At 41.8% G+C, this 65,372-nt stretch overlaps 2 protein-coding genes across 2 annotated transcripts; one reads left to right on the plus strand and one right to left on the minus strand.

Annotated features, from left to right (window-relative positions):
* The first annotated feature begins 6,837 nt into the window (after nt 1-6,837).
* kctd12.2 (potassium channel tetramerisation domain containing 12.2) lies at nt 6,838-7,866 on the plus strand. The gene has a single exon (XM_030778958.1). The coding sequence runs from the start codon at nt 6,838-6,840 to the stop codon at nt 7,699-7,701; it is 864 nt and encodes a 287-aa protein (XP_030634818.1). The 3' UTR covers nt 7,702-7,866.
* A 20,344-nt stretch (nt 7,867-28,210) lies between these two features.
* On the minus strand, nt 28,211-56,110 carry lmo7b (LIM domain 7b). Its single transcript, XM_030778959.1, has 33 exons — nt 56,069-56,110; nt 55,586-55,664; nt 53,376-53,446; nt 53,124-53,193; nt 52,272-52,378; nt 50,120-50,150; nt 49,187-49,300; nt 47,780-47,975; nt 46,857-47,022; nt 46,251-46,550; nt 45,187-45,486; nt 44,690-44,794; nt 43,001-43,030; nt 42,163-42,370; nt 41,566-41,714; nt 40,737-41,277; nt 39,576-39,734; nt 38,953-39,127; nt 37,285-37,446; nt 36,098-36,270; nt 35,809-35,872; nt 35,465-35,524; nt 34,890-34,931; nt 34,179-34,204; nt 33,941-34,057; nt 33,568-33,654; nt 33,048-33,250; nt 32,300-32,355; nt 31,854-32,034; nt 30,854-31,108; nt 30,387-30,495; nt 29,073-29,178; nt 28,211-28,622 (listed from the first exon to the last, which is right to left on the minus strand). The coding sequence occupies exons 2-33, from the start codon at nt 55,652-55,654 to the stop codon at nt 28,600-28,602; spliced, it is 4,455 nt and encodes a 1,484-aa protein (XP_030634819.1). The 5' UTR covers nt 55,655-55,664; nt 56,069-56,110; the 3' UTR covers nt 28,211-28,599.
* Between the last annotated feature and the right edge of the window lie 9,262 nt (nt 56,111-65,372).

Here is a 65,372-nt window from a genome sequence, read left to right on the forward strand (position 1 = left end):
TATCTAGTTTAAGGGCTTGAGAGTAGAGAACAGACTTTTACTGTGCAGTAGAAACATTATTAAATATTTCTATGCATATGGGAAATGTATCCCAGCTGTATCTTATTGAGCGGTTTCATTTTAAACGGTGCGGAGAATGAAAGGTTTTTTGTTTCTGCTTTCACATACATCCACGGCTTTTTTTTTTTTTATTGGGCCGACGATAAAATATTTCAAAACCGTCGCCGAACGAAACGAGTCAGCATATTTATGGTTCGACGTTCAAAAAAAAAAAAAAAAAAAATGACACATAGCTGTAGGAAAGATCAAAAACATATTTTCTGGTCGTGGTCTTTAAGTGACAAGAGCAGAAATGAGAGCCTCAAACGAGGAAAACAAAGCACGGCTAACAGTGAGAGAAGAAGACAGCCTGACAGACAGGGGGCCAAAATGTTACATTAAAATGCGACCCAGCGTCAAACGTGTCACCTGACGCCGGCGTCTGATTGACAGCTTTGGGAGCAAGAAGTCACTAAAAAGACCGCTTGGGCGAAACAATCCTCCTCTGTTCCTATTGGCTGCTGGTGCTGACTTTGGAGGTAATTGGTCAAAATCTCTGAGAAACGGTTCACGGTACAGAACAGCAGAATATAGTGAATGTTCACATGTTCTTCTCCTTTGTACTTGATCTACACAGACAAACTGAAGTGCTTTCTGTCGTGATAAAAAAGAAGAACACTTCAAAGCTTTGGGTACTGAAAAAGTAAAACAGAACTATACTGGTGCACAAAGAACTCTTCACAATGTACAAAAGCAATTTCAATATTTCAAATGGAACTTTTGATGTATAGTGCCTGTACAGTGTGCTCTACAATTCAAACACGTCATCGTCAGTTCTATAACACGGCAACGATTGCTTTGGAGTATCGTGTACCAAGGGGTGTTTTCAACATAATGATTTATCGACTTACCGTTATGATTACAAACGAGCTTGTCAATGTGTGTAAAAGAAACAGGTCAGTGAAAAATGAAATCAATTAACAAACATCGCATGAAATCTGAGTCTTATATGATCAATTACTATGACTGGCTGGTTGGTTGTCACCGCAACAAAGACAGGGGGGGATTGGGGAATCCCCTTGCTCTTTCAGCTGCAAAACTGTTTTTTTTTCTAAATCCAGTGTCATAAGTTCTCTTTATTTAAAAGGACACACACACACACAGAGGGAGAGAGAGAAAGAGAAACACACACACAGACAGATGTTACTGTCACTTTAGTGATTTAATTAAAGCTTTTCAAAACCTCTGAGGTACTGCAGTATCTTGCCTCAGACTTCACTGTTTTCTGTTTTCCTTTCACCCAAGCTGTTTGAACGGAAAGACAATTATCCAAGCAGTCGAAATCAGATCTTGCGATCATTTCAAAAGATTGATAACAATCAACAACTATATCGGTTCGCAGTGAATGTTAGGCTCTAATTGGAGGTTAAGAAGGTAGGAAGAAGTAAGAACAGAAAAAAAAATCACATTTTTTTTGACAGCGGATTTTATGGCCAGCTCTTCACACTGAACATTAGCCAATGGACAAAAAGAAGAACAATGCTTTTGTCCATTCTGCTGGCCAATTATCTCACTTTATAACATTGCCTGACCTTTCACTAATAGACATTGAGACATGAGATCAATATCTTTCCCTGACTATGGTACATTTCTCATTGAATTACAGCAGTCTGGCTTCATTGAGAGGTTAATGAAGATGTGGGCTCCTTGCGTTGTCAAAGAGGGAGTTCGCAAATGTGTGTGTGTGTAAGTGTGTGTGAGTGTTGCCTTGAAACTGCAAAGAGTTGGTTATCAAGTCTCAGTTTTCCAATTCTGCCAATTTCATCACATATTCACTCATATTCTGCACAGTTTTTTTTTTAAACAAACAAATATACACTGAGCATTTTCAGCATGCCTGCGAAAGACATCACAACAAAACAACTCAGAGGTAACAGTATCATTCATAACACTTAATTTATCAAATCTAATTAAAGGGAACCTCTGCTTAATATCACAATCACCAACCTGGAATGAAGGAGGGTTTTTTTTTTTTCCCCCCAACCGTTATTTGTGAAAGTCTTGCAACTACCACTTCTACTCTTATGCACACACACAGTAGAAAAAGCAATATGGATACAGTTTATAAACAAACAGAAACCAGTTTCACATCTGGCAGCCGTCACAGCTAAGTCACCATGTCCCTAAGACGGAGAACCATTCCCACGCTTCTATGGACAGAATGGCCCTCTGGGAAATTTCCGTGATGGTTCTTCAAGAGTCAATGATCCACAGATCACTCTCTCCCAAGACAACTATATATAGGGCATTTTGTTTACAAATGGTTTGCATAAGCAAAAAAAAAAAAAAAAAAAAAAAGATCCCTCCTGATAATATCTTAATCTTCTACATGAAAGTTAATCATTTTCAAATAACTGGAATGTAAAACAGTATGAGTAATGGAGAACTTTTACTCTTCAGGCAGAAACTTTGCCAGGTTAAGCATCGAGAGTTTGCAATAATATATAACACCAACTACATAAAAAGGACCCTTCAACAGTCATAAGCATCTACTCACTATTTCTACCATTTTCAACTGTTACCATTCTATTTTTACTATTTGCACACATACACACACACATACACATATACGTGTGTGTGTGTGTGTGTGAGAGAGAGAGAGAGAGTTTAACATATATTACTGTTTTGCATTGATTTTAACCTTTTTTAAATGTATATTTATTCAAAAAGTATACTTGTAAATTTGCCCGTTTTGTTACAGTTTGGTATGCTGCTGTATGCCTGCTGTATGGTGTGCAATCCCGTTCAAAAGTCATTTAGAAATTTCCTTGTTTTATTGAAAGAAGAGCACTTTTTTTTCAATTAAAAAAACATTAAATTTATCAGAAAGACAGTCTAGACATTGTTAATGTTATAAATGACTATTATAGCTGGAAACGGCTGATTTTTACTGGAATATCTACATAGGCGTACAGAGGCCCATTTTCAGGAACCATCATACTTGTGCTCCAATGACACATTGTCTTAGCTAATCCAACTTCATGTTAATCATGTTAAAAGGCTAATTGATCATTAGAAAACCCTTTTGCAACTATGTCAGCACAGCTGAAAACTGTTGCGCAGATTAAAGAAGCAATGAAATTAACCTTCTTTAAGAGCATCAGCATTTGTGGGTTTGAGTATATATGCAAAATGGCCAGAAAAAAAAGAACTTTCTTCTGAAACTCGTCAGTCTACTCTTGTTCTGAGAAATGAGGGCTATCCCATGCGAGAAACTGCCAAGAAACTGAACATCTCACACGACGGTGCGTACCACTCCCTTCACAGAGCAGCGCAAACTGGTTCCAACCAGGATAGAAAGAGAAGTGGGGGACCCCGGTGCACAACGGAGCTAGAGGACAAGTACATCAGAGTCTCTAGTGTGAGAAACAGACACCTAACAGGCCCTCAGCTGGCAGCTTCACTAAACGGTACCCGCAAAACACCAGTCTCAACATCTACAGTGAAGAGGCGACTCCTGGATGTGCAGGCCTTCTAGGCAGAGCTGCAAAGAGAAAGCCATGTCTGAGACTGGTCAATAAAAGCAAAAGATTAAGATGGGGAAAAAAAACACAGACATTGGACAGAAGGAGACTGGGGGGGAAAAAGTGGACGGACAAATCTAAGTTTGGGGTGTTTGGATCACAAAGAAGAACATTTGTGAGGCGCAGAACAAATGAAAAGTAACACTTGATGCCATCTGTCAGGCGTGGTGGAGGAAATGTGATGGTCTGGGGGTGCTTTGGTAGTGGTAAAGTGGTAGTGGTTGTACTGGGTAAATGGGGATCTTGAACAAGGAAGACTATCACTCTGTTTCGCAACGCCATGTCATACCTTGTGGATGGCGCTTGACTGGAATCAGTTTCCTCCTACAGCAGGGCAATGACCCAAAGCACAGCTCCAAACTATGCAAGAACTATTCAGAGAAGAAAGCAGTCAGCTGTCAATAATGGAGTGGCCAGCGCAGTCACCGGATCTCAACCCTATTGGGCGGCTGTGGGAGTAGCTTAATTGTATGGTACATCAGTGACCATCAAGCCAGTCCAACTTGTGGGAGGTGCTTCAGGAAGCATGGGGTGAAATTTCTTCAGCTTACCTCAGCCAATCGACAGCTAGAATGGCAAAGGTCTGCAAGGCTGCAATAGCTGCGAATGGAGGATTCTTTGATGAAAGGGCAAAGTTTGAAGGACAAAATGATTATTTCAAGTGCAAATCATTATTTCTAACCTTGTCAATGTCTTGACTGTATTTCCTATTTATTTCGCAGCTCAACTGATGAATATGAGTTTTCATGGAAAATGTGAACATTTTCTGGGTGATTCCAAACTTTTGAACTGTACTGCATGTTCCCTCGGTGTTTAACTCTTGACTGCGACACAGTTTTCTCCCCAAGAAATAATTCAGATGAGCTGAAAGGAAGTGGACAGTGCATGTTACACCTGATCAGTCAGTGCCATCTTCTCATGTACAGTGATCCTGTCATGAGTCCAGTAGAACTGCAGTGGAGATGAAAGACAGCCCTGTTGCCTGCTCCGTCTCAGTATAGATTTTACATTTATAGGGTCTGCTCTAGTGCAGAGTCCATGTCTAGCACAGGCCTTAAAACTAACTTAATTATCAAGCCTGATACTGTGACTCATATTCTTATGTGCCTAATGGCAGGAGCATATGTTTCCTCAACATGAAAGAGATGGGTACTCTCTTTATGCAGAAAGCTCCTTTGGGAATATTACACTAATTTCGATTAACTGATAAATTGTTGTCCATATAGTTTGCTCATAAAAACTCCAACAGATCAACTATTTTGCTTACGTAGAGTTGGTGGATGGTACTTTACAAATCCTTGTTTGCTTGTGGTTTTGTGTGTGTGTGTGTGTGTGCGAGAGAGCGAGAGCAACAGAGCAAGAGACTGGAGAGAGGGAGAGAGAGAGAGAGAGAGAGAGAGGGAGAGAGAGAGAATGTAATAGGAATAATTTGAATCAGTATAACAGGCAAGGCTCCTTTGTACCATTAAAGTGATGAAGCGTATAACTGACCACAGAAGATATACTTATTCATATTTACCATAGAGAAGTCGTCAAAACAGTCATTCTGTAAATATTAAAATTCAGTGCATCTATTAGTTGTTTCTTTTAGAGCTGTTTGGAGCTTTTTAACACACTAGCGTCCTCTAGTGGTGACACAGTGACCATGGTTTATCTCTTTTTTGAGTCAGAGAACACAAGTGATGTTTGATTCAAACTTTTTTTTTTTTAACTGTGAACACTGCTTTGCTAATAACTTTGTCATATAACTGAGCTTTGTTGAATTTTGGATTTTTAAAGAATCCATTTAGATCGTTTTATATATGTGCATTTTAAATTATGTCTCCTCGTTCGTGGGGATTTGTCATGAAATGAGAGTTTTAGTGGAGAATACCATGTAGTAAGCTAACTGCAAATATATATTGATGAGTTATGCTGACGCAGACAATTACAGTGTGTTAACAAATGAAAGAACATAAATCCTTACATTTCCTTTTTTACGGGATTCTTTATGAAAAGGTTAAATACGTGTTCGATATAGTCAACGGCATTTACGTTGCTTCTGTAAATTTCTTTCGCTCAAGTCTTCAAATGCAGAACAAAAACTCAAACACAAGGGTTGCGTCCAAAGTCGTCTCCAACCAAGTTATTAATTCGGTTCACGTGATTTGAATGAGTAAAATAGACACATTTCCTTATATGATCATCCAATTCGCTCAACGGACTGTTATCCTAACCCACTCTGAAAGTCCACTAGATGTCGCGCTTTAATCGTACACGCCACTCCTCACCATGAGCGACTGCTAGCCCTCTGTATCGCACTTCTAAACTCACCGAGACTCAAATGTAAAGGGGTTTTACATTTTGGTTATCCCCACCTAGTTTTGGTAGCTTTCGAAGTTCAGCATTAATTTGGGTATTTTGTGCGTCGTAGCTTAATGTGATAGTCGGTTGTAACAGGCATGTGATTTACAAAGTGCTTAATGATGAATTAGTCGCAGTTAAAATGCACCAGATGCGCTTCTGTAAATTTAATAGAGAGACTGTAACTGTTAAGATGTTTCGTTTTCTGGCAAGTAGTTATAATTGAAGCACACAAGTCTTGCGTACTAGATTGAGGAAACAGAAAGAAGCCTACACTACCGCAGACGGGGAAGTCACAAATGGCTTGGGTTTGTGTACATAATGGACAATATTCTTTTAATGCATAACAGTCAATGAGTGCTGTTATTTCTTAACGGAAGTATAGCGTCACACACCCTTTGAAAGGAAATAAACACGCAGCCATACAATCACTTTGGCTCACGTTAGGGTTACATAAAATTCAGGTGAGGGCAAAATGAACATAGTTATACAGTTTTTACTTCGAGCATCTCAAATTGAATTAAAGACACTGCAAAAAAGATTCGGCACCAAACATATGGTACGTTCTGTAATAGGGTTATATCGTTTGGACTGTATAATATGTAGTTTTAAAATGTAGTTGCATGCACGCATTCGAAGAAATTGTGGCTGTGCACTAAACCATTGTATTGATAGAACGCATTCAAATAGCGGAGTTAGTAACGCTTCGCTCAGTATCCTGGAGTTAACAAAGAGTTAACTGCTCGTTCATATTAGCTGCCAGTTTCCCCCTCCTACGTAACTCTGTTAAACCTACATAAACAAACCTGAAAAGAGACATTTCCATTCTTTGGATTCTCGTGGTGTCGTCTCAGTGGTTCAGTGTGCAGAGATGGCGTCAATTGACAAGAAACGTGAGCTGAGCACCGGTGATAGCACAAGAAAAGGTTTCTCTGAAATTATTGAACTGAATGTCGGCGGTCAGGTCTATGTCACACGGCATTCAACTTTGATAGCTGTACCAAATTCTCTGCTGTGGACGATGTTTAGTCAGAAGACCCCTGCGGAACTTACAACAGACAACAAAGGGCGCTTCTTCATTGACCGAGACGGCTTTCTTTTCAGATACATTCTGGATTATTTGCGGGACCTCACCCTCGTTTTACCAGACTATTTCAAAGAGAGGGCTTGTCTTCAGAAAGAGGCAGAATTTTTTCAACTTAATGAGCTGTCAAGACGCCTCAAACCTGTCGTGAGTAAGGATAATTCCATCGGTGAGGAGGTCTGTCAAAGCGATCCTGAGGAAACCGCGTTGGCAAGCGCTCTAGCTAGTACCAGCATCGCCACGACCACTGCCAGTAGTCAGAGCCTTCGCTCTCCTTCCTTAGACGCGCGAAAGACTGGCTACATCACCATTGGATACAGGGGGTCCTACACAATTGGTCGAGACATCCAAACAGATGCCAAATTCAGAAGGGTGGCGAGGATAACGGTGTGCGGGAAAACATCGCTGGCCAAAGAGGTTTTTGGTGATACCCTGAACGAGAGCAGAGACCCCGACAGACCACCAGAGAGATACACATCCAGATATTACCTCAAGTACAATTTCCTTGAGCAAGCGTTTGACCGGCTGGCTGAAATGGGATTTCACATGGTCGCTTGCAGCTCTACGGGCACTTGTGCGTACGCGAGTAACGACCCAAACGAGGACAAAATCTGGACGAGTTACACTGAATATGTATTCTGTAGAGAGTGACGTGGATTCACGGAGATTATTAACAGAGATGACTCGCTCGACGTTCCACTTGAGTTCAATATCTTTCTTTTTCAGTGTGCAATTTGGCAGTTTGCCTACTAATATAGATTTCAGACGAGCAGCGTGAAGTATTTTCAGTTACACCTCTGAAGTTGAAGTTAGTTAAATTGTGTTTTCCCATTTCAAACGCCCAAAGTATGATCTTTGAATAAACTGCGTTTCATTCAACCTATGCACTGTGACAGTGCAGGAAGTTTTCACTGTTTCTTAACCCGAATTCAGTGTCAACTACATCAGTAAATATAGATACGTTAAACAAAGCCCTTTTCACGTCTGTATCACATACAAGTTTAGATTGATATGAAATTCACACCATTTGAAACCTACATGCTTTATTGGAAAAGACTGTCTAAAATGTTTTTTGAAGATATTTTAGTCATACACAATGTGTTTTCTGTTTGTCTTTCTTTGAAGCCACTTTTATGTCATCTGTTATCATACTTATTGGATCATTCTGACTAACTGGTCATTCTGGTCAGTGAAATATCTTAAACCGATTAAATGATGATATGTGATTATCTTACTGAATTTTGATATTTGGTTTGACTTGCGTCTCCAAACCACGTGAGAGATGACTCAAAGTGAAAGGTTTTTTTTTCAGCTTGGATGACAACAGCTCTTTGTAAAAATGTGACATTTACTTTAATGGGTTCAGGAGCACAGTTGCTTCTTCCTGTCCCAAACCAATTTTCACATGAGTGTGATTTAAATACTGTGCTCTCAAATGTTCTCTAAAATGTTTTGCTATTTATGATTTACCCACTCAGCATTCTTCTTGCAAATTCATCTTTTCTTATCACAGGCCTCCTCATCCAAATAATGCATTTTCCATTCTCTCTTGTTATGCTGACCAAGCTGTTTTTTGTGTTTTGTTTTTTTTTGTTTTGTTTTCTGTTTTGTATCAGTATATTTGCCGTTATAAACATTTGCCCAAAATGTATTTCCCTTTGACCCAAAGAATAAAGTAAATCTGAAAGACTTTGGTGTATGAGTCAAACTATCCGTAGCGTTGATTTTACCTCATCTGAGATCTTCTGTTGGAAAGCGTTCACTTTAAAGACTCCGCTGACAGATAAAACTAAAGCTAATTATTTTAAAGATATGTGTGTCAATGTGGAAAACAGTCTTCTCTAAACAGCCTAATTGAAATGGTTAGAATTTTGCATAGGGACATACCCGCATATACTTACAGTAACAGCAAAAAGAATTTGCATATCATGATAAGAGGGTCAGTTAGGTCACAAAGGATTTTGAAAGCCTGTACGATGTTGTAATTTTGGCTGTATTTTGTATTATGACAGAGCAGGTGAGAGTGCATTGCAGATGAATTTAGAAACGAGATGTGAAAGCAGATAACAGTTTGGTGTGCCTTTAGGAAACAGATGGGGCTGTGTGACACAGGGAAAAGGAACTAGGGCTGTCTGTGCCCGGGGTCCTGTGATCATGGCTTCCCTTACACACACACACACACACACACACACACACACACACACACACACAGACACACACAGACATATGCACCCACAGACACGCACACACCAACTCATGCACACATGCGCACACAAAGGCATACACACATGTATGTGTTCATGCTAAAAAAAAAACAAAACACTTTTTTAACTATTTTAAAGCGCTGCGCCGGAGCTCATGCGCTATATATTTAGTAAGTCCAGAGAAATAGAGCCATATTTAAGCTCACATACAAAAAAAAAAAAAAAAAGCAACAACAAAAAGAAGTCCAATCACCCACAAACCAATGAAGATTTGCTTATCCAGTGCATGTCGCCTGCCCAACCACATCATAATAAATAAGATCAGAGAGAGAGTGTGGCTAGCCGTCTGAGGTCGTAAGTAACACAGAGCCTCCTAGAACAATATACCACATAAGGGAACAAGCCCCTCTGTTTCTTTCTCTTTTCTCCTCTCTCAACAGAGGAAGTCACAGTCACAAGAATGAAAGGTCAGCAGATTTTTAGAAATGAAAAACAAAACAAAAAAAAGTTGTACATTCGAGTCTCTGTGTAGGTGTGTTTTTTGTATATGAGTGGGTGGGTGGGTGGGTGGGTGTTTGCATGCAAATTTACATATTGCGATCATAGTTCTCAAAAGAGTTGTAGCGTAAGAGGAACTCAGATACAAAAACATGGAAAGTATTACAAAGCATTACTGTTTGCTTCCGATGCGCGTTCAGCACCGACAAACGCTTAACCTTCTTTAAGCCATTGCTCTGTATGTAACAGAAAGAGATGCGTGCATAAAGAAAGAGCTTTTTATTCTCTTGATCCTCCAGTAGTTTAGCAGTAATGTAGAACTGCAAAATGCCCACCTCGGGCTCCACAACCTCTGTGAAATAAAACATTATATTGTAACTGAAGATTAAATCTTTCACAGCTTTGCAGCAGGTTCCTGTTGCAACATTAACCAACTGAAGCACTCAGGAAGCAGCGTGATCGGTTACTCTTCAAAAGAGGTACATGTACGTACTCTAGTTTGACGCCGAGCCATTAAACACCAAATACACAGAGAGAGAGAGAGAGAGAGAGAGTTAAAGGGACAGCAATAATTTTCAGTGTCTGTGATACCACCAATAAATCATTGGACTACCCTCATTACACTCACTGGCAGACAGTGAAACATAATCCTAACACTCAATCTTCTTTTCTGAAAGTTTCGTTTTTTCCTCAAAATAGGGAAAAGGCCCGATCTTTCCACCGGCTATAAATGTCTGAAATGTAGAAGCCGTATTTGGTCAGCTCAGTTCAGAGGGCTAAAAAGATATTAGTTATAACTCACAATATCTCGAATGAAATATGAAGTATAATTCATTGGGCTCCCTCAATACACTCTGCCAAACTGAACAGAGAAACCTAGAAAATGGTTTACCCCGTGGTATTTACTTAAAGGGATCTCTTTGTTCTTTTGAGTCCGCAAGGGCATAACAGACTTTCTGGTTTAAAATTACAGGAATACATAATAAGATTAGATAAGTTACTCCAATTAGTCTGAAAAGGGGAGGAAATGAAAATTCCAGAAATTCTGCCACATCTCCAAACGCATAAAAGACTTCAAAAAGAAATGTAGGACGCTTGAAGTTTGTTGGAGAAGGGGAAAAAAACAAGACTATTAAAAACAGCGTGATACCTTTTAGAAGGGGTGGATTGGGGTGGATTGGTGGGGGTGGTGGGAGGGGGGGGAACACAAGCACCTCCAGCTACTGTAAAAGTTAGACATCACTGAATACAAAGATAGCTTTGGTGATCATTAGAGGAGCCCTCTACTGAGAAGAACAAAGCAGCATTATCTGGGGCACTTCCTGATAAATTCAATGTTTAGGTTATGAGAAAATGTTTTTACAGGTTCTGTTTCAGTGTCTTGCATTCAGATTTATGAAACAGAGTGACTGTTTATGAATTCCTGCAGCAAATGTATTGATTCGCACAACATAGGCATCGTAGGTATTGTAATCACGCACAGATGGACAGTGGCTCGACTTTAAATATTTACCTGTAATGTTTATAGAGAGGCCAGAGAGTGGCTGGTTATTAATGGTTGAGAGAACTGTTGTTAAGCTAAATGACAGCAAATAACATTGTGTGCTACGGCACAATCATGAACTACAAAAAAAAAAAGGCTTTGTGTCTAATGTAAACTAGTTCCAGAGACACACGACCTGAGCAATACAATCAAGCTCTCGACCCAGCGAGCAGAGTTACACCGCACCATACGGGGTGGAAGTTTACACCATTGTCAAGTCGGTTTGCTAATTACAACCGCCCACCAGTCACAGATAGACACGGTTGGGTTGCCTGTCATAAAACCAGAAGGATACTGAGCTCTGTTTTATAGCCCTTCTAAAGATAAGTGCTGCTTTCATAAGCTAATAGTGGAAAAAAAAGGACATTGTGGGGTGTGATGTTAACTCCATGGCAACCCCTTTTGATGAGTTTACACAGTTCTTAAGCCTAGTAACAACTTCTGGGGTCAATAAACTGTGCTAGCTATAAATGCCTTTGTTAAACTAATATATTAGAAGTACTCCTGTAGAGACATCATTGTGTAATTTCTAACTTAAAAAAACAAAACAAAAAACAGTGCTATTACATCTACCTCTTTATTTGTCACTTTCTGGATCCCAGAACAGCAAACAGAGGTTTAGGATGTACGGAATCTCCTTGTCCGAGTTGTACTGTGTCAGAGGTTATGTGTCGTGGTTGATGAGGAGTTTGGGACTATGCACTGGGATTTGAAGGCCTGTTTATGCTGTTATGTAGATAAGAGAAGTTATATGGTAACACAGTTCACTGGAACAACAGGGAGTCACAGCATGGGTTAGGTCCCAGTGTGAGTGACAGTAATGTTTCCCTAGAAGAAGCTATGAATTTAGCATGAACCCCTTCCTCTCACTTGCAACTCTCTCACGTACACTCAAAGATCCAGAAACAGAGACAGAGATAAGCATAAAGAAATGCACAAACAATAAATAAACATATTCACTCAGTGTCTTTCTTTCTCTCTCTCTCTCTCACACACACACACACACACACACACAGATTATGTAAATATGTATTCTGATACATGAAACACTGAAATGTATACACAGCATGGAAACATACATGAAACAGACACAGAACACATTACATACATAAAGGAGTTTTATGCCATGTTTACTCCAAGAATTTGGGAGTTTCCTCTCCTTATCTAAATAAATATATGTAATGTCTGATTGCAAATCTTAGTCACATAAAACATGTATATACTCCTAAAAGACATACACGCAAGCACACACACGCACACACACACGCGCACACACACAAATGTACATGCAATTCGACATTCATTGATGCTCAGAATTTTTGTGCAGAGTCATAAGAATCATGAAAAAAATGTCTGGAAAACCTGACAAGAATGATAGTTGCAGTCAAGCGATTTAGAGTTGACTGTCTGTATCCTTTGCATCCCCAACCAATACACAAATGTAATGTTGCAGTAGCGTACATCCAGGAGTCTGGTTGATACTGACATTACATTTACATGCTAACAGGACTTCACCCACACTTCCTTTTTCAAAACAATATGTCAAAACAATATGGGTGGGGGTGGTGGGGGGGTAGATAAAAATCAAATAACACTTGTGTTTAGGAGCACCATTGCCATCTATGGTTTTAGTTTGGAATGTAATGTTCTTGAATATCTTAGCCCCCCCCCATTACACGTTTTCAGACATCTCAACAATTCTCACTGCATTTCTCTTTCCAAAAACAAGGCAACATATTTCTTGCCAGCTATTAAAGCCTTTTTAATGAACTTAACATTGACACTAGCATGGAGCAACAGCACAGATCTATCTACAAGCAAAACCAGTCTGAGGTAAATAGAGATCTAAGTTTACCATTATTAGCCCTTCCCTCTGCACCTCACCTCCAAACCCCTCCAAGTGAGAGCAGGGACCAGAGCATGTGTGTGGCAGAAAGCCATTCACTATTTTTCACCCACTGTTTCTTGTATAACATCCGGTCGAGCAGTCTTCGACACTGAAGCTCCTGCCCAATATGCCCCACCTGTCAAACCACTTTCAGAGCGACTGCCTGTATCCATGGTAGCCACATTACTGGGCAACTGAATCTGCCTGACATTTTCATATGTGACCCTAAACATGACAAGATCTTATAATTGTTTGATTAACCCAAAAAGCCACACCTGTGTGGAAGAACCTGCTTTCAGTATGCATAATATCCATCTCTAAGGACTGTCTTTGAGTTTGCAGTTACCAGTATATGAACAATGCACTGACCCATTTCAAATTATCACACAAAAGCTGTGCATTTAAACATGTGCTAAAAATCAGAAATTAGTCATTGAGTAAATGACTAAACTGTCACAATGTCTTCCCATTAGTCATTATCATTGCTGGAGCTACTAATGAGGAAGAGGCAGTGGACTTTGTTTGAATTACTGAAAAATACAGAAGTGAACAGAAAGAAAAAAGAGGAAAGTTATTTGATAAAATGCCAGTTCATAAACTCAGCACGAGTAACATAACATTCTAGTTAGCATTAGCTGGCTAAACATGCGAGTGAAAGAGGGTGACTTGGTTAGTAATCTAGGTTAACGTGGCTTCCTAGGTAAATTATATGAATAAATGCATGCCTTAGCACAATGTCTGATTTGGGGCCCTGTATCAGCAAGTCACCTATTTTGTCACTGATTACAACATTAGTTGTTACAGTGCAGAAGTTGATTTTTGAGGCTTTGAAGGGAAGCTAGCTGCTATAGCTACCGTTCGCTAACAGTCATGGTGAGTAATATTGCTTAACAAATCAAGTGAATGAAATTGTGTCAGCAGTAACGCGAGTTAAAAGCAACCTAAACCAGAATGTGAAATTGATATCTACAAGCTACTTAAATTTAGTAATAATATCAAAAGTTTGCAGTTGGCTTCAAGTTAACCAGCAGTAATTGTCTACAGCTACAGTAAAACAGATGAAGTTGTGCTGTGAAGTTTTTTTTTTGTCATGATCACCATTTTACTTTTTTCTGCATAGTGCATATTGAAAAGCTATGTAAAATGATAGAATTAGAAGACTCATGTATAATTCACTACTTTCATGTATGGAGGAATGATAGTTAAATCAGCGCCAGCTACCTAAGCTGAGTGATGCCTTATAATATTAGCAATTCTATGGCTACCCCACAGACCTGTATATGTCTTTAAAAAAAATAAATAACTCAGACATTTTGAGGTACGGGTAACAATGTGTAATCAGAATATATTAATAAAGGCAAAGCATTAATGGGCAGTGATCTTGATACAAGGATTGACAGCTGGTGACAGCTAAAACTGGTGACCAGTTTAATCATAATAAGTTTTTACCTTACAGTATTTTTAGTTATTTTCTTATTTACTGTTTATTAGAGGTAGAAATGACACTACCATTAAGTACTGCAGTCAAGTTCATTTTTACAAAGACTTGGGCACGACATGAAAAAAAGAGAAAGAAAATTTTACAAAAAGAAAGAAAGAAAGAAAATTTGTGAAGAAACGTATCATTTTAAATGCACAGAAAATGCTTCTGTTTAATCTTAAATGAGCAGAATATTTTTGCTGTCTGTCGATTTCTCTGGTAATGCTAAATCAGTATTGTGTCGGGAGGATTACTCTCTTTGTCTTCTCCTTGGCTTTCTCTGCTTCTTTACCCGTCTTCTCTCTCCGGTCTCACTCAGTTAAAAAATCATCGTGCCTTCAGTTGTCTTTTCTTTTCTCTTCTGCCCAACTGATTTTGTGTTCCTCCGTTCACACCACACCGAGGTTGGGCCTTCTTACTCTCTATGTTGTCTCCTGTTCATACTCCTCGTCCTCTTCACGTTTAACGGATAGATCAAATGCTGCATCTGCCTCTTCACTCTTTACTTTACCCTGTATTTCTCTGGCCATTTTGTGTTTTAGAGAAAGCCGCTGATTGCGTATGGCTGATGAGTCTCTCTCTGTCTCTCTTTCATTTTCCATCTCTCTTGTGGTGTCTCTCCTGGCTCAGTTTTCTGCTGTCCCAAAACCCTTGTGGCAGCTGACGGTTGTTAAATCTTGTTCAGTGTCTCGTTCTGTTTGTTTTCTTTTTTGCCCTTTATGGTACATTTTGAGTCGTGATCTGAATCTCAGTTTGCCAATCAAAGGAGGTCAAACACGTCTCAAGCGATACCTCTTCCAGCTCCCCGGTTTCTGTACCCGGGACAGAAACCACTTTTTCTTCTCTCTCTGGCTACATCTTCCTGATTTTCCCAAACATCTCACTTACTTCCATTTCCTTTGGGAACTCGCCATTTTGCTTTAAGCGACTTATAGCTCCGTTGTCTTCACCCTCATTTGTTCCACACGTTCTTTCTTGTCCTCTCTTAATTTGACCTTTTTTTCATCTCTTTTTGGTTCTCTCCATTTTTCCCCCTTGCTGTTGTAGAACCTTTCACTGACTTAAATTTTCCCATCTCAATAAAATAATACTGCTCATACACAGAATCTGATTCCATGGATGGGTTTATGGCATTAAAAATCCAGCTATTTTAGCATTTCTCAAGGAAGACAGATCATATTTAGTGTCAGTTTGTTCCCACATTGCAATAAATTGAATGTCAGCTATGCTCAGTTTAAAATGCTGTACACCATATGATTATTTGACGAAAAAGTAAAAAATTATGTCCTTGTAACTACCACAAAGAAAACCAGACTTTAACAGTGAGTTATCAGTCACATGGAAACGCAAATTACTCACACATAAACAGCACTGGCCAATAGCTGAGACCAGCCCTGGACTGTCAGGCTAGACTGTCATTAATTTCAACGTAACAGATCCTCGTGTTTATGATTGTGGAATTTCATACTTTTCCATGAAAAGAAAAGGATTACGTTGTGAAATTCAACGGACATATATACCACGACAAGTCTTTCAGTTTTTCTTTGTTGATTTTGTTGTTTATTTCAATGTTGTTGTTGTTGTTTTTTTTAATCTGAAGAAATAACTCATTATATCAGTGCAAAACTCTTCTGTAACACATTCAAATCACCTGCTTACACAGTTTGCAATCTGCTGAAGAAGACAAAGACATTGACCTCTCTCAGAACTGAATCTCTGTATTGTTCATCAGGATACATCAGGATAAATTGCTTTTGATGAGACCATAATTTTGAGCACATCAAACTATACATTCATTCATTAAACTGTTTTTTTTTTCTTTTTTTTTTTTGCTATTGTTGTTACTGGATAGTTTAGTTCTCGGTTTCTAAGGGCTTGTCACTGATGTTGTCAGATATTTTTGTTCAGTGGTGTTCGAGATCTCCTTATGTGCACTGACAACGAGAAATCATTTGAAGACATGCATTTGTTAGACTTGGCGAGGCAGCCATTGACCTTCCACAGGCCTTGATTATTCTGCAGGTTTACCACTAGACCAGACACGGTCAGCAGCAGAGGCTCCGAATGGTTGTTCGGTTTTTTAACCGCACTCAGTTCACAACTGGTTACACTATAACCAGCGCCTGGCGTTCAGGTTTACAAAGTTACCGGCTCTTCCCTAAACCATGGTAGCCAAAATAAAGGACAGCAGGACCGGCCCTAAACATCACCCTAAACATACTGAGAAGTTAATTGCTTAGTTAATGAAGGAACCACACCTGTATGGAAAGGCTTGGTTTCAATATGTGTTGTGTCTATCATGTCCTCAAGAGTTTCCCTTATTTTGGCAGTTGGGGGGGATGGAACGTTGTGGGAATCCTTGTCATAAACCACAAAAGACAGCTTTATGGCGTAGACAAACTTTTAAACGAGACCCACTGGCACCATAAGCAGTAATACAACACCGTGTCTATAAAAAAAATAGCAATATAACATTTTTAATATAAACCTGCACTGCAAGATATCAGCTTTGGCTGAAAAGTCTATATAAAACAAAACCTGTGTCATCATCCCCAGTTCCCAAAGGTATAATTAAAAAAAAATTTAAAAAAAAACCAAAGCTTCTACTCATCTTCTGCACACTCTTCCTCCCCATCTCCTGGCTCCTACAAGGACCCCAGTAGGCCTTAAATATGCCCGACAGAACCCCTGTCCTCTGTAAATGTCGTGGCCCTCCTCTCTAACTGTTTCCTCTGCCAAGTCTGACTTCCGCGCTGCAGCGGCCCGGACCGGGCTCACGCTGGTCTCGCTAAAGCTAAAGGCCGATTGCATCAATCAGCGGCGGGGAACAAAAGCGGGAGCGCAGCCACGCGACCCAGGCATCCTGGCCACCCGCTGACAGAGACACAGCAGACTTTGAGAAAGAAAGGGCCCCCCCGCCGCAAGCCGAAAAGGCCAGGAAGAGCCTCGGTGCTCGAAAACATCGGGAATCAACCATCTCAGAGCCTTAGAGTCTCTTGATGACAAAGCTAGCAGAAGCAGACGCACACACACACACACACACACACACATTCCCACTCAGACACTTAGATTGACTGAGGAAGGTGCTAACCACCATCGGGAATCAAATGTTTCTTTTCTTATGTGTCAAATGAGTCTGTCTTTTAAAAAAAAACACCCTCGCACACAGACACACACAACACACACACACACACACACTCAGAAGGACACAAAGAAAGGATGTAATCTCTCTTAATAGCACACACACACACACCCCCTTAAGCAGCATGTCTCAGGAAATTCGAAGACAGTGAGAAATGTATTAGAGAAGCATGAAGAAACCCTTAAAAAGAGTATCAAAAGAGTTAAGATTAATGATAACAGTGTCATCGGTCTTGTGTTTATAGCAAATGTTAGGATCCTTGAGAGGGTGCTAGCAGAACAGAGGACCCCCTTATCGCCTCTCTCTTACATCTCTCCAGCTCTCTAGGGGTAAACACTCCATTGTCAGCACATCGTTGTCTCAGAAGATTGCCTCTGTCCAAGAGTCTGACAAATGCTCCACAGCACCCCTAGTGACGATATATCAACATAACATGGGTGTGGCTATTAATGTTAGCCATTCTGTCTGTCTCCATCCTATGTGTCTGGACAGTGTTAACCGGTTCTAAGGGCTCCAGTAAGGAAGACATTCAACAGACCTGTTTGGAACCCGAGCCCGTATCCGGCAAAGATTAGAGGTTTCTCATTTCTTAGTGTCAGTTGAAACGTGGCCTAATGCTCCCAGTCGAATGAGGGGCGGTTACAAACGGTGACAGGTCCCCATGGCAACGCGTGACGCAAGGGACGTACGAGGATGAGGAAGACGACTTGACCACCTAGTCCCAACCTTTCTGTGTTTTGTTGGGGTTTTTTTTTTTTTTTTCATATCGTCCTTAATGAAAGTGACTGGAGTTGCTTTGTTTGTGCTTGCCTCTTTCCTTGCACAATGTGTTTATCTGGGCAAGCGTCATTTGTTTATGAGATGAAATCAGATTTTCAGGAGGACAATTACCGGCCACCTCGATTTCCCCCTTGTCTTAAGGTCTGATATGATCAGAGAGGCCTTTGATAAAAGTCACTTTTATGTACTTATAAATCTCAGTAGACTTACCACCACTGAGTAAAATATAGTAACGTTCACTTTTTTATGGCTTTTAACACGCACACACGCACACACAACACATGCATGATTCACTGGATTCATTGTGAGGCACATGGTTTTACGCACAATGGTCTATTTATATTTCAGATGAATTCAGACTTGATAAAACCACCGAGAACCCCCCCCCCCCCCCCCCCCGCCCTCCCCCGACCACCCCCCCCTTTGGTTACAGCACTCTCCAGTTTCTTGACCAAGTACGAAATAAAGTATAAATGTCTCCTCTTACATAACATTTTCTCCACATCAATACTGCAGCAATAAGTAAATATAGGCTGCATCCCCACAGGGAGCTGAGATGTGACATGTTTGTGTCTGTGGTTGGAGGAGCCTCCGGCCTGTCTGTGTGTCACTGGATGGGGAAGAGAGACAGCTGTGGTCTTCCCATCTGTCAAAGGTTTCATCCCTCAGCTTTAAAGTCCGATACCACGGGGGGTGGGGTGCGTTATTCTCGACTAACTAAAAAAAGAAAGAAAATATTACATATCCCGTACGTCTAATAACAGACTTAAAAAAATGAAACCTACTGCAGATGACAACAGAGGAAATGAAAAAGGGGAACTTTTCTGTGGTCCTGCTTCACTTATTTCATCATTTTGATCGTATGAAGATACACAGATATCCTCCCGTGTTACGGAATAATTACCTCCACTGCTCAGTCCTCCCGTCACGTCAAAAATATCTTTAAGGGGCATATTGATGGGACGATGAGGAAAAAAGGAAATTAAAAAAACCCAGAGCCTTTTGATCTTTTACCACGGCCTTAAATAGCATCACAAAGCTCGTCACAGAAATCATAAGATAAGTTCACCGCAAAACCACCGTCTTTATTCTCTGATCTCCATCCTTAAATCCCGGGCTTTCACACGCAAGATATGAAGTTTCCCATCTGGTTGTTTAGAATGGAGTGGATACTGGTTGCACATGGTTATTTTTGGGGCTACGCTGTCTTTCTGCCAGAGATAGATGAGAGTGTAGTATGCTGGACCACATTTTAGGATAGTCTGTATGTTGTTTGTGGTGTTGGTTTGCATTCATCAGTGTAATCTAAGTCGGCGAAACTCAAACGCTGTTCAATAACGTCAATCAGCTGTTTTGTTATCTCCCTCGTTCTCCGGCTGGTAGAGAAGCTTGAGATGTTGACCGTATTGACCAGAAAAAAGAAATTAGAAAGGTAACAGAAAAAGAAGACATTATGGATTCGCGTCCATCAATGGTCTTTATATGGATACATAGACATATCCACAATAGACCCCATACTGCAGTTAACCATTGTTTCTTGGGCAACTTTTTTTTTTTTTTTTTTTTTACATTTTGAATAAAGGTTGTATTTACGCAGCAGGTCTCTATTTGTTATTTGCTGTCTGTGAACACAAAGGCATATTTGTAATAAAAATAAAACCTGATAAGAAATTGCTATGGCGCAAATCAAAAAAAAAAAAAACCCAAAACAAAACAAAAAACCCCTCCGAAAACACAATCAACCAAGAATGTCTACCGCCAGCAACCCACTGTGAACAGTGCGTCTCATTAGAAATCAAATGATGCAGAGAGCAAGCACAGGCACGCAATTAGCCTTCATTCTTTACTGAAAGCGTCTGAACTGTTCATGAAAGGACACCAAGTCCTTTTGGGTAACTGTTCAAATTGTACTCAGTATGGTTCAAAAAGATGAATCAATGACAGATAATAAAATTCAACAATCGGGGGGGGATGACGTGGTATGAATAGAGATTCTGTCTCAGTCAATGAAGTGAACTTAAAGTGTATGACTCCAGAAGGCTGCAAGTTTAATTCACTCCCAGTTTCTCGGAAGAAGAAAATAGAGAATTGCGTGCTACAAAAGGCAGTGTGTCCCGAAAAGGCTTTTGCTCTTCCTTGACATTGGATACTGCAGGGGGGTGAGGGGGTGGGGGGTGGGCTGGTGCGGGTGAAAAATTTTTTTAAAAAAAAGGATAAACTGATGTAATTTTCTCACAAAAATGTAAGAGACAAGGAACAGCAAGCCTGAATGTCTAGCACAGAGGAAGTGCCGTGATCTGATTGGTTGGGCTGCAGTACCTTTTGAAGTCTAAACGAATGTGAATAGACCCATTAGGGCTGAGACTTAGAATGACTATGAATGACTTTGTAAAATTAACCCCAGAAAAAGGAAGTCGGTTCAGATTAAGTCTAAGAAAGAACATTTCTAGAGGGTAGCGTTGTAATGAACGTATGGTCGAAAGCTGAATGACTATTTGGTGAAATACTCCCAAACAGTGTGAGCATATTTTGAAATGTTCAGTTTACGTTAGACTGGTTTCTGAGGTAGCCTAAAGGTTGAACGCAATTTAAAACCTGAACACTTATTGTGTGAGTGTGATGTGTGCCAAGTCTAAAAGCGTTTTCCGGTCCGTTTACTCAAGAATTCAGCAGTATAAGGGACATTTGGAAGCTCTACTGAGAGTCTCATCAGATTTAATTAGCAACTCTTAAACAACAAAGTAATAACATAAAATCCTGCAATTTCCTCAATTCTGCACAAGAGAGTGCAAGGGGTCGTTATAAACAAGTATTTCCCCCCACTGTTAATGACAAAGAGTGGTCATTGTACTCTGAAAACTTTGCTGTTTAAAGGAAATTGCTCAATTTAGAGACATTTAGTGCTGCAGAATTGCCTAAGGACGAAATGTGAGGTAAAAACTTTATTGCTTGATGAAACTTCATCCTTCGTTTCTTCTCTATTTATAACATGACAATGGTCCTTGAGGCTTTAAATAAATTCCTTTTTTAATCAAACAAAAGCAAACTCAGCTTAATCTTCAGCAAAGCAGTCATTCGAAAAAGCTCCAAGGAGCGCTCCCTCCCACACACACACACGCACGCACACACACACACACACACACACACAAACGCGCACGTCTCTGGTGAGTCATCGGCATACCTTTCCGCACTATTCCCAGCTGCCCTCTTCCCTGTGCCGTTTCTATGGTAACAGGCAGTTACCGTGGTTGAAGACCGACCTCAAGGTGACCTCATTCCGTCAGACCACGAACGCTCAGTTGGGCCTTTTAACTACGGCCAGGTCACTTACAGTAAATGTCTCATTTGCACCATTTGCTTTTGCCAGTCATTCTTAGTGGAAGACCACATCTTTCTTCATCAAAACTCAGCTCATTCTGCAAAAGTTACATGCAGTTCAGAGCAATATTCAGCAAGGGCCGGGAAGAATGCTTTTACTACCGTGGTTCTTTTAAAAGGCGTGCGTCTGCTAATTAAAGTTTTTGCGGCACATGCAAAACATACAATAAAACTGCATAAAATTTATGTTGTCCTGCATGCAAGAAACCGCCGAATTCCTGCATTAATGTTTCATATCCATAGAGAGCTGAGCATTGTCTTAGAAAAGCCACAAAAATAGAGGGTTTCTTCCTGTCGGGTCAACCACACTCCTCCCAAAAGATCTTGACCTTTAGGAGGAGTGTGGCTGGCGGAAAAGATGTTCTGGGCCTGGTGTGGTGAGCTTCCTCAGAGTATGTGGGGACACGTTTAAATTCGTGTAAACACTGCATTGGATACATTATACTTTTCTCTAGCGGAATGGCTGTGGTAAGCTTCTCGCGAGGCCAAAAAAACCGAAGGAGCGTTTGCCAAGACATCAACCAGGCAGAGGGCCAGGGACGAGAGCCAACTATGTGTTTTTCCTGGAAAATATTCTAATTCCTCTAAGTTTCCAGAGGCCTTTGCAGATACCTACCGTATGCATACAAACAGTTTGTAGGGCTCATTTTAATCCTTTTTTTTTTCCATCAAAGTTCATATTATGATTCTACATAAGAAGCCGTGTGTTTTCTTTCTCCCTCTCTCTTGCTCTCTCTCTCTCTCTCTCTCTCTCCATTCATTCTTTTATCTCTCTGACTGTTTTCAAGAGTGATCATGACCCGGCTATATCTATGCCTTAACCTGGGTCAAAGTGATTAGCTTCCTCTTTTTACCTCTGAAACACAGACCGTTATTCACGCTCTCTCTTTCTCTCTCTCTCTCTCCTAGATGAATGGTGAAGATTGCGTATTGATGGGTTTTTGACTGAGGTTCATGAAAACCCGCCCATTATTTTGAGCTATGTCACAGTTCAGAGAGAGAGTAGAAATAAATAGGTTATTTAGAGCCATCATGGAGGAGAAGGACTGAGCTGTGGGCACCCTTTCTTTAGTGCCAAGGCAATCTACCAAATGGCACACAAACACACACACACACACACACACACACACCTCATGCGGTGAAATTGCCCTCTTCAATCTATGAAGGCAGTAGGGTAGGTTCTGTGGGCTGCAAACACATTTGATGAAGTTAGAGACATTGCCAGGTGAATGAGAGAGGAGAATGGAATGAGATTGATGCTGTGATTGATCTTGGTCTAAGTGTCTTTTCCCCCAGAGCAAAATAACCTTCAGGTTAGGTCTGTCAAAAGAACATTCTTTTTTTTTTCTTCACATTTGCACAGCAAATGTAAGAAATTTCAAAAGTACATTCAACATTGTCTCACAAAAAAAAAAAAAAGCTTCCTTATTAGGCCATGCAGAGCTCACTCTGCTAACTCTGACAGCATCTAATAACAATTTCTATATAAAATCTTTTTACAATACATGTCTCAGGAATCAACACTGGTTTCATTTTCTTAGCATTTTCTTGAAAGGGAAATGAGGCACATAATGGAAAGGTCACCTTTCACCAGTTCCTTATGGTGCTGACCAAGCACTCGAAACCACAACCCTCCAGTCCTCTGAACAACCACGAAAGGAGAATTCAAGAATTTGACAATAGCCATAACCTGTATTTAAATCATTAGGGTAAATGGTCATTGTGAAGCAAAACAGGGCCTTGTCTTTTAATCTAATCTGATTAAAACTATGCAAAAACACTTCCAAAGGCTAAAGTACACATTTTTCAAAGTTTTTTTTTTCTATTTTTACATTTCTTATTTTTCCAAAGAATAACTAGTGAAGGGTGTGGGACGGGCGAGGGCGGGGCAAGGGGGGGGGGGGGGGGTGGCGGGGGTGACACGAACTGGTTTTGCACTCACAAATGGATAATAATATCTAACATGTTTTTGTTACACAGTGAGTTATTATAAAATGAACCATCACCCGTCTTGACAAATCACTAAAATGACCAAGGAGATGTAAACATTCTCCTTTTTTATACTTAAACAACTGTTGTACACCTTTGACTCTTTCATTTTTCATGTGAAGAGGTCGGATGCAATAGTGTTACGCTGGTAATAAGCCGTTTAAAGAATTTCCAGAAGGTAAATGCATCATTTTCTAACATTACTCACGGGAGGATGTCGGAGACACACAAGAGAGCAAGAGGTGACTCAGTGCTAATGGGAACTGGATGTCATGCACTTCACATGTTTAAAGAATGCTTCCTTTTCACAGCACAAATATAATACGCCACGAACTGTACACTCGAACCCTATCAAGTGTGTGTTTTTGTCTCTCTCGTTAGAAATGTCCAGCACAATGAGCCCCCCCCCCCCCCCCAAAAAAAAAAACCCCACAAATAAAAAAAGACCCAGTTGAAAAACCACCACAGGAGATGCAGACCTAAAAATGTCTCAGCAAGGTGTAGGTGTGTGTGTGTGTGTGCGTGTGCGTGTGCGCGCGTGTGTGTGTGTGCGCGTGCGCGTGTGCGTGTGCGGGGGTGGGGTGGAGGTGGGGGTAAGCTCGTAAAACTTCTTTAAAAGGGCTAGAAAACGCCAAAAACAAAAGGAAAGAGAGAGAGAGAGCAGGCAGGACATAAAACTAGTTTAATGCCTAAATATCTCTACATTGTTTCTGGTGGAGAGGAAGCAGATCCCAAATTTACAATGAATTGAATTTTCCTGTGTATGAACCTGAGGTCTCAGGAGAATTAGGAAAGATGTTCCATCCTGAACAGACATTTTGAACCATTAAAGTTACAAATGTGTTGTTCTGGTTAACAACAGCTTAATCTAATCTAAGGAATTACACAATGGCGTTTGCAAATTATGCAAGTCCCACTGTACCATACATCTGAATTCAATTCTCCGGGGGGGGGGCCAGTCCTAACAATTAACTTTTAAACATCTACATTTTAAGTGTGTGTTTAAAAACTCGTTTCCACAACTTTCAAATTCAGTTTGTGTGAATGGAAGAATGGAATGGAAGGTTTTTTTACCTTTCAGTACAATGAACCACCTGTTAATGGGGTAATTTATGGAGTCAAAGCAATTTAAAACAGCAATTTAAATGCACAAACACTGAGAAAGAAAAAAAAGAAAAAGAAAAAATTCGTCCGTCACCGTGCCGAGACAAGGGCCTGTCAAACTTCCTTGTTAATGTTTAGTCTGAAGAGAGGGCTTAAAGTAATCTGAGAAATGAGATGACGGCTACAAATTGCACGCAATATTTTCTATGACAGTGTTTTGAAATTGCCATTTTAAGCAACGTTTTAAAGGCCTTCATAGATCAGCGCTTATCCTATATTTAGATTGGTTTACATTATTCTAACATACTGACGAACGGTTAATAACATTTCATACTTACAGCATTTGGCCTTAGGCATCGGTCATTTTGTGTGTAGAGGATGTATGCTGTACTTCTGAGTTCTGGACCAAAAAATGAATTCCGTGGGGTACTGCGAAGGTTGACATGTCTTCACCGTATCTACTTCCATTTTATTTGGCATGAGGGCATCACCCCTCAGTGTTTACAGTAGATTACAGTAGATTAACCATCGTGGGAAAGGAAGACCAGGGGGAAAAACACTCACTGTTTGTCTCATTGAAGTGTACTATTTAAACACACTCTCTACAGAACGGAACAGAGGGAAGGACGGGTTAAACTGACCCGGATTAAATCCTACAGACAGAGCAGTTCCATGGTAAATCTTTGTATACTAGAGTGGAGAAAGTGAAACCTGTAACAAAGCGGGCATACAGCATAGCAGTTTACAGCAACACGAAGTGCTGGAGAGAACATTCAAATGCTTATGGAAATGCACTGGTCTGACCTAAATTCAGTCACCAGGGGTTAGGTACGGGTTAACTAAACTGAGCGCTGACCTTAATGGTATGCACCTCAATGTGAGCACGTACAGTGTATGGCTACAGTGCCCTTAAGAAAGGGCACACACTTTGAATTACCCAGAAAAGGCTAAAATAGGAGGAGGTATAAAACACCCTTGGAAAGAGACGCACGTTAAATGCCAACACAAATGGGTAAAAGAAAGAGAGGACTTCTTCAAAGTCAATTTGAGAAACAATGAATAATTCAAGATGCAATGAGTGTATCTTTTAATGGAATAAAGATAGGAGGAAAAAAAATGAAGTAAACAAAAGTCACCTTTATTCAATTTAACCAGTCTTCCATGTGAAACATCATTGGATTCAACAAACTAAAAGGTTGAGCGAGTTTGTTTCTAAATTGGAGAGGAAGAGTGAACTTCATTCTCTCCCAGCAGATCATGAAAAGTTTCTAAAAATGATTCACAGGCAACTTTGTGACCCTTATCTCCACATTTGAAATAATTGAACTGCATGCAAAAAAAAAAAAAAGAAAGAAAGAAAGAAAGGAAAAAAAAAAGTGCCCATTGTCGAGTATGTTGTGAACACGTCGGGTTCGGCCCCGCTTCCCACATTCTGCTGCTTTCACAACAATTCCAGGAAAAAGCTTTTCAAAAAGACGAGTGTCAAGAGGACAAACCAGAAGGGAAAGATCCCCCGTCCTGTCAATCGTCTTAAGCAGTGCCTATGATCTCCTTCCCCTCTGGTGCTCTTCACACCGGTCCTCAAAGGAACAAGATTGGTGGGGCTAATTTGGCAATCAATACACCCACCCAATTTAGACCCATGCAGCAAGGGTGTTTGTGTTACGTCAAGGACGAAAAAAAAAAAAAAAAAAAGAAAAGAAAAAAAAAAAAAAAACAGAAGAAGAGAGCTGGCTAAGGGGAAAATGCAGATCTAAAAGGACTTTATTTTGTTATCATGACAAAGCAGGTTAGCCAGCGACTGATGTGACTCCGCTTGGAGACTCCGCTTGGCAGGAAGGCAGGAGATCACGTTCACCAGCTTACACTCGTGGAAACAGCTAGAATTAGTGTGCGGGGCGGCAGAGGTTGCTTAAATGAGAAGTGAGAGCTCCAGTCTGGGGCTTCAGATTTCTACCCTGATCGTTTGGTATCCGTTAGCGCTCCCCTGGCAACTCCTTAATTGATCCAATTAGGATTTCAGCATGTATGACTTTCTGGGTAATGTGGGCAGACACTAAACTGTCAGAGTCAAATATTTGGGTGGTACATTGCTGAGCAAAAAAAAAAAGAATTCTAATACAGACTTCCGTACTTCATCCTGTTTCCAGCTGAGTTAAGAACTTTAAAACTACATTTTTTTTAAATGTGGCAGATGGCACTAGCTGAAGACTGGGGCTAGGAAAGAGTAACTGCTATGTTTGAAGTCAGAGATGCTAACTATAGTTAGCCTACCAATTCTAAAACAGCGGTGCTTAGATCGAGATTGATGGTGGAGCAGTTGTGGATTGGATTTTCAAAGAGTCCAAAGTCACAAGTTTGACCGTAAAACTACTTGATAACTGAAAGGACAGGAAATGTTTGTCGCCTCACTTGAATTAACAAGTCAGTGCTGAAATTGTTATGAATATGCAGCAGGAGACAACATCATGGCGTGAAGATTTTTAGACAGCCAGTGAAACTGTTTACCATTCACTGAGGAGTCGGCTAGAGTATGTCCCCTGGTCAACACAGTCAGACCACAGCTAAACCCTGAAAGGTATATAAACCCCGACGTGTGACTATTTTTAGCATCACAGAAGACCCTTGACTGCCATGTGTTGGAGGCAAGACTGCCATCTAGTGGACATTAAAAATACCATTAAAATTAAAGACACAGTTGCATCATAAACTGATTTTCTAAATAAAATGCATATGGGATCCTTTTATTTACAAACAAACATTGAAAAGGTCATGTAAAGACATGGTGCAATTCCTCATTAATTCAGTTCCAACAGAACATCTGCTCAAACAACTCTCTCAACCAACACAATGTGCATTTTACGAAAAATTATGAAAGGAGAAAATGGTGCATGTTTGCTAAATCAGTGTGTTTAAATATCTAATAAATAGAATTAAATATATATTAATCTGTCTTAGCGAGGAAATGCTAACATTCATTGCATAACAAAAATAATCTCATACAGTTTAGGTGAAAAAAAAAGAGGGAAAAAACCCCAAAACATGATCTGAAGACAATATTCTCTACACATACTCACACAAACTTCACATTAAATACATTTCAGACACAGAGTTAGATGAATCACTTACAGTTGCCAGTCACACCAGTTAAGACACAATTATTCGAGATTAGCCCACACAGACCTGAGTGGCATAGCTTGGAAACGCTCATTTGATGGAAGACCTATCAGACAAGATTCACTGCATAGAAAGAAGTTCAAAGTTCAAACCAACTGCAAAGCACGACATTCTATTCATTCTTTAAGACTGTGAAGTGCAAAAGGTGATAAGGAAAGTTTCACGTACATTTTCTCAATTTATATTGAGATTACGCATCCTATGTGAACGCATCTGTCAATATCGATATGGATAACAAATGAAAAATCTAATAAGAAAAACTACTGAGTGAGAGTATAGGATTCAGTGTACGTTGTGTTTACAGGTTCTATGTTCAAGATTGTTTCTGGAGAATTCTCTTCCTCAGTCTTCTCTGGTGTAGGCTCATCACTTGGGGAAGCCGGGACGGACTATTGGACGAGAAAGAGAGAGGGATTTTTAAATAGTGTCGCACATGGGATGCAAACATTTCAACACAAGTGAACACACGAGGTTACTGTTTATGGTGGACCTCACAAGTTAACAACCCAGGTTTCAAGTTGCTACAATTCAGCAAAAATATATGTGTCAGCTAGGTATCAAAAACACCATCCTCAAGTATTCTCACTGAGACGGAACAGAGTACTCTCTTTTATTTTACTCGGAGTGAGGGGGGGGGGGGGGGGGGGGGGGGTTGAAATCATTTTAATTTTTTGGGGTTGTGGGTAATCAGCAGTGCTGTATGAACTCTGTTTTCTGACTGTTCCCGAGACACTGAAGGAAAACAAACCAAACAAACAGCCTCCCAGTCTGGAACTGACTGTACTGTTCTCTCTGGCTCCGTGTGTGGCCGTGTCAGTTCTGTCGAAACAAATTCTCACCTCGGAGTCGGGCGTAGCAGAAATCACAGAACAGCTGCTTGTTTCTGATCCGGACCTGGGCTCCAGATTCAGATCTGGTTCCGAGCTCTCGCATGCAGCTAATGCACTGAGGACCAAAATAAATAGTAAAAAGCAGAGTGAGACATGAGGTCATTTCGATGCTATCTAAGGACACACACACACACACACACACACCTCACCAACAAGATTAACACACTCATTTGACCCAATTACAGCTGGCAAAGAAGACTATTTGAGCTTGCTATCTAAACCCCGTAACACCCAGTTGGACTTCATTACGACAGAATTAAATTACAGCTGAATCAAGAACAGTAGAGCAGGTCCGTCTCTTAATTAAAATTCATTCCAAAGGCAAGCGCTCCAGCTCCCAGATCAGCTCAGTGAACCCTTCACTGAAACTCATATCCATAGACAGAGGTGAACAGTGCAATAGGCAGTTGTGAGGAAACAGACACCAGAGAAATGAGTTTGCACTGTGATCCGCGGAGCCTGCGTTTAAGCCCCTTCCACCAGAGCAGAGAAACAGAGAGATCCGAGACCCCATGAGGAAGAGCGGCCATGATGAAATCTGAAAAGTGTCATTATTGTTAGTGGATTGAGCGAGAGGAAATGCAGAGAGGATATTTCCAAACAGAGGCGGTCCACGACTGATGTGTACTGGGATGGGAGGGTGGGGTGGGGGGGGAACTGACTGCTGTAATGTGAAGGGAGGGGCGTCAATTAAAAAAAAACGACAGACAATTCTGACACAGAGGCCCTGATCACATGTGGCATCTCTGGGAACCATAGAAGTCCCAATATCAGAATTTAACGCAACAGCTCAATCTCAACATCTTTTTTTTTGTTGTTGGTTTGTTTTTACATTTTGACTGAAGTTTTATTCCACTGTTGCATCTTTGTCATGTTCAGGTGTGGAAATATTCTTCTACCCTGTCTCAAACTCTTGCAATTCTCAAAGAAAGAACACTTCCTCTTAAATGACTGTCATTTAAGAGGATTACTTTTCCGTAAGTATTACGGAGATTCAAAAAAAAAAAAATACATTAAGTTATCCACCTAAAATCTCCTATGCTTATTCCAGCATGACTCTGCCCTTTCTCATACCCAGACAGACTCACATGTGCTCTGACCTCTGTACCAAACACACTACTATGAGGTTAGTATCGATTGGAGAATTATCTCATATTCCAGAGGGCTGACGGGGTAGATGGTTAGTCCTAGCATCCCACCAGACTGAGCGTTGGACCAGCGACGTCGGCCTAGAAGCGCCGAATCTCCCAGTGCCTGGCTCACCTTAAAACAACCCAAGTGAAAACAGAGATCCAGAGATTCGATGACCATGGCCGCGCCTTTGCCGAGAGGCAGTTTACAGCGCCAACACTTCTGTCTCCCACTCACCACCCTGCAGCACGGAACGTGAACGTCAGAACCGCAAAATGACCACACGCCGCTGTGTTCTCAGAGTGGTGAACCATACGTGTAAGCAGAAAAGTGTTTGTAAAGTTGAAGAGAACAATTGAAAAGAATTCTCGTGAGGGCATTAAGGCATTTAGAACACGGAACTCTACGAGCGCGTTCTATCGCTCTCTCGCTCTCTCACACACACACGCACACTGGAAATATTGCATAATATAAAATACGAACAATTCTATGGATCATTCTCCCAGCGTGACGTCTTCCGAGTATCTTGTAGGTGACACCAGGGTCTACACGTACGTAACGCCAAAAAACGCTGAACCAGGACCGTGAGTGCCTCTTACCTGCCGTGCTCTGCCAAGTTGGGGTGAGACCCAGTGGTAGACTCCTCTGGAGGAGGGGTGGCGGAGGCGGCAGTGGAGTAAGACCAAGGGCTCGGCCTGAAGGAGCTGGACGAAGCGGAAGGGCCCACGCTGTAGCGCCCGGGGCCTCGGAAAGCGCCGACGTTCCCTATGGCTGAGTGAGGACGAGGGTTCGAAGAGGAGGAAAAAGGCCTGACCCAAGAGCTGTTGGAGTGGAGGTTTTCCAGAGATTCATGTCTGTGAAAAATAACCAGTCATGACTATCAAATGTCTAATGTTTTTTTTTTTTTTTTTTTTTTATATGTATACACTGTTTGTGATACCTCCATGCTGCTTTGAGAGATTGGATATGACTGCTAACATTTCAACCACACAGGAGAGCCAACTGAATTCACTGCTAGCTAAGGTCCTTAATTCAGTGTTTGACAAGATTTCAGTGCTTTCCAACTTGATTCATTTTCTCAATGAAACTGGCGGAGAAAAAATAATAATTAAAAGACAACTCAAAAATTCAGGGTCACTTCTGTAGGCACGTGCCAAAAACATGGGCTTTAAGAAAAAAGTGGAAATGTTGTTCAAATGTTAAAGAGGATCTTGGTTTGAATGCCTGTCCTGAAAAACCTACAGTCAGAAAGTCTGAAGCTTCAAACAAAGTGGTATTTTTATCTGCTAATTTTTGGCTCAACCCAAGCTGCCTGAAAAAGTGCCTTTCAAGAGAAAAGTGGTGATTTTGCTGATTGGACAATAGGAAGGGAGAACAAAGTAAGAAACACAAAGAATAATGAACTGGTCATAACTAGTGTTGAAGAAAATAACACAGCCGGTTCAATAACAATGAGGAGTCCCAATAAGTAAAATACTATAATACTTCAGATGGATAAAGACCATTTCTTCACATCTTACACAAAAGCTGAAAAGTTATACTTTTAATGTAAATAAAAGGTCTGGAGAACCCAGCGTTTGACTGGGCAAAGAGACGGACCTCCTGAATGGCGTTCCCACGGTGATGGGCTCTTTGTAGATGTTGCTGCTGCTGCGTTGGCGTATCCAGCTGTTGTCGGTAAGGAGATGATTTTTCTTCCTCATCTCCTCCAGTAGCTGCAGACGCTCCCGCTCCGCCTGAGACATCTGCCTTTTCTTCTTTACCAGATCCTTTAAGGCCCCTAGAACCAATCAGAAGACAGGGTCACGTTCACCTGACAAATCACTGAAGACCATGTCTTTTTTTTTTTTTTTTTCCCCTCATCTGGTCTCTTAATACCTTTACAAATCAATCAGAATACAGTCACATTCACAACACTTGTCACCCAACAAGGTGACAGTTACACTCCAAAGTGATATGGTTCACTTTGGAAGTGATATGGTCCCCCCCCCCCCCAAATAAACATAAGCAACAAACGAGATTTCATAAAAGGGAAAAAAGTGGACCTTTTGTCTCTTGACTGAAAATGCCCTGAAGTGATGGGGTGGACTTGGATTTCTTCCTGAAAAAAAAACAAACAAAAAAAAACACCATTCAACTCATTAAACACTTATCTGAACGGATAAGCTGTGGCCAGTAAACCAACACCATAGATTCTCCCGGCAAATAAGCAAAAGCTTTGAGCGTCTCTGAAATACTTTGACATCTTCAGAGCAGTCCAAAAGACAAAACAAAAAAAGCAAAAAAAGGTTTACATGTTTGCATTCAACAGCACTGACGCAGACTAACCTGTCTGAGGCAGTAAGCGCTGCAAATTCATAAGACTCGTCAGAGCTGAGCCAAGGCCATACCAGCAGCAGAAATGACACCAGAGAAAACAGCAGGCGAAGGAGAAAGAAACAGCAGAGGGCGCTCTCAGAAAAAGGGCAATAAAAAAAAGCAGCACCAAAAACATCCATAGTGTTAGCATTTAGCGCTTATCAAAACACAGTGTGACTAGCTAGAAGGGATGTCTGTTCAGATATGCTGCTAAGCTACACACTTGAACTCTCCTCTAGAACTCTAAGCACTGGGTTTGAGTAGTTTGAGTCCAAGAGCAGCTTAGCAAGTAGGTTCGTTACTATAGCTTGGAACACTGTATCCTCTTGTTGTGGCCATTGTGATAAACAGCGTAATCGGATCAATGTACTGTCAGGTAAATGATGGATGTATCTGTTCTCAGGTTCACACAAGTTGGTTCTCTCTCTCTCTCACCACTGATCTCCTGTAGCCGGGCCATCGGTGTGTTCCTTGACCTTGGCCACAGACGCAATTCGTACAGACATTCTGTCTCGTGCTTGCATCTCCTCTGCATGTTGATTGGACGCAAAGTAAGGGAGACTGGTGGACTGGTTTGAGGGAGGGACTGGAGAGCGAAAGTCACTGTAGCCATTGGTCAGTCCCATGGATCTTGGCTCCTGAGTCAACAAGAAAGAGAAAATAAATGTAGCACCACACACACACACACACACACACACACACACACACACATTATATATATATATATATATATATATATATATATATATATATATATATATATATATATATATATATAAATTTTAGATTTGCAGATTTCCCTCATTATGTGCAACAGAAATCACCATAGTCATATTCTTAACTGAAACCACAAAACAGATGTGCATGTTGTGATGAATTACCCCCTGATATTGAGTGTAGTGTAAATAAAACTCATGTATGAAAAAGCAGAGAAGCGATTCAATGACTCCCTCACCTCAGCGGGATCATACTCCCCTGTAGCCTCCCGCTGTGCTCTCCTCCACTCCTCCTCCAGTCTCTCCTGATCACGCCGGCATTTCTCCTATGGAGCAGATAAACACATTATGCTCAGAATTATGCTCACCCCTTAAGCTGGTTCAACATATGATCACCAGAGGCCTCGTAAAATGCCACTTCACCGATCGGAGTTCACTTCAGCGCTAAATCATGCATCAGAGAGGTGGTTTAGGGTAGGCAAGCTAGACGAGTCTATCCCCGAGTTTTTCAAAAGCAGTTTGGAAGGGCTATAACTAATGTTTTCCTCAACCATAGTAGCCGAACAAATACACTAAGTGAGATACGAAACGACTGCACTACACTCATCTTACCTGCAGGAGGCGCTCTTGCTCCATCTGCCATTTCTCCTGCCGCTTGCGCTCCACCTCAGAGTCCCAGGACCAGCGAGGGGAGGAGGAGGAGGAGGCACCGATGGAGGGAACCTTCAACTGATGTTTAGCACAAACAAATAAATACGAAATACAGTTTTATTATATCGGCGGCGTTTTAATACAGGAAAAAAATTAAAAAGGCGAGGAATCTCTATACGCAGAATGACCTCTGACTTACGTCTGATATGGCCGACTCAGAGCCTCCTGGGAGGAAACAGAGAAAAACAAAAAGAAAGAGAAAATCATAAACCAGAATGAGTTAACTTAAAAAAAATTTAAAATCGAAAGCAGAAAACATAATAGCACGCTGTAAAGCACATAAAGCTTTTCAGTCCCCCCTCCACACACACCCCCACACACACACACTTCATTCAAAGGCATCAAGGATGAAAGCACACATAAGTCACATGACATTTTGGTTTTTTGACCAACACTACCCGGACCAAGGGTGTGTTTAGCACATCCTAACTCATGCATGCTGAACTGTTGACTTCTAGAACGTCATAGAAGCATTTCTTCTCATGCATCAGTCATGAACTGTCCCTCAAAACAGTCCATTAATCTCACTCAAGACTGCTTCTGATTTAAGAAGAGTGAACAGGCAAAAGCAAAGGCAAGATCCCAGGTCACAATGTGCCAGAGAACCGTACATACAACTGCTCTTCACAAACATTACTTTTTCATTCAGACATCAAATTCAGTCAACTTTAATCATGATGGGAGCAATGACATAACCCAGTGGCAGATCTGAAATCCCACCTGTGCCAAAGCCTGGTTCACACACACACACACACACACACACACACACATATATATATATATATTTATTTTTTTTTTTTCCACATGGCTACTGAACACAGCACACAACACACATGTGGGTCTCATTTACCACAAAGATAGACCGAAGAGCTGACGACAAAGCCTGACGACCCTGAGGGCGAGGTAAAGGATTTGCATCATTACGTTCAATACTCTACCATAGTCAGTCATAAGGGAACAAAACAAGGCCCAACCAAACCACATACATTAGCAGTGCATGAAGCTGTATCTGCTACCTTTGAGGCATAAAGTCTTGAAGTCTTCACATGAAAAAACAAGAGGCAGGAGGGGATGGCATTATGTAATTAAGTCATCTGCAGGTTGCCACAAGACACACAGGGGGCACGGGACATGACAGAGAACAGGAAGGAAACTGAGCATCTAAAGAGAGCGGGTGCAGCACACTAGAAGCAAGATGTGGCTTTGCGAGAGATGTGCTCAATTACATCTGAGCAGTAGGAATGACAAAGTCTTGCAATGACACCCTGGCACCGTGCACAATGGAAGTATTTTGATTTTTTTTTTTTTTTTTTTTTGCAGCTTCAAATAATTACTGTTGTCTATGAATTAACAGAGGAGGACCAATAACCCAATTTTGGCGTTGAGTAAAACCCCACCGTAGCAAGCACGGATAACGACTGTTACCTTTCCGCTTAAAGAACTCTGACCTCCTTTTACGATTTTTCAATGCTATGAGTTCGTACTCTACACAGGAAGCACAGAGAGGAAATGGACGTTTAAAAAAAATGAGTGAGGGATGTGTCACCTGCGTATTTCATGACTGCCCTTGTGTCTTTGTGAGAACTGACAGCAGGTAAAAATGACAGAAGGCTTGTGTTCAGACAACAAGAGATCATTATAGAGATATTCTAAAGTAGTTCAAACGGAAAAGAAAAACTGAAAATTAAAAGTTTGAGTTTTCGGGTTTAAGAAAACGAATGAATACGTTTAAGAGGCGGGTCAGGATGCAATCTGTTCTCTGACGTTACCTTTGTGTCTGTGAATTAAAGGATCATCACTCAAACCTCCGTTCAACACGTTAGAAGAAAAGCCCTGCAGAAAAAGAAAAATCAAGGCGTAGACAGACAATACGTGATGATCACTAAAAAAATACACATAATATTCCACAAAGCAAGCAGATTTACAACCAACGATGGTTTAATGAATTTCCCTAGCAACAGGAGGCAGTGAAAAGTCACTAATGAGCTATTCACAGTCTGATACCAACAAAACCACAGTTCACTCTCAGTTCAAACCCAATACATAAATAATACTCACATTAACACTCTGGCCATTCAGCTGTGGTTTCACTGTACTATCCAGAGCAGAAGAGGAGTCCTTCCTCACATCGACATAGTGGTCAGGGCGACCTATAAGTGTTGAATCCGCACTGGTCAGATTGATGGTCTTATGGCTTTTATATGGGAGGGAAGTGTGGCCGCTACCCCAGTCTGAGTCCAGTTTCCAGAACGGCAGAATTCACAATCAGAGAAAGTGTACGAACGATAAGAGTTCAAATTTGGATTTTCTTTTCAGCTTAAAAATGTTCAGTGAACCAAAAGAGCTCACCGCTGACTGGCTTTAAAATACAGCAAATGACGTGCCCAGAAAACATACAAAAGATGAATTACTGAAACCAAAAGCAGGATTTAACAATTTAATTTTTAAGAATGAATTTGTGTCTTGTAAAGAACAAATGTCTTCATTTACTGACTAAAATTACTGTTTGCTGCCACGATACTAAAACTTCCAAAAAATTAATGAGACGAATGAAAAAGGAAGTGACTGACAGACCGACCACCTTCCCCCAGAAATACAATAACAAACACCAAGTCACTGATTCTAGGACCAGACCCTCACACCAGACACCAGAGCAGACACAGTCAGATACAAGCACAGACAGAGTCGCATACAGTCGGACACAAGCACAGAAAGACAGAGATCTTCATTGAAATGATGCTAGAGGACTACACGAATGAGATCTTAAAATGAAGATATCTTGCCAACTACCATTCAATAATACTTCCATCCACACGACATTTTCAAAACAGCTAAGTGAATCTGAATGGTTTCTGGTCATGAAAAGGTAAACTCGTGCTCAGATTTCGATGCGTCAATAAGGCTTCTGTGCAGAAAAGAAAGCGACCCGTAGGTTTTCTGCTAGGCCCGTTGACGGACACGGTTGTCTACGCAAAGCATAAAAAGAAACACAAAGCATTAAAAAAAAAAATTTCAAAGCAAGGACACCAGAGGTTTAGAGAGAAAGAGAAAAGACAAGCAAGAGAGAAAACAGACAAAGAGGGGTGAAAAAAAAACAGAAAAGCTTTTGACAGTGCGAAGTGGAATAGATGGGAACACATCTACCACGCATAGTAATCAAGACATGAACTCTTCAACAGCGAAGAATTAGGAATCCACCAGTTGTGGAGAGCTGTGACCAGAGGTCCAAGGTGGACGGAGCTCACCGTCTTGGCCGTAACGGCGGACGTCCATCAGCAGGCTGCCCTTCTGTAGCGCGGCGTCCGTGCTGGCCTTCCACTGCTCATAGTTCATATCTGCCACCCTGCGCCCACCCACTGCCAGGATCTCATCGCCAACCTGCAGCTGGCACAGCTCCGCTGGGCTGCCTGGGCACCATGGCAACAGTGAGAGTTAGAAGAGTTAGGACTGGTATTTCGCCTGTCGGGCACGGCCAAGTATAACACTGTGAGTGATCGATAACACATTCAAACGAAGAACATCTGAATCTCCAAAAAAAAAAAAAAAAAACAACTCGTCTGAGATGAGAATGACTTTCCACTTTAGCTTAATCAATGTCTATTTTGAAGCAGAAAGCAGGCATTGTCATTGGTGGCGGACTGCACTGAGAATTACAAAGAAGTGATAAACAACATGAGTTTTTCTCCAGGGGGGTATTTCAGAAAGCGAGTTTAGTGAAACTCAGAGTTAGTTTACTCAGAGTAAGAAGTAAACCTCCTAGTAGAAGATGATGCTATAATGATGCATGGCTCTTCTACTAGGAGCCCCAATGATGCTATAAGGCTCTTCTATTAGGAGGTTTACTACTTACTCTGAGTAAACTAACTCTGAGTTTTCACTAAACTCGCTTTCACCCCCTAGGTTTTCCCTTTCCGGTGTTGTAATAATAAACATATTAATCATGCCAGCTAATCATAAACATACACATAACGCAGTAATTTGACTACCATTCTCTTTCATGCATGTGCCAATTTTGAACTGAGGACTACAACTCCTGGCCTAAAATCCCCCAACCAATCAGACTAATGGAAAATGAGTCACACTCCCACTGTTCCTCATAAATTATTCATGCCAGCCAAAGGATGGCTGAGCAGCATTCTCAGAATGACACCCTATGCACGCTGACGGTACACCACAAGTATGGACGAGAAACACACACACACACACACACACACAATGAAGCCTTTGTATACTAAAGCATGTTGACAATGAGGGAGAGGGGCAAAGCTGAATAGAATAAACAGCAACTGTAGTATTGTAACGTGCTACTCAATCTAAAGCTTTAAATGCAGTTTAGTTGGAGAGTAACTGACTCCAGTAAACGTGACACGATGCCTGCAAGAATAATAACCAGAAAACCATCTACAATTTATAAATTCAAACAAGCTCTATTTCACAGCATAGAGAAGGTGATCTGGCAGTTAGGACCTAGTCATAGCAATATAGTTCTGTGTCAAGCACCTCAGAGTAAAAATGCTGATCTAGAACCAGCATCCCTTGGTTGGGATCACGGTATTCATTAGGATTGTGACAAGCAAAACTGATCCTAGATCAGGTCTCTTGTTCTGAGAAATGCAACACTAACAACTCCTGACCTGATTCAAGAGAGTCACAGGGACACTTTTCTTTACATAAGCTAATTAACCTCATCAAACTCGTAACTGAACATGCAAAATCATACACTTCCATGATGGCTAACCTTCTACCTACCCTCAATGTGAAATAAACATTCCACTGAACTATGTTTTTGGACTTACCTGGCTTAGGTGACGTAATTTTCTCTGAAGGATTTGGCAAAATGCTTTTTGAAATGTTTCTTTGACTTGACTTAGATAGACTCCACAGATGAAAAGTGGGTAAAGTTAGTAGCTTACCTGGTTGGATGGATGTGATGCGAGCCCCGGTGGAGTCCCAGTGTGTTTGGAAGCCAAAGTCTCTGGCGCTGTTGGGTTTCTGGTTCAGACTAACTCTCATGTCACTGTGACGCACCTGAGAGAGAGGAGCAACAGCACAGGTGACACCTGAGGATCTTCTGTCCTGAACAGTTTCCTGCACGAAATCTGAGCACTTTGACATACTAATACAGCACCACAGACACACACACACACACACACACACACACACGAGCATTGCATACCAATGCCTCTTCAGCACAGCGTCCAATTACAGTAGATGTAGTGGTAGATTAAGTCACATATAATTTTAGCGTTCAACACAATGACATAAATAGTCTGAAGAGAAGCAATGGTCAGCTACAGCTTTTACACGACTCATGAAGCGTGACTGTTTATACGCAGAAAGGTTTTTCTAAAAAGTGTTAAATGAGGGCTAGCGGCCAGAGGAATGAGCCTCTGAAGCATTTTTAGCGACGCAGATAATTCATAAGGTCAATGAGTGAGACAATGACATCCTCTGGAAAGTATGATTAGTAGTGGTTGTGGAGAAAAAAAAAAAAAAAGTTATTTCAGTTTTATCTCCTGACCAGATGAAACCTCACCTCAGTTTGCCCATTCTCAGACACACTATTGGGCGGGACAAACTGTTTGGGACCGCTGTTGTCGATTTTAGAGATTAAAGACCTCGTAGGCGGAGCGGACAACCTCCCATCCTTCACCTCCTTGAAACTTGGTGGGGCACTGGACCAAGACCCCCTCTCCTGTAGTAGGGGTGAGAATGTGGTTATGGGAGACGTTCCCCTTGATCCCTTCATATGGGAGTCATCAAACAACAGTAAGGACAGATTAGTAAAAAAAAGAAAAGAAAGAAATGAACTTGATTCACCAAAAGGATGTGGGAAAAGTCGTTAATGAAAGAGCTCTGAGGCAGTTGATCACTAGTGGTTCATAGCTAGGGATGAGCAGTTAGTAGTCAAGAGTGTAAACACAAAATGCCCCTGAACACATACATACACACACACACACAAACACACAGAGAGTACAACTAACGGCTCAAGTTTCATTGAGTGCTCAGAGTAGCAGAGCAATCTTGTTTCATTATTAATCTGAACTGCAAGGCGATCAGGTAGAGAGGAGTAACACTAAACGACCCACGGAACACCACACATAACATTCCTCTTTTGAACCCCTCCTCCTTTTCACACACTCCTCCCTAAAGAGAGGGAAAATGGTACTTCAGAAAAGAGAGAGAGAGAGAGAGAGAGAGAGCAGGAAAGAGAGAGAGAGAGAGAGAGAGAGAGAGAGAGCGAGAGCGAAAGACAGACTGTCAGGAGAAAAATACACTAATGACTACCAAAATCAAAACAAGTGTTCTAAACTAGATGAGGGCTTTTACAGCGAAATGATGTCCAACTGCTCGAGAAAATGCCCACTTTGAGCTTGATGCGAGAGGCAGAGAGAAGATCGATTTCGAGAAGGAAAACAGAAACAAAAAGCCAAAGCAGACACAGACAGAGAACAGACACATACAGAGACCGATTCATAGATTACACAGTCTGTGAGATAGCTTAGACACTCAACAGCTGATAATAGTTTGACGCTTTCAAACAGATGTCCCAGAACAGTCCTGATTAAACTGACATAGCAAAAAGAACACTTAACATAAGGCCTAGGGTTTAAATACTTTTAAGGGCTAAAAGACCACTACAAATAGAAAGAAACTATATGAGACAGGACGGAGAAGTCAGTTAGAGGGTACCTACACCATGTGACCTGGAGAGGGACAGCCTGGACTTGGCTCCAAAGGGTCGGGGTGTAACCCCAGTGGAAAGGCGTGAGCCGCTCTCTGACCTGCGATAACCCCTTGGTAGAGAGGCAGACACTCCTCGGGCCCCTGTCCAAGAGGGATCTATGGGGCTCGATCTGGCAGAAGATGGACCCAGCTGCTGCTGCAGCTGTTGCTGATCTGGCTCTGGACCAGAACCAAATGTATCAGTGGATGACGTCTGGCTTTTCCCTTGAGCAGTAGAATCAGTCCCGCTAGGCCCACTGGATCTCATTGGACCAGGCATGCTGGACTGGTATGGCACTGGAGAACCAGTGGAGCTCATGTGGGTCCTATCCCCAAGGACAGGTGTTTGTGAGCGGAGTAGGGCTAGGTTGGAGCGCCCTTTGGCGGAGGTAGAGGAGGAGATGTTTTCAGTGGTGTGAGTGTCAGTTAACACAGTTGCGTTATGAGGCTTGAACTCAGAGGTGAGCTGCTGTTTCGAGGAGGAGCCAAGGCTACTGGGGCTTTTGTCTTCACTGGAGAGAGAGTTAGAGGAGGAGAAAGAAAGGGTGGAACTATCAAATATCACACATGTGCACAGCCACAGAAACAAAGAGGTAAGAAGAACCCACATGAAAAAGAAGTGTTAACTGGTGCAAAGCACAAACACAAATCAAAAACATACACACGTGTACGCAAAGGCATATATGAACATGCAAAAAAAAAACAAAACTGATTATTATGTAAAATAAGAAAAAAAAATTGATGAACTAAAAGGAGACAGGGATAAAGAGGGGTGATGGAAGGAAAGGACAAGTAGATACCTATTCTCTTGGACCTCCCTAAGCACCTTGGTCCTGTCCACACTGTCCCCACCTCCACTAGCAAGGAGCTCAAACCTCTCCCTCTCCTCCTTTTTCCTGCGGAGTGCAGAGTTTGTACTTCGACGACGATTTTTCCACTTTGTCAAATCCTATTGGAAAAAAAAACAAAAAACAAAAATGACAAAGGGAGATTAAGTTGGCAAAAGACAATGAAGTTGTATGTAAGCGTCGTTTGCCAACTCCAACTGCTTTCAGAATTTTTTTTTTTTTTTATTTCTGGCCGTTTTGTTTGATCTTTTTTCAACATTTTCCAAAGACAAAACGAGAATATGCTGAAAATGGAAGCAGTTAAGAAGTACGTAATGTTCTCTAAATTGGGGTCATTAAGTCAAAGTAAAAAAAAAAAAAAAAAAAAGAATCATGAGCACAATCAATGAAGTAAACACTAGTAGTCTCAAGAAAGCAGCAATTCTTCTGGGGTCCTGAAACTAGTCTTTCTCTCTCTGCCTGCCATGTAAGGTTCTATTCTCTTCTCGAAGCCTTCTCTCGCCATCCTCCCCTACATTTTATTCTACAAAGCAGAGATCCAGGGCCAACCTCTTGCCACTGTGCTTCGCTTTCCCTCAGTCTTGCGTGAACGTTGTCCAGGTTCTCCTTTTGGATCTCCCTTATGGCCATTGGCTCTAGGGTCAGGTCGCCAAGGGATCCCTGACGGATCCTGTCCGACACGGCCGAGTCAAAGGTCCTGCTGCCGGCGGAGCTCTGGGTCATATGTTCCTCAGTGATGTCACCCGTGGACTTGCTTCTGTTGTGTATATGAAAAACAGAGATGGGTACAACAGAGTTATGTCGACGACAGCTTGACGGGAACAAGAGTGGAATGCTGGTACAATTAAGTTTATTATAAGGGTGGTCAAGATCTTGCGGTTTGCAAATGCTGATGTTTTAACATAGCCTAATAGCCCTGCTAGAATTATCCACAAACAGGCAAATTAACTTGATATCAATTTGTCCACACAATTAAAGCTAAAGAAACAGATCCCACGGCAGAGTCAAAGGAGCAAAGAAAGATAAGTTGGCAGAAACTCAAACAGACGACTAGAAATATGGTATGGAAATGTCCCACATGATTTGCTTAGACATCGGTTTATAATTAAACCACTGAGCACAGTCCGACCAGAATTTTAAAGACAGGCATTAAAAAGGCCATGCAGGGTCAGCAGTACAGCGTACCAAGCTGTTTAGCAAAAAAAAAAAAAAAGGCCACGAAGAAGAAACAAGTGTTTGATGATGAAGCGTTCCACAGCAATGAAGTTCTTGTAAAAGAAGCAACCCAACAATAAATGAGAGGAAAAGTATCACGCATAACAACTAGCATGTGATGTTAATTTGAAACAAACACGGAATGACAACACTAACAAGGCTCACAACTCACCCCGCATTACGAGTACTTCTCATGGGTTGTCTGGGAAACCAAAGAGATAGGACAAACAAACCAGGTCATACTCACACCCTTGTGGGGCATTTAACTACAGTGAAAGGAATAAGATTACTTGGTCTACTTAGAGAGATTGTTGTCTTTACAGACATTCATTAGAATGATAATACAGCTATACAGTGGAAAATGAACAAAAAGCTAAATATATTGATACTCAATAAAAGTGACGTTAACTTCTAATCCAACACAGAGCTCTAAACAGTAGACCGGATGCATGAGATTAGAATTCTAAAAGAACAGACACATTGTTTATTACTACTTATGCATAAAATTAAAAAAAAAAAATCCATACAAGCACTAAGTGAGACAGTAGGCCCATTGCTTCTCTTACCCGTGTCAAAGTGAGTCCATAAAAAGTGATGTTTCAGCAGTCCTCAACATCTTAAACATATCACTACCACTTCCCTGCCGCTTTCTATTTTGACACGTAACAGACAGTGACGTCGAATGTGTTGCTACAGACGGCAGACAATATAAGAACTGCAGACAGCAGAACAGTTCATTTTCTCTGATGTATTGTACAATCTGAATGTTAGATTCAAATAGACGCTGACAGAGAGAGGTTAACATTTCTCACAATGTCCTCATTGCTTGCCTATGCCGCCGCACCTACATGACATGCCAAACAAGGGACGTGATGTCATCTCACTTGGATGATGGGATGATGGGAGGTGAGGTAACCCCAAACAGATTTGTCACGTCAAGGCCGCATGTTTTCATTTTTGTCGTTTTATTGACCCATGAAATCCATATAACACATCAGTTACATGAAACGGGTATTTTCAAAACAGCGTCAAATCCAACGGAATTACACTGGCAGACGGAGAAAAAGATCAGCCGCTTGTGAGCACACACACGTACTTTCAGCACAGAGACACAGAGGATAAACACACGGAATAGATGAACAAACGCACTTTTTAACGCAGTCTTTAAAATATCAGACAAAGATATAGTTGATTAAACACCCAGAATCCAACGGACAAGCAGTCAACTGTGACTTTAGTTTCAACATTTGAAGACACCACTTCTTTCCACTTTACTTGACTTTCTTGCATCAAAAGAGAAAAGACCTTTCTCCCTGTCAGGCACATTAAAACAAGGCTGACTTCCCTAATTTACACTGGATGTTTGTTTACAATTTGTCTATCCTTAAGATCCTGTCTAAAGAGGAACTTTACATGAAAGGATAGACGACTGAAGCAATAATGGTGCAAGAAATGTTGTGCAAAGACACCTTAGCAGAAATATTAACCCAAAGCCAGTGGGCTGTCTTATCTCTGTGAGACTGCGTGAAACATACTGGATACACCAGCGATGTTTTTCATTGTCAGCAAGAGGAAAAACCTGACATTTCGGCAAGAGCAGAATCAGTACAGGAGGAATGGCACCAAGATGCTAGCTCAAACGGGAAGAATTCTATAGCGCTAAAGCATAAATGCTACCTACTGTACATTCTGCAAACATTTACTGAAATTCCGCAGTCCTTCCAGGAACAAGGGACTAAAACTGTAACAATAAGTCCCTGTCAGCAGCTTTAACTAATATTCTCATAGTGCTAAAGGAGTTTTAGGATGGCAATAAGGTGCAGAGCTCATTGGGGATAAAGGATGGGAGGAGTCTCAGAAGGTATGAGAGGAGTTGGAAGGAGGTGCCAGAGTTCGAGCAGGTGTTGCAAGCCACGGAGTGATGTCATAATCAGAGTCCTCCTCCGACGAGCCCGAAGTCTTTCGGCTACAGCCACAAGAATCAGTAGAGGAAAAAGACAAAGAAGGAGAAGGATTGAGGAGTATTCCAGGACAGAAACAGACAGACTTTTTAGTTTTGTTTTCTACACCAAAAGTATTCCACCTCTAGCAACAAGAGAGCATGCACGCACTGATATAAAGAATAACCACTGGTAGTGCAGATTCCCCATGCTTTTTAAACATACTTCTGTGCTTGAGGTTGAAAGTAGAAATAATAGACCTTGAGAGGATACCACCAAGAAAGTGAGTCACGGAGAAAGTGTGCAAAGCCTAATGTGCTCTTTACATTCATATTATCCTTTATTTTTTTGGGGGGGGGGGTTATGTGTCTGCTGTTTTAACAGAAGGGAAGGAGCACTCTCCACTCAGGAGACCGACCTGAAACCCTGCATCTTCCTGTACCATGGCCGGCGCTGGGAACCAAGTTTGATCGTCCTTACGAAAACCTCCTCCTCCGGAGTCCAGTACTTGGGCAAGAATTTATTGACTTCTGTGTTGCTGGAGGTCTGATGGAGGGTCTGAAGAATTCGTCGGGTGTAGAGATCATCCTGGATGGGGTCAGCGAATCCTCTGTCTTCGTCAGAGTCACTTGACACCGCGTTTAATGCCATCAGGTAAAACTCTTCGTCCACAGAGTTGACAAATGTGTTTTCGGAAGGGACAGGAGATGCCACACCGCTGTCCGGGATAGAGTCATCCATATGACATGGGGGCAAACGGTTTGGTGCAAACCACGCATAGGCTAGTAAGGCTGTTTCTTGCATGCGCTAATTCATGTTTAAAGCCACTCTTAACAGACTTGAATGAGAAAGGTTAGAAATTCCAGTACTCCCATGCACAGCACAAGGTTAGTCGAGCACACACCCCAAAAAAAAGGAAGACCAAAAGACACTCAGCTCAGATGAATGGGTGAGGAGCAGGAGATTAGTGGGGCACCACATACACTCCAAAGGTGAACAGACAGAATCAGTAAGACCTGCACAAAAAAAATTCAAGCAGACTTGCATCATCATTGTGGTTGGTCAAATAATTACCCACTGATGGCCGTTTTAGAGAGAGAGAGAGGGTACCTTCAGTACTGATGGTAGCATTTTCCTTATAACCTTTACAGACCAAATGTCTACCAAAATGCGAAAGCAGAACAGTATGTGCTGACTTCTATCTAAGTTCTCTGACCACTGACCGAGTGTTGAACATCAACCAAAGTTAGTTGGCGATTTCATGAAAAACCAATAACATCATTAGGCCTGTGTTAAATAAGTCTTACTTAAGCTTGCTTTTGGCATTTCAATAACCAAAAACATCCAGTTCTCCATGCCAGAAAGACGAAAGACCTTCAGTGTTTCATAAGCACAAAATTAGAAGCAGATGTTCAAAAGCACAAGTGTTAGGATGACACTGAAGATACGTTATCTGCAGCGCGGCAAACTCTGAACTCTGACCTCATCACAGGCAGTCGAGAAGCATCCGAAATGGCGACCCATGACCTATTGGCACGAGGGGTTACGGTGAGTATCGGCCCACGACGTCTGGGCTTTGGGGGAATGGCAAAATTGTGAGGGGTCGCAGTGGGAGTACTGCGAAACCTGCGACTTGCCAGGTCATCCTGAATGAGGTCTGGTTCAGGACGGTCACTGTCAGAATCACTATCACTCTCATAACTGTTTGCCCATTGGAGGAAGGCAGAAGCAGGGGGAAGGGCAATCCCATCGGGGGATGGAGATGTGTCCCTGCCAATTTCACTGAAGCCAGAAGACCAAGTAAGAGTCAAGGACTACCTCAATTCCTTCAAGCTCAAAGTTACATTTATCCTGTGGCATCTTGTGAAGACAGTATGTTATTACACAAACACTATTTCTCTGCCATATTGGCACTGCTGTCAGATGACACCAGCAAATCAGCATATCAATAATGGAGCCATGTTAGACCCCATAGCCTTTTTTGCCTTTTGAAAAGCATCACTAAGCATGGTCACACCTACAACATAGACAAATATCAACCAAAATAATTTGAAATGAAGAATGCAAGCGGAGAAGGTGGTAACATACCTGATAAGGGAGCCTGCATCACCCCTGGCCTTGTCTTCATTGTTCTCCCACCTCTTCTTCCGCAGGGCTGCGGGAACATGCCCTTGGCTCACCTGGGCATCACCCCTGGCGTTCCTGCTCTCGGACATCCTGAAGAAATGTTCCGCTTCTGCGTCACTCCCGATTCCTGAGGGAAAAGATGTGGAGGAGGAATCATTAAAAGACAGCAGTATGAAAAGGACATGACAGGACAACAAAGGAAACTTATAAACTAAGAGAAAAACAACAACAGAATGCACCTTCACCGTTTCGTTTGCCTCTCGTGGAGCTCTGCTGTTGCACTGCGCAGATCTGAGAGGCTAAACATCCAATCCCGACCTGACAGCTGAACAACATATTACCAACCTGGTGCAGAAGAATCTGGAATGTCTCACTAACATGTGTGGAGAGCACACGGGCAAGAGGTCCCGGTGCTGGGCTTTCATTACCGTGTATTTGTGAGGAACATTGTCGACCTCAGAATGTAAAGAATGGTTCGTTGGTACTCGAGATAATGTCAAAATTGGATCATGAGGAAAATGGAGCTTGCTATCCTAATGATGCTGACTTTGTGTTATGCTGCCAGTCCCACTATTCTATGCATACCACTTACACTTTCTTACAAAGGGCAGTATTTCCATAATAATTAGCAATTTTACGATAAAACAGGGTTTCAGATATCACACTTAACTAATTAGGACAGTTCCCATTACTAAATAAACTACCATTAATAAGAACAATAAGGTCCATAATAAGGAAATAAAAAAAGCCCGACAGTCCTGACATATCTCTCTCCACTAAAAATTCTCCCTCATGATAGTCCTTTACTACAGCATAGAAACATTCTACAGCCATCCAACCTCTCTTTTTCTCTCTCTCTCTGTGGACGCAACATCGACCCCTACCTTCACTGCCGGCTACCAGGGTGTTGTCTGAAGCCACACTCAGGGTGTGTGACTCCACCGAATCCAGACTCTCCACAGAGTTCTCCCTCCTGTAGCCAGACTGAGAAGAAAACAGTTCCTCTCTGTCAGGATAAAAGGTCTCTCCGTACCCACTGTCCCTCACACTGGACTTGGGGCACGTCGACTCCTCTAAGGCCTGAAGGCACCAGAGAACAAAAGAGAGCCAAAGAGAGTCAGCGTAATTATGCTAAAACATGGCATGACAAACTTGCAGGTCGGCAGAACAGGTGTGAGACAGCTGTGATGAAGCACTGTGAGTAAATGTTCAATGTTCATAAAAATCATTTCTGTTTTTTACGAGATGTTGAAAACTGGTTAGGTCTAAGAGACCGATGATGAAAAATGCATCCAAGACTACCATGCCTTTGGTCCAGTGATTCATCCTCAATGTTCCGAAGAACTAGACTGTTGCGTAATGTCAAAGAACTGAGGGTATTTGAACCTGAGCTGCCATAAATCAAACAGATTTAAAAGATTATTTTTGGTTTGTCAAAGGGACCGTTGAATGAATGACTGCTTTCTTTAACGCTAATGAATCAATTTTGGCTGGCAACAAGCGTTCCCCACTGACATTTTCAGCGATTTCCACTCAAAATGTTCCAAATTAGTTCAAAGCCTAGCCTAACACTTGGCTGAATTCTTTATCACAGTTCTGAATCAGTGAACCCATTCATCAGAGAAAGAGAGAGAGAGCTTGTTAACTTACTAGAAAACACCCAAAATCAGATACAAAGGAAACAGAAATTCAGGACCACATCAGCTAGAACATATCATGTATTAGCCTCAGCACCCAGCGACCACCCAGAAGGTAGTTACATATTAAATGTGTATTCTCAAAACTCCCTGCTGTGTGCAAACACTCACTCCATCACCTCTTTTTTTGTTTGTTTTTGTTTTTTTGTACAGTAGTAGTTCAGCATCACTGCATGACCACAACATTAGTTCTTTTGTTCAAATACCAGACTGACTCTGGAATATCCCCCACTGCTCTTCAAGAGATTATTGTGTGTTTTCTTAAACTGCCTTCTTCAAAAGAAAAGCTTGGGAGAACACAACGAGGAGAATTAAACTTCAGATGTTTCTCCACCCATTTTGGTTCAACCCAATCTAGCGACTGTAATACAGATCTCTCAGACCAGTTTTCAACATCTCAGGAAAAAAAAAAAGAGAGAAATTAAACGGACATGCATTCATTGAATTTTTAGTCACAGCACTTCATCACAGCTGTCTTACATCTGTTCCATCAACCATACGGGAAAATAACACTACTGAGAATTATCTTTATGCACACAGCACAGTGTAAGACCAGTAACACTACTTAAAGACGGAGAAGGTGGTCAAGCTCACCTTAGATAGTGCTACACCCAATAATCCTTCAAAAGCTTTCAGGTTCAACTGTGGTCCATGGTAGAATCTGTCCGCCTGGGCTTTTCGGCCCAACCAATATATAGTGATAAGAACCTAGAGGCGAAGAGAGAGAGACAGACAGACAGAGACAGAGATACACCAGAATGAGACTAAATTTAACAGAACAGGTTTTCCATCCTTTAGAAGGAGTATAGAGACAGTCAGTCATGAGACCATGAAAAAAGGGTGGATTTGCACCAGTGGGAACAGGAGGAGCTGGCATGAGCTTGGTCTCTACAGAAGTATAAATCACACCATCTGGATCATACAGGTTGTGTGAATGCGTGTGAAGAAAGGGACATTTAATTCCTGGCTGGTCTGAACAACACATCCCACTGACTTCTGCCTCATCATTCCTTGAGAATCCCCCCCTTGGCCCTCAGAGAGCCTCTACAGGAAAACTGGGCTTTAATACGAGGTCGCAACAAAAAAAACAGATGGTGAGTTGAATTAAAGAACATTTCCTGAGTTCATATTTGCAAACTGTGTGACACTGCATAAAGTCAGACAAGATGGTAAAACTATTATTTTTTTCCCCCCTCTCAAATTTCACTTTGATTCTGAAATTCATTTTGTAGAGTAAAATACTCTTTTTGAAGTTCAGCTAGACTTTTAAGATAACAGACAGTACTGCTATTGCCCCTGCCTTTTGAACACAAAAACCATGACACCCAAAGAAGGCAGATAGAAAAACTATTTCTTAAACATTAAGTGCCTTGTGTTCCCTTGTTTATATTTTCTATAAACTTAATAATAGTGAGACTAATAGTGAGTTTCCCCTAACAGCAATGCCCAAAAACCAAATAAACAAATAGACAAACAAATACATTTAAACAAACAAACAAACAAACAAACAAACAAACAAACACTTACGTTTTTCAGTCTTCTGCTCGTCTCTTCACGCCTGTGTGGAGAGAAACAGTGATGCAGGATAAAGCTCTTTAAGTTAAAAACATGAAGACCGACACACATGCAAGCACGCACACACAGATCAGCTCCCACCTACAGCAACAGTTACACCAACCAAATCAGTCGCATACCGTTTACTATTACCAAATCGCAGCTATAAATGGACACATCTTATGTTCAGGGGAGTCAGTAATAAACCACATTAAATAAGTACTGCCATTACATCAAATACATAAACAATAATAATTTTTTAAAAAAAAGGTGCAAACCCCCGAAACATAATTTGCAAGACAAATAGATGAACATGGTTAGATAAACACAGTTAACAAATGTTGACACAGGACACGTGGGCCTGTGTGGTCACGCTATGTTTAACTGACAAATCAGTCTACACACCCACAGAGGGGGAAATACATCAAATATTATAACCACAACCACTGCCACTCATAGTACTAACTTAACTTTAAAATCCCTGTCATTATATGAAGGGCAGTGTGAAGAGGAACGCTGAAATGCCATTCCTGGAAGATCTCCTAGTCTTCCAGAAATATTCCTTTTAAACATATGCACATAGTGCCAGACGGCTTGCAGTGTGTAGGGCTATAGACTGAATACCTCTGACATGTGAGAGAAAGCCCTCTAAAATTAACCCGTCCCCTGGATCTGCATGTGGTCTCACTATACCACTGACTCTTTAGGAGTGACCTTACCGGTCTAAAATTAGGATACATGCCCCTTCCTGCCCTTCAAACAGCACCCCTTCACTCCTCAAAGAGAACAAGGGCTAAGATGTCCATTTTTAGCAAAGACATGAGGCAATTTCCAACTTTAAAGGAAGATTGAGTCAAGGGAGGTCACATACTCAAATTGAACCCGTGAGCAAATTTGTAACTGCTGGACGTTAGAGGTGGGGGATATTGGCTGGAAAGGAACTAAAAATAATTCTCCTGTTCATTTTGATTTTTTTTTTTCTTTTAATTTTAATTTCATGAGTTTCACGTTGATGGAACATGATAGCACACTTGGAACGCATTAACTGAATTTAAACTCACTCCTGAGCTGAAATTCACCCCATGACAGTTACGTAACAGGAGGTTCCTTTGAGGGCTTGACATCTCACTTACGATGTCCAAGAACTACCAGTGGTACAAGTCATAACTCTTAGAAGAGCTCTCTTAGTTTAACCTCTGTCCACACTCCCTTGAACCTTTCCACTGCCAGCAACGATCGCACAAACCAACCCCTCACACCTGAAACTAATAGTGTCCTGAGGCCAAAACATTTCTACATCCTTAAAACAAATAAGTGAAGTAAAGAAACCAGTTCAAACCAGAGGAATGGAGATGAATACTCCCTGAGGTATCTATAGAAATGAACTGCTAGAACAACTCGCACTGGCATCACTCTCACTCATGTCATTGTTAAATACAGCTGCCACGGGGCACTTTCCGTGTTCCGTGCGTGACTAGCGGGTGTGTTGGTTGAGTGTCATTGGTGGAGGTTGAAACTAGAGAGATTGTCTAAGAAGGTACACAGAGATAGGGTTGAATGGAACTGTCCTATCCTGTCACATGACATGTAAAACTTTCTGCAAACAGTATTCAAATAAGACAGCTTCCTTCACAGATGATTAGAACATGATCCTATGTAACGTGAATGTTTTCACACATTAACCCTCTTCATTTCTGGGAACTTTTTATTGTTCTCTATTTTTTTTTTTTTAATCCGTATTTTAGAGAAACAGAATGGATCGTCATACATTAGACCACCAACAACAAAATGCAACAACAAAACACTTCAAAAACCTTTGACCTTTAGAGATACAAGTAAAAAAGGACAAAAAAATAAGAAATGAAATTTCCACTTAATTTCAGTTTGTCCTGGGAGAGCTGTGATAATGGGTTAATATTAGACCTACAGATTGCTTTAATCCTGCAGCATGGGTAAGACAAGACGTCTAAAACAGCAGGAAAGGATAGCATTCCCAGTATGAGAAATACCTCTGCCCCAATCTCCAATATCACACTCTAATGAACATTCAAATTCTCACAAACCCAACAATCTACTTCCCTGCTATTCCAATTTAAAATGAACATTCCCATTAATTCCTGTTTACCTGACAGTAACACGGGTGGACACATCCTGCAGGTCGCCGGGGTGAAAAAGCTGTGCATCATTCAGTCCCAGTTTCTTACAGGCCTTCAGAAACACGTTGACGTTATCCTGAAGATACGAAACATTCTACGGTCAGGGTGACTCAGAGAAAAGGCACGGTGGGAGCTCAAGTTTCAGAATATTGCATGGTCAGGTTTATAGACTGTCCTGATACAAATTGACATAGGCTAAAAAAGCGGACTGACTGTGAACTACTATGGCAGCTCAGTCTGGGTGACAGTTCAAGAGAACCAACTGACTTTCTCCTGCTACCTGAGGAGGAGTTGGCAAAGGCGAGGGGAGGAGACAGGACACAAACTTATCAGCTGTTGGCCCAAGTGACATTCTCAGCCTCTGCCATGTGTGAGAAAGTGTGTGTGTGTGTGTGTGTGTGTGTGTGTGTGTGTGTGTGTGTGTGTGTGTGCGTGAGAGAGTGACAGAGAGAGAGAAATAAATACATGTGTTTGCACGTGTGCATCTGTGTGTGTACATTATTTGCAGTCAAAAATTATTCAAGTACAGTAACAGCCTTGCCAACTTGAGCTAGTTAATCTGAACAAATATTAAAATTCATCCTTCAACAATTTCCATTTTACATAGAGAATCACCATTCAATCTCCACTTCCCGTCTAAGAAACTATCCTTATGTGTGACATTCAGCCAGTTCAAATACATTGGCCTTGACCGTTCCGTGGCCGCGTGTCCCTCTCTGCTTCCATTACACATAAAAAACGTGTATATATATATATATATAAAATATACAGTCAAATGCACACATCCACTTATTCATTTGGGAAAGAAAGGTCGAGCTCACCAGTCCTGCAATGGGGGTAGAGAGCCTGTTCACTCTCTTGATGATTCCTGGACTCAGCCTATTCAACAGACTGCATAAAGACAGAGAGAAAAGAAGAGAAAAGAGACAAGAAGCAATAGAAAAGTGAGCATTTAAAGATGAATGCCAACATTTACTCAGCTGTTCGGGGTAGATGTATCCATTTAAGCACAGTGTAAAAAGCAATGAAGCGATTTGAAAAGGAATAAAACAGTCTTTGAGAAGTGCACTCACTCGCATAACAGGACTCCATTCTCTAAGGCTGATCTGAAGTTCTTGCCTCCAAAAGGCTTTCTAGTCACCTCCTGTTTAAGACAGAGTTAGGAGAGACAAGAGATCAGCGCTGATATATTACACAAAAGTCGTATTATACAGATATGTAGTCTGGCACCAATAAGCTCTCTCACACACACACAAATAATAGAAAATCATAAATTTAGTCCGTGCCCATTATGTACGGACTGAAACACAAGTTCTCCCCTGTGATAATGTTGTCCTTTAACACTCACACAGGCATGCACAGCCAACTCATTTCACAGTGGGAAGTTATTCCTCATTAGCATAGTCAGGCACCTCAATGTCCTGGTCAATCAGTCCACAGCAACCATCAAACGCGCAACAATACAGTGCAATCCTTCATGGCTGAAAGCCCATGACAAGCGAGATACCTCTACGGTCTTTGTTTCAAAATCGCATTCCTCACGCAAAAAAACGAGAGAGAAAACGACATATAAAAACAAACAAAAACGCCACAGCAATGCCACCCCAGCTGACCCTAAAAGATTGTTGTGACAGCAGAGTGGCCCTGTTGGCACGGGGGCCCAACGTTTTCAAATCATCCTCCAATGGTCACCACCCTTCCCTCTGACACCTACCGACAACCGACTTCAAATCAAAGCAGCAATCAATTAGAAAAACGCCAAAGAGGAGATCGTCCAGCTCCGAGCTTTCAGTAAACTTAAACTAACCCCCTCCTCTGCCGTTCGGACTCGCTGCACAAAGCTCCAATTAGCCCTGAAATGCGTGAGGGAACCTGGTCCAAATGCCCAATACAATGCAGGTTTTTTTGCTCTTCTTTCTACCGTACAATGTGTAAAGAGATGGTGGGGTGGTATCCATCCCAGTGAGCCATCTGACTGTGCCAGTCACGCGGTGAACGGGCACAAAGAGGCCACTGGTTCTGGAGGCTTATTGTGCTCCGATACAAGGGCGCTGATGCATCTATGCCCAATTTCCAGCTTCTGTTGACAACATACCCTCCTCATCAAGAGCTTGTTTGGGCATGTGGAATGCTGCCTGTCAAAGGCTAACTCAGTCATCCACTAAACACGGGCTCTACTTCTTCCAAAGGGAGATTAAAAATAATCTTATTATTACACAGAGCGTCTCACGCAATGCTCATGATTAAAAAACATAAGGTTTCATTCAAATGACAAAAACATGATTATACTCGAGTCATTTTGGATGGGGGGGGGGATTGCTATACACTTTACACACATCTTAATTGGTCAAATAAATCTCCCTTTCACAATGTATTACTTCTTTTATTTTTCCTTACTTTATAGAGTGCTTAATATAAGTTGAACACAAAGTAAGTTTTGAAATTGCTACCACTTACAAATCACCCTCTGATCTTTCACGGAAATATAAATCAAAAATGAAAAGCAGTAGCTAGACAATAAAGGCATACCAGCCTTCAGTAGCCTGCTTCAGGAAAGCAGTTCAGGAAATTGTGGTTTGGTGAAACAGTTTGTTCTAGTGAGCGTTCAACACACCTTACCCTACTTACTATAAACCATTATGGGCTATTTTGGTGTTACTGCTGATTACATCCTCAAATAAAAACAAATTTACATTCAAGGTTTCAAAACATTTAACTTTTTCTACTCAAATTACTGTTCAGTGTATTGCTGAAGACTGACAGGGAAATGCAAGTCATTTTAAAAGTACACAATGGCAATAGAGGATTACTTTATGCGAAGATCACACAACCACTGATAACAGTACCACAAAAAGATAGGAGACCATATAACACGGGAACACATCGAAAACATCCCCATTCCCCGTCCCCGCGAACAAACACTATCTCAGCTTCTTTTGCAAATGACTTGTCAAAGCGTTTCTCTGTTCTGGCGTCATTAGCCTGTTAAAAGTTCTGTTAACACTAGGTAAATTATCCAGAGAAGACGCCAGCGCTCATTAAAACATGCAGAAAGAGTGAGCTCATTTGTTTGTTGTGCACTTAATCAAATTCTTGCAAACTGTGATAAGCTGTGTTCAGCGGTGAAGTGACCGCAGTTCTTCAAGTCAAAATACTGACACACTGTTTCTTTGGAAAGGACATGAAATTAACATAGATGTGAATGTTTATATATGGTTAATTCTAAGCAACGGAGATAGCGCTAGTAAGAAATAACATTTTTATTCAGTTTCTTAAAGCTCACCTCTATCCATCTCTGCGCCTCAGCGAAAGCAACCTCACAGCTGACTGACGATTGCTCACGCCACTCCATCGGGACCAACCTGTGCAGTTCGACAGAATACGATAGAAATAAAGCGAATTATTAAAGTGAATTATCACTCATACCCGGATGTAACATATGTTAAAACATCATAAACAGTTGTGATTTATGTTGTCTAATAAGTATTTGTATGGAGACTATAAGGATCACATCAAAACCGTGCGTGTCCAGCAAAACTATTAACGCTGTAAAGTTAGGGAGCTTAATCAGAAGTCCAGAACGCTCCGCTAAAGTTTTGAAAGATTAAACTTACATTTTGATATAATAAAAAATCAGTTTTCAAGTTGTGAAGATAGAGCACCCTTTATTTGTCTCTTGCTGACGTGCTGCTGACGGATTTCCCGCTAACTTTCAAGCTGTATGACAATTCACTGTGCTTGTATTCACCTGATCCTTTACACTTACCTTAAAAAGCCACACCACTGTTGATTTTGCAGGCAAGCGTGCAAACCCAGGTGCGTGGGCCTCCTTGTAACTTGTCCCCCTTTAAAGTGAATAAGTCCTCAATTTCTCACTCAAATATGACAATTAAAGTGCTCGACAAAACTCCGTGCTGTGTGATTTGCCGTAGGATGTGTGGGCATAGAGCTTTTTTTAACTGTGCATGTGAGTGCAGAGCGGGTTTTAAAGAGGTCACGCCCTCTAGTGCTATAAAGTCTGATGGGACGTAATCACGCAGAAAGGTAATTGAAAATCTTTACTTTTTTTCCAGAAAGCGACCAGCAGATGACGCCAAATGTCCATCTTATTTTTGAACAAGCCGCACCATATATCATACAACGCGACCATATGGATATTCCCAGTAGGTGTTTTGTTATTTTTTAACAGGGGGGATGGTCAAATGGCCAACAAGGGGGGTGGCCCAGAGGTCACTGACACTACTCTACAGAGTATATAGGGGGATGGCAGGTTAACAAGGGCGATGCATTTTCGTCATTTTGCTAATAAGGGGGATGCCCCCCCACCCCCACCCCCCCTACAAATCGCCTGCTGGACATTCCTACTATGAACAAGTATTGCAAGTTGATTAGTGTGGATCGTTTGTATATTTTTCACAATGCATATTTTTCACATCATATATATTTTTTTTTTATTTTGCTCTGTTTTGTCTTATTTTTTTAATTTACTGGTCGGTGTTGTGCTGTCCAACGTAAAGAAGATTGATGTATAACTGATATTAATAACTGACAAGTTCTGTTCTGATTAAAAATTTAAGTTTATCCTCCCAAGTGCAGCATCCATTGTTGGGCTGACTCTAATATGGTTCTTGTAGACCTGCTTGTGAAACAGACAACTTGTCATGACTTTGATACATGTTTGCTGACAAGGCCTATCATTCAAACACTGAGAGTTTCTCTCAGCAGCTGAAGTTTGAACAGGAAACGCTTCACCCATCGACAGGAAGTGCTCTAACCAAAGCTTGAGCGGTGTGCAAGACTGTCTGCCCACTGGTTTCCTGTGTGACTAGTCTGCCGTCTGATAATTACCCCACACCCAGCCCTCTCTGTTCGAACAGTCCACACAACCTCAGCCTCACGCAGCATGGAACACCATTACAGCTCTGAGTCTACACTGCAGCACTTCTAAAACTGTCACACTGTGTCAGTGACCTTAATCAGAGAGGCACCTAGGTCTGAGTGTGTGTGAAACCGTTCAAAAATACTTTATCAGGGCAGGAAACGGTATATATTCTTAGCTAATTCTATGTTGCCTGCTGTTCCAAGCAAACTCTGTAACGCTGAGAGAACACAAAAGGTTTTTGATCATGGGAAAGGCAGTGTATTAGAATGCAGTCAACTTCCTGTTTCTTGTTCGTTTTTTTTTTGTATGTGTGTGCGTTTTTTTTTGTTGTTGTTGTTTTTTGTGGGGGGTTTTTTTTTTTTTTTTTGTAATACTGCATGTTTTTCATGAAGGTTTTTGTGTCTTATTTCCGGATCACCACACTGGGGTTTTCTCCCCCAGATACTCTCTGATCTGCCAACACTTTGCAAGCTGACACTAGAAAGGGTTGGGTTTTAATACTGATTACCAAAGCATGTGGATTGCCCCTTGAGTTTAAAATGAGAGTCAAAGTCAACAATTATGGTGGAAAATTCATGTCTGTAAGGTGAGTGGGGTTCTCAGGTCTGGCGGAGGTTATTTTTTCTTTTTCTTTCTTTCTTTCTTTCTTTCTTTAATTTTTTTTTTTTTTTGGTAGTTAATGTGACATATATGGTATATTTCCTCAACAAAGCTAGCTAACATTTTCAATGATGCAGAACAGAGTTCCATCATTTTATACTGAGAGAGGGAAAGGGGGAAAAAAAAAAAAGATTCATGAGTCGAATGCTCAGAGTGTGTCTGAGGCTGGCTGTACCCCATGAGGGTGATGTGAATTTGGAAAAAGTTTTTTTAAAAGTTTTTTTAACTTTTTATTCTTTGGAGTGGGTTTAGTTTGGAGGGGGGGGGGTGGGGTGGGGGGGGGGGTAACAACACTTGTTTGGAAGTTAGTAAAAAAAAAAAAAAAATAAAGGCAAAATGAACAAGTGAATAAGAAGTGAAGGCTTAATCGTGAGCGATTCCATGGACTTGCGTCAGAGACACGGAGTCCGTAAACAATGAAGTCTGAGATCATTGCCAACAAAATAAACATCCAACCAGAAGAATCAGCCAGCAGTGTACTATAACACAGGCCTGAAGAGAAACAGTCTCTGGGTTCACCTCAGAGAACAGGTCAACTGTGCCATACGCAATCAACTTGCGAGATTCCATAATTACACAATACCATTTCACACAAAACAAAACAGACATGTTTTGTAACATGTATATATTTATGTAATTGTTTCTCATGTTTCTTTTTGATTTGTGACTGTTGCCATAGATGTGGGTTTCGGGGCCGTCTGGTGAAGAGGTGCATATGGAGTTGCTATAGGCATCCTCACACACTGACTGGTGGCCTGTGTCACCTAGGGCAGACCAGCTGTTGTGTGTGTGGTACAGTCCAGTGCTCAGAACAGTGTGGCTTTGTACAGACCTGGCACTGCTGAGAGAAAGAGTGAGAGAGAGAGAGAGAGAGAGAGAGAGAGAGCAGTGGGAGGGCTTTTTTTTTGGTGGGGGAGGGACCAGCTGTGTTTGTCCAGCCAAGGGCAAATTCCCCACGCCACCACTCCTCACACACACCCCCACACACACACACACACATGCACACACACACACACACATACATGTATACACACACACATGCACACAGAAACACGCAAACACACAAACAAATACACTGTCCGCATCACCCGTCTTGAATCTACTCCCTTACCATTCAACACTTTGCAAATCATCGAATATTTGATGACATGCATAAAACTTTTTATTCAGCACGAACAAGCCATTGAATTCTTGCATTGCTTGTAATACTTACAGGCTACGCCTCTTGGTCTGTCTGTTGAAAATGAACAATGTGCAATGTGCGTATGAACGAAGGAGTTTCCAGTCATTTTCACAGTCCCACATCACACAATAGAAAGAGAAATGCAGCATGCGTTGAATGTTACATAGTCAGACAGGAGTGCAAGGATAGATCATCGGGAGTGGGTGGTCAGACTAAGAAAACTGCCCATGCAGTTCAACAGCTCATGCCCCCGGAAGAGTGAGAGACTGGTTGCCATAGCGATTGCCGATTCCGGGGGCTGAGGGGCGAGAGTTCCGTAGCTCTGGCAACCTGAGCTGTCAGGAGCAGGATCGTTCAGATACGCGATGACATTGAAAAACTCTAGCACTCCCACGTACGTGCCTATATCTTCGTTCTGTAAGACAGACAAGATTTCACAAGATGAGCAATAGTTCTGGTATTAAAAGAAAATCATTTTAAAAAAGCATTCAAGTGCCTTTCCCATTACGGTCTGTCTGTTCTTACTCATTTAAGATTTCGTTAGTGAAGTAGTGATTTAGAAGTGGATCAGCAGGTCTGTAATATGGAGCTTAAGCGATGGTTGTAAGTGTAAAGGAACAGTACTGAGCAGAAGATAAAACAAGAAGGTAGGAGTTTTGCAAAAGAGAAGACAAGTTGAAGAGCATTAATGGAGCAGTGGTCATGCAGGGGAGAGCCAGTGGTGCAGTGGCACTGAGTAGGCAGTATGGCAGTGAAATAATGGGGGCAGTAATGTAATGATACTGGTGCAGGAGTTAGGCAGCACTGTGGTGATGAAACAGGACAGTCTGGTCATGCTGAGACATTTGTGAGACTGAAAGGCAGTGTAAAGGCAGTAAGACCCACAGTGAGGTAATAATGAACGTGATGAGATAGTTCTGTACATATGGGACAGTCGAGAAGCAGTAGTGGTAAAGAGATGAAGCAATAGTGTAACAGCAATGAAGAACTGCTGTGGAACAATGCTCCAAAAGAAAAAAAAAAAGAAGTACCTAATTATTCGGCACGTTACCACAAGTTTGCTCAATTGTCTAGAAAAAAATGGGAAGACTAAAAAAAAATAAATAAATTTCTGTTCCCACAACACGTATTTCATGTTGGACCAAAAGTCAAGTGAAAGATTCATGAAGTTAATGTTTCTGTATTTGCCTTTCTGAGTAAACCGAAGTTGAACAGACTTGAAATCTCAAATTAAGGTTGTGGGGTGAGTCAGTCTAGCACGAACTTCCTCTGACACACGTGATCGAGCTACCACGGGTTTTTCACACCGTGAGCTGTGAGCTGTGCAGTACCATCGAGATACAGCTGACCACCGAAATAAAGGAAACGCCAGCCGACAGGACGGCTTCCGTCTGCCTTATACAATTCTGTCCAAGATGCCACTTCAGAATCTTTAAATCAGTGTTAGGCTAGGCCATGCTCTGGTGGCTGTAACTATTATATATGGTTAACCTTTAAAGCTAATTGTGCTATTGATTTTTCATATTCTTTGGATGAAAGACGACATCATTCTAGAAGTCACCAAAAAATGTTTTGCCACAGAACAAAGGTGATCGCCCAGAATGGCTTTGTATTTACTGGCATTTACCTTTCTTTGTGAAGGGAACGAGTGAACCTAAACCACGCCAGGAAAAAATGCACCACACTGTAACGCAGCTGCCTGTTTCTCCTTTCACCGTGGGAAACAGGCAATCAAGCCTACTGGTTTCTCTTGGCTGTAAGTTTGCTCATCTGCACGTTGAGAACAAGATGAAGGATGACTCATCTGACCATTCAGCGTCTTCCCATTGCTTGGTAGGCTGCTGCTGCTTGTGTACTTTGAAGCTTTGTATTTGCAAAAAAGATTGAACACACAACAGAGGCAGGCGGCCTGTGAGGTGACAGTCGTGTCGCAGTGGGAGAAGCAAAAAAGTGAGACAGTAACAGAGTGACAGAGGAGTAATAACGGAGTCCTAGAGCGGTGAGGTAAGGATAGTGTGGCAGTGATAGGGTCCTGAGGTAACGTGAAAGTCACAGGGGAGTGGTACAAAAGTGAGACAGTAAACGATTGATGAAGGAGTAATAAAGGAGTTCTACAGCACTGAGGTAGGGATAGTGTGTGATGAAGGAGTAATAGAGGAGTTCTACAGCACTGAGGTAGGGATAGTGTGTGATGAAGGAGTAATAGAGGAGTTCTACAGCACTGAGGTAGGGATAGTGTGTGATAAAGGAGTAACAGAGGAGTTCTACAGCACTGAGGTAGGGATAGTGTGTGATGAAGGAGTAACAGAGGAGTTCTACAGCACTGAGGCAGGGATAGTGTGGCAGTGATAGAGTCCTATGGTAATGAGAGAGTGACAAGGGAGTAGTACAAAAGCAAGGCAATAACAAAGTCCCGAGATAAGGAGGGAGTAATGAAGGAGTAGTACAAAAGTGAAGCAGTAAAAGAGTGATGAGGGAGAAATGGAGCGCTACATCAGCGAGACAAGCGTAATGAGGCAGTAACAGAGTCCTCAGGTGATGAAGGTGTAGTAGAACAGTAAGGCAGTAACAGAGTTCTGAAGGAGTAATGAAGGAGTGGTGGAGCAGTGAGGCAGTAACAGAGTGATGAAGGAGTAATGAGGGAGTGGTGGAGCAGTGAGGCAGTAACAGAGTTCTGAAGGAGTAATGAAGGAGTGGTGGAGCAGTGAGGCAGTAACAGAGTGCTGAAGGAGTAATGAAGGAGTGGTGGAGCAGTGAGGCAGTAACAGAGCAAGAATGGCGTAATGAAGGAGTGGTGGAGTAATGAAGCAGTAACAGAGTGATGAAGGAGTAATGAAGGAGTGATGGAGCAGTGAGGCAGTAACAGAGTGCTGAAGGAGTAATGAAGGAGTGGTGAAGCAGTGAGGCAGTAACAGAGTGCTGAAGGAGTAATGAAGGAGTGGTGGAGCAGTGAGGCAGTAACAGAGTGATGAAGGAGTAATGAAGGAGTGGTGGATCAGTGAGGCAGTAACAGAGCAAGAATGGAGTAATGAAGGAGTGGTGAAGCAGTGAGGCAGTAACAGAGCAAGAATGGAGTAATGAAGGAGTGGTGGAGCAGTGAGGCAGTAACAGAGTTCTGAAGGAGTAATGAAGGAGTGGTGGAGCAGTGAGGCAGTAACAGAGTGCTGAAGGAGTAATGAAGGAGTGGTGGAGCAGTGAGGCAGTAAAAGAGCAATAAAGGAGTGATGAAGGAGTGGTGGAGCAGTGAGGCAGTAACAGAGCAAGAATGGAGTAATGAAGGAGTGGTGGAGCAGTGAGGCAGTAACAGGATGATGAAGGAGTAATGAAGGAGTGGTGGAGCAGTGAGGCAGTAACAGAGTGATGAAGGAGTGGTGGACCAGTGAGGCAGTAACAGAGCAAGAATGGAGTAATGAAGGAGTGGTGGACCAGTGAGGCAGTAACAGAGCAAGAATGGAGTAATGAAGGAGTGGTGGAGCAGTGAGGCAGTAACAGAGTGATGAAGGAGTAATGAAGGAGTGGTGGAGCAGTGAGGCAGTAACAGAGTGATGAAGGAGTAATGAAGGAGTGATGGAGCAGTGAGGCAGTAACAGAGTGATGAAGGAGTAATGAAGGAGTGATGGAGCAGTGAGGCAGTAACAGAGCGATGAAGGAGTAATGAAGGAGTGGTGGAGCAGTGAGGCAGTAACAGAGTGATGAAGGAGTAATGAAGGAGTGATGGAGCAGTGAGGCAGTAACAGAGTGATGAAGGAGTAATGAGGGAGTGGTGGAGCAGTGAGGCAGTAACAGGATGATGAAGGAGTAATGAAGGAGTGGTGGAGCAGTGAGGCAGTAACAGGATGATGAAGGAGTAATGAAGGAGTGGTGGAGCAGTGAGGCAGTAACAGAGTGATGAAGGAGTAATGAAGGAGTGATGGAGCAGTGAGGCAGTAACAGAGTGATGAAGGAGTAATGAGGGAGTGGTGGAGCAGTGAGGCAGTAACAGGATGATGAAGGAGTAATGAAGGAGTGGTGGAGCAGTGAGGCAGTAACAGGATGATGAAGGAGTAATGAAGGAGTGGTGGAGCAGTGAGGCAGTAACAGAGCGATGAAGGAGTAATGAAGGAGTGGTGGAGCAGTGAGGCAGGAGCAGTGAGGCAGTAGTGCAGGCTTTCGGGGGTTCGGAGAGTTGATGAGTGTGGAGGAATGTTGAGGTTGGAGTGAGAGTGAGCTCATGTTCTCCTGCAGCCATTAAAAACACAGAAACACTCATTCTGAGTGGAGAAGTTCTGACAACAAAACCAAAAAATGAACTCGCCAAAACCTCTTTGCTCTTCCATTCCAAAAAACCCTCTCTCTCTCCCTTCTCATTTCACCCCCCCCCCCCACCCCATACCCTCCCACTACCACCCCCTCCCCATCACTCCTCAGTTTTATTTATTCTTCGCATCACGCAAGCCTTTTCTTTTGCCACTCTTTCCATCCCTCCTATCCTTCCTTTTCACAATTGGCTGCTCTAATTTTTATTCCCGTTTTTGTTTTTTGAGGGTTTTTTTTTTTTGAAATCCAACAGTACCCATCATTCTCAAAACACACAACACCAAACATCTTATCAGAGCATGTGTTACTTTTAATCTAAACATGTATCCTATGCACTGCATCCCTGTGATTTGAGGGAGATGGGCATTTCAACCTACAACCATCTGGATCCTGTACCGTGTGTGTTTTTTTTTCTTTTTTTTGTCAGTGTGGAGAGCTATTTTTACTGCTGTGTTAGGACAGAATATTTCAGTGAAGGATCTGTGTTCTCCGCTCTTAAATGTCACCACTAAAGTCATACATTTGCAAACAATTCATACCTGAGACAAGCTGTGATCAATGCAAGTTTCCACTTTCAGACTGGACTATGTTTAAGCTTACGCCGGTTCCAAATGTCTTCAGTCAGAACATAGTCGTTAAATGTGCTTCTTTTCTTCTGAATCATTACTTCTCTCTCTCTCTCTCTCTCTCTCTCTCTCTCTCTCTCTCTCTTTCTCTCTCTTTCTCTCTTTTTTCCACAGGCCAGTCAGCAGTCCCCCCCCACCCCTCCACTGCTCCTCCACTCCCCTCTCTGACTTCTCTCCACCACATGTTCTCATCGTCCGAGCATTCACTCGACCGCGGCGAAAAGCTGTCTCTCATTTTACCGCTGTGTTCAGGGCTGCGCTGGGGTCTGTGGGGGGGAAGGGGGTGGGGGTGGGGGGGGGGGGTCTAGAGAGGGAGGGAGAAGCAGACCCCAAACGACGTGGCAAGACTACCCGTAGACCAGTCAAACCATTAAAATCAGCGCGGCCGCATGCCCCGGGGCCAAACCCCAGAGAAAATGACAATGGCACGTTAATGCTTTTTCCATAAATGTTGTGTAACAAATGCGTCTCCTGTTTTTTTGAAAAGAATTTTCAAATTGACATTGGCAGAGTAGTATCAGTGGTTCTGTGGGGCAGGGGAGGGGGGCTAAGTGGAATTTTCTTACACCAACTATTTAATCTGTGACAGAGAAAGAGAGAGACAGAGAGAGAGAGAAGGGGGGGGGGGCGAAAACTAAGACAGTATGGGTCAGGGAAGTTGTACTGTTATTGATGGTAGAACACAACAGGAAAATGGAGGCTGTGGGAAAGCTGGCAAAAAGGAAATACTCCCTCCACACACACACACACACACACACACACACACTGACACACACACACACGCGCACACACACACACACACACACACACGCCACACACGCATGCACACACACACTCAGTGGCCCCACACCCCCTGCAGACTCTCCTTCTCTGTGTAGGGGGTGCTTGCTGGGGGCTGAATTTGGCAGGAAGACCACTATGCGTCAGCCAGGAGGGCTAGAGCAACAGAGAAAAATGTGTTATCGGAGAGCGGCTGAAAAACACAAGACCTTGGAAGAAAGAAAAAAAAAAAACAGAAGTCTGAATATAAAGACAATGCAACTCCACAGAGAGTAAAAAAGAAAAAGAGAGAGAAAAATATGTTGAGGTGATGGATGAATGGGTCTGTATTTTACGGAGACTTCTAGAATATTCTAGGTAAAAGTGTGTCAGTGCTTTTGTGCCCCTTGACAACTACATTGGGGGAGTATTTACTGGTTACAGGAAGGGAGTGGAGGTGATTCATGGTCATTATCAGGAGACATTCATGGAGAATCAGTTCTTTGTCTCGGTGAGATTTGCATGATTAATTGGGAAAAAGCTGCTCAGTCACGCAGATCCACAACACTTCAGGCAGTACAGGTGTTGACCAGGGACTTAATCCCCCACTGCGATTCAAACGTCTGTGTATACGCGCTTGTGTGTGTGTGTGTTTGGTAATGGT

The sequence above is a fragment of the Chanos chanos genome, chromosome 7 (assembly GCF_902362185.1).
Source record: "Chanos chanos chromosome 7, fChaCha1.1, whole genome shotgun sequence".
Classification (NCBI taxonomy): Eukaryota; Metazoa; Chordata; class Actinopteri; order Gonorynchiformes; family Chanidae; genus Chanos; species Chanos chanos.

Bases quoted from the DNA above. Each gene is read 5' to 3' on its own strand.
- kctd12.2 (XM_030778958.1), top strand. From the start codon at position 6,838: ATGGCGTCAATTGACAAGAAACGTGAGCTGAGCACCGGTGATAGCACA.
- lmo7b (XM_030778959.1), bottom strand. From the start codon at position 55,654: ATGGAGTGGCGTGAGCAATCGTCAGTCAGCTGTGAGGTTGCTTTCGCT. The intron at 53,194-53,375 runs GTGAGTGCACTT...GTCTTTATGCAG, and splicing joins AATGGAGTCCTGTTATGCGA to TCTGTTGAATAGGCTGAGTC. The intron at 44,795-45,186 runs GTCGGTCTCCTG...TTGTGGCTGTAG, and splicing joins AGGAAGATGCAGGGTTTCAG to CCGAAAGACTTCGGGCTCGT.